Source organism: Centrocercus urophasianus, unplaced genomic scaffold (genome assembly GCF_019232065.1).
Source record: "Centrocercus urophasianus isolate 14NV4802_14NV808 unplaced genomic scaffold, USGS_Curo_1.0 seq_19, whole genome shotgun sequence".
Lineage (NCBI taxonomy): Eukaryota > Metazoa > Chordata > Aves > Galliformes > Phasianidae > Centrocercus > Centrocercus urophasianus.
The window spans coordinates 12,281,644-12,342,591 of record NW_024884744.1 but is presented as its reverse complement, the minus strand read 5'-3'; the positions used below and the strand labels follow the sequence as shown (position 1 = coordinate 12,342,591).

The following is a 60,948-nucleotide window of genomic DNA, read 5'->3' as shown; positions in this document are numbered from 1 at the left end:
GTCTCCTAGAGTGGCAATTTGGGAAAACCGCTGGAGCAGGGAAGCTTCTCCCACAAGTATTCCCCTAAGGGTAGACATCAGATTTCATATTCTCTGTTACCGGAATGGGTTTTGGTCTGATTTTCTTTTCCTGACCCTGCCCTCTGCGAGTTTTATGGCTGTTCTGCCTGTCCACAGTGATCTCATTCTCTCCAGCTGTCTTATTTAAGGTAAATAGAAACTGCTGTCTGACAAAACCTAGTTTTGACAGGTAGGTCTTTCTGAGTAGTATTAATAAGTAATTAAAGTTAATTTAAACAAAATTGGCATCAATTTAGCCTTATTTCCTACTTCCTGTGTGACCTAAATGAGGAATCCCAGATGGCCCCAGAACCACTCCTGGCAGAATTTCTGCAGAGCTGAATTTGAGAAAGACAGGAGATGGGCTGGCAATGATTTTACTCTGCTAGAGTGCCTTTGCAGAAAGCCTTCAGCCTTCCAGCCTTCAGCAGGCATTGTGTGACAGGCTGACCACAGGAAAGGTGAGGAAAAGCTGAGAGCCACAGGTCTTACTTATTTTAGTGCCTCTCTGGTTGGTCAAAATACCATATGTCTTTGCAGCACACCTCACTCTTTTGCCTTTTGACAAGAAAACTTTTTATGGGGCAAGAGAGGTGGCAGCCAACAAAAACACATTGTGGAAAAAAAATATATATATATTTACATGAATGGTTAAATACTGCTACTAGGAAAGTTGGAGACCCTGACACAAGAAAGCAGGCAAGAAGATTTCATGACTGCAGCAGTAGGAGAATATGCTTTTCTGCTTAGAAACATTTAGGAGCTAAATTCTATCTTTGTGGATTTTTTTTTTCCTGTCATCTTCTTCTCCATCTTTCATTACATATGCACATAGTTTTATAGTTTTATTTGGTAAAAGGAATCTGAAGAGAAGGTGTGTTCAGATAAGTAGAAGAAAAATATTTCTGCAGAGTAGGGTTTGCACCAATACTAGTACACACAAGCACTGAGCTCCACTTCAGAGCAAACCTGAGATAGGCGCAGATTCAAGCCTTTAACAATTAAATGGTCAGGAGTGGCTGAAATAATGTTTTAGGTTCCAGGTGGTGTACTGTGAACACGCAAAAGCACAGATACGTTTTTTTTGGAACTGGCAGCTTGTCTGGGAGGCACACTGTGAGCAGAAGCATGGTTCTGGTTGATGCAATCTGCTCTGCATTCAAGGCAAACAATTCATAGTTCAGTGTTCACCTGTCCCCTGTTCGAGGAATGACAGGAATAAATGGAGAAGTTCCAATGGAGCCTCAACAGGGCTCTTTTCAAAACTTACAATTTTAATTATATTTTAGTGTATCATTCAGCGGGTGCCAGAATAATAGCCACTTTGAATCTTTGAAATAATTTCTCAGCCTTCAATTTGTGCTGCTTTCATTTGGATGCTCAGAAAGATGATAATTCTGATGATTTGTCAGGTTGGCTAAACCTGACATTGGCAATACATTCTGCTTCTTTACTCTGGGCTGTAGGAGGGTATTTTCAGAGGTGATCTGGCTGCTTCTCTTGCAGATAATCCCAGGCCTGCAATGCACAAGACAACCTATAGATTGATTCTACATTAGGGAATGTGATGGAATGAAATTCCTTTCTATTTAAAGAAAGCTAAACAGCAACTCCCTCTAGAATGGAAGAGCACCATGATCACCGGCAGGAGTCACAAGTAGCCCAGCAGCAGTCTCGTTTTGTGAATGGCTGTTCATAAAATCACAAGCAGGATTAAGATTGTGGCCAAAATTGGATGCAGCCTGAGAATTACATGTTGACAAGCCTGGGTCACTGTTTTTCTGCTGTTCCTTCTTCCTCTGGCCATCCAGAGGATATATACAGTTAAGAAGGCTGCAGCCAAAATCACTTTCAGAATGAAGCATAGAAATGACAGAAACTTCAACCTAATATTGTTCTTGGGTAAGCTGTGCAGACAGATTCTGCCCCAGGGTACTTAAGTGAGGAAGCAAAGTTGGTAGGCACTGAGCACGCATCTCCAGCACACTCCTAGTAAATTGCCAGGTAAAAGCAATCATGTTGTCATAGCACAGAAAAAGGACAGATACAAGTACTCTTGTATAATCGTATGCATAGTGTTGCCTCTCAGATGTATACATTTTGTTAAAGTGTAGCCTGATAGCCAGAAGGAACTAAGGAAAACCTTATAGCCTCTGTATGGGATTCTGGCAGGCAGCTACCTAGCAAATTATCACCTCCACAAAACCCTTACTTGCAGGAAAGTCTTATTAACATGACTCTCATGTTGTGCTTACATCTCCTCCTAGAATGTAGAACCCTGCTGGAATAAAGCCAGCAAAACTCAGGATGGCTCAGCTGCAATGCTCCCCACAGATAGTGGGGAGTATTAACCTTAATTCTTTCATTTTGAGCTCCCAGAGTGGGATTTGTACACCTGAAGCAAAGAAGGGGAAAAAAGGGGCTGGAGGGTAATACTGTTTTGGCTGCACTGCTTGGAAAGACTAAAAATTTGTATTAACCACTAAGTGGTTTCCATCCAGATAGATTTGATACAAATTATAAAGATATACATCACTTGCAGAAAACATTTTCATATCATTTCTGTTACATATATTCTCAGCTTCAAGATGTTGCCTCTTCACATTTGCCACTAAATATCTATTTTTTTTTTTCAAAATTCCTGTGTATCCAGAGCTGTACTAGCACTGCATTAGCCCTGTCTCAAGATATACGCCTCTTTCAAAAGCTCGGAGGGTCAGTACATATTCCATTCTCTTCATTTCAAGACAGAGACACGTGACTGTCTTCAGCTCAGTCCCCTTTTGTCCTGCATTCTCTTTTGCTCTGCCAGCTCTGTATGGAAATGACTCAAAGTCTCTAAGTCTGCCAGCTTGCTCCAACCTGGACTGGTGCTCAGAAACAGCAGCATTCATTTCCAGGTCTTTGGTAAAAGCATTGAAAAACGAATACAACATTTCCAGTCATGTGGCCTTCATCTCTTTTCAAGATCCTTTTGAAGTTGTTAGTTCATGAGGTTCAAGAAACAGGTCCCAAGGCTATATATCACTTAATCATATCCCTCTGGCTGGAGTTTTGTTTTTGCCAGATGGAGTGTGTGTACCTAAGTGGAACACAGCTCGATGGAGTTGTTGGATCTAGCCTCCAAGGTCAGTGCCATCTGAAGGATTTCAGGCTGCCAGATAACATAAAAGCCATGGTTTCTGCTTCTCAAAATAGAGTCCATGATAGTCATTTCGAAACTGTAGCGCATGCAAGAAACTAGGAACTATTATCAATGTTTCTAGTTTGTCAACTGAAGGCAAAGTGTTTTAATCCCACCCACCTAAATAGCACATTGATACTGTTAGCCCCTTGGGAAGCTTTTCAAGATAAAATCTGTAAGTGAACCCAATCCTTCAGAGAGGAACATTAAGGCATCCCTGTAGATTATTAATTTAATTACTGCCATCACTGTGGTCAGTTTGATAGTGCTTGTCACAGGAGGAGCATCAGACACCCTGCATAGCATTGCAGCGGCAGTATGCAAAAGCACACTTAGCAGCAACCTATCTAGCAGGGGACTAACCATCTGAATGATGAAAAATCTATTGCTAAATATTTACTGAGACATGGGGGCTTCTCAAATCACTATATAAAGACAGTGTGAAGTATTAGTATTGCCACAGGCTGTACACATTACCTGGTTTGAAGGTTTCACCTCCCTAGAGAACTACTCTGGCTTTCCAAGTCAAAGAGTAGAAATCACTTGCTCACAAAACAAAATATGATCTTAAAATTGTACCATGCTTGAAGCAGCTACTAAAGCCAGAGAAAACATTATGATTCAATTTCCAAAGGAAAACAAAGGTAAGATAAAGGCTGAAGAAAATCCCCTCTAAATCACAGAAACCCAAGAAAAATCATTTACTGCTTTGGGCAAAATCTCAATTGCAGCCTCTTTCGCTTGTTGGTATCTTGTACATGCTTTTCCAGATTAGGGTCAGAGGATGAAGATTCCCACTGTTTCAATAAGAGCAGGCCACTTAATCGTGCTCTTCATATCTTCCTTCTGCTGCTCATTAGCATCCTGGCTTGCTGCATGTCAAAATGCATTTGCTCTGTTGAGTTATTACAAATGTTTCTCCACTTTCTAGGATTTAGATGGAAAATGTTGCAATGTTTATGCTGTTGGAAAAGAAAGTAAAGACTTCCCCCCTCCCCCCCCTCCCCCCCCCAAAAAGGGGTTAGGTAATGGGGGAGGAGGGGAGCATGTGATGAATTAGATAGCTCTCCAACATAATTCTAATGTTTTGTTCCCCCTATGCTCTAAGACTATAATTGTGACATCTGATGGTGCAGCTGAATATAAGCTTCCATAAACAAGCCCTGTACATTTGAACACAACTGCACGTAGGCTATCCACACACTTTTTCCACTCTGGCTGTTCCTTCCTGCAGGCAATTGGGGAAGATATTTTGGCCACAGCTCCACTGTAGATTACTCCACATTTTAGTCTGATTGGAGTGAGGAAAAAACTACTGGTTAAATGTTCATGATTTTCAGCCAGCAATTCCTCTCCTTTAAAAGGAATCATCACTCCCAGGCTGACCTCCAAGGCAGAGCTCTGCTTGCAAGAGTGTATACCCTTTGACAGTGAATTTACTAAAGTGATTGAGTTTTTATTGGCTCTGATTACTTTTAATCCAGTGCAAACAGAGAATACTAGGCCAGGATTTGCTTTACTATCACAATTTATATCATTTACTATTTCTTTTTGTCCCAGAGAAAGCTAGCCTTTTTCCCAAGGAATTTCTCTGAAGCAAGTCACAGAAGACAGCTGTTGCCCAAGCACTTACAGGAAAGATAGATTTACATTTTATTTGGATTTTTAGGAAAACTCTCCTGTCACACCATACATCTCTATGACTAAATTAGGTCGTTCCTTTCCTTTTTGCCTCTTTGCATTGCAGAAGAGAACAGTAGTGATCTATCAGTCTGTCATCATGCAAGAAGGTTGATTCTGAGTTTGTCCATTCACTTTAAACTCCACACAGACTTCAGTCTGTGATTCCCATCAGCTTGGGGCTCCATAAACAAGACATGACTGGGCAGAGAAAGGCTTTGATATTTCAGCAAGTAAACATGTAAAAACACCTCATTTAGATGATGAGTGGTTGATAGCAAGGAAGAGCAACTCTCTGTGATATGGTCTCCTCCTAGCCCACTGAAAAATATTTGGCAGTCAGCAAAGATTCAGAAAACAGTTATCAGCAAGGGTTTGCTCCTCCACATATATTGTGCCTGAGATGGCTGCCCATGACAGGTCACTGGGAGACAGCATTCATCACTGTTCAAAGCACTACAGCCATGCTGCACAGCACCATTGTCCTCTTCAGGTGCCCCAAGTCTTCCCCTGGCAGCTATGCTATAGGGAATCCTGTGCCTTTTAATATTAACAGAGGATGCAAATACTGCTTTCACATAGTTGATTCCTTTAAATGTCTTCAATAGATTATAAATGCATGGAATAAATTTTTAATTTTGCACTAAATGTCATCCAGGAATCACATACACTCACTTCGAAGTTCCCTTTTGCACTGCCAAAAGCTTAGTTATTAGCAAAGGACTAATGGAACTCAGCTTAGTTCCTGCTCTACAGGCACATGGATCTCCAAGAGAGAGGCCACTGTCTAACTACATCTGCTGAAATCATTAATTCAAGTGTCATTATTTAGAGAATTCCCTGACACATGGAAATAGTAAAAATCTAAGATGTGGGGCTAAAAGGAGTGTAACACTTTCATAATTCTATTTGCTTGCTTTTATTATTATTTTTTTGGTTTTTGTTTGTTTGTTTGTTTGTTTGGGGGGGAATCATAGTTCTTATATTCTGATGCAAGAAGAGGTATTTGATTACCTGAAAGTCATTCACATACCTTCATACCATAGCCAAGAAGATGAGTTATGTTAACTCATTTTGGCCCTTAGCTGACTAAACTGTTGATGCCATGCTGACAGCCTGTCAGCAGTCACCAGCTATTAGAGGCATGTTGTGGGAAGACATCTGCAAATAGCTTATCAGTACAGCCTTACCCCAGCAGCAAAAAGGACACACAGCATCAGTTCTCATGGCCTGACCAGCATGAATATGCCATGTTCTTCCTCCTGGATGAAGAGAGAGCACTTTAATTGGTATGAATGGCAGGTGGGTAGCTCAGGTGGAGAGGAATGTAATTGCCTCAAGGAAAGGATGAAGGTCCAGGAACTGTGACAATTCTCTACATATCTGTAATCAAGTAGCACCAAAGCATGTCTCCAAGGAGAGCGCTCTCTTGCTCTCTTAAGCGTCCCAAGCTGCAGCTTGATTAATATGTAATTCCAAGCTCTCTTACTTTTAGCAACATTCTCCTGTTTCTTATCCACTGACAGCAGGTATATTGAATTTTTAAATGGTCAGATACTAATCTTAAATTTATATTAACTTAAAATCCCCAACTGCGCCTAACAGAAATATTGGTGTGTCTGGGTCTGAGCTGAGGCTAGGTGTACTCTGGGCTGAGCAGTTAATTGCCTTTGACTTTGCTGAGCTCAGTAGTATTTTGAGGTCAAACATATTTCATTAATGTTTACACCTCATTACCTCTTTAAAAAGATAAAAACTCAAGTTTTAGTGCTTATTTCTGTTTGCAAATTCATTTTCAGTTTATCTGACGGTGAAAGCATTTGCTGAATTTCACTACGTAATTACTGAATTGCTAACTCCAAGGAAAAAACTATTTGCTGTAAAGATTTCATATTTGTAGCTTAAGAGGTGCTGATTAGTTCATGTTTTACTTCAGTACTTCTTGGTAGTATCAAATCATACATAACCACTGATGAATTTCATAATTTATTTTTCATAAATTTAATATGCACTTTTGCATAAACTGCTTCTGCAATTTAAGGCCATAAATTGAGCACAGACAGCGAACATAAAGTGAGTTGATTTATTCAACAGAGATTTTACCTTCCTGTCTCTTGCTCTTTTCTCTACCATGGAAATAACTATTCGCTCTTTCCTTCTTTGCTTTTTTTTTTTTTTTTTTCCCCCCAACAGGAAAATATGTGCTGAACACACAGGTAAGCTCTTGTTCATTTCAATAGCTGGCTTTATTGCTTGGTGCATTTTAATGTTAGCTCACCACCTCTCATGGCCTTTCCAAAGTTTGTTCAGTGGAAGGAGAGGACAGGGCACAGTGAGCCCTTGTCTGTGTTGAACGACTTTGCTTGTATTTCTTTTCTACCCAGCCTGGCAACAAGCAGGATACAGACACAAAATGCCAGCAAGGTTAGCCTCAGTCCATTGAATGGCCTACATTTTCCAGGAGCCACACATTCTGCTTCCTGAAAAATGAGAAATTTGCTGAAACAGTAAAGCCTTTTGCTCCATTGTACAGCCATACTCAATGGCATTTTAAAAAGAAAAAAAAATACTGAAGTCACTGTTGTGCATCAGTTAAAAAGCAGGACTGCCTGCAGTAATGGAAGACAACAGGATTTAGCTGCTAAGGTCTAGGCTTCTGGCACACATACACAGCACCTTTATAATTAGGATTCATTTTGCCAAAGCTCCCTGGGTGAGGCATTGCTCTGTCTTATACCACGTGACTGGAAAGCCACAGCAAAACCTGGAGACAGCACTCGAGCTGATCAATTGGCTGGGAAAGATCACTAACAAAATGTAAAGGGTGTGGAACTGAGCTCCTCAGTAGCGCACAGAACAGCTCAGGTATGAGATGGGCTGCAGTGAAACAGAAAGCATAGAATCATAGAATCATTAAGGTTGGAAAAGACCTCTAAGATCATTTAGATCAACCCTCCATCTATCACCAGTACTGCCCACTAACCCTCAGTGCCACATCTACCCTCCTCTTGAACACCACCTGGGGTGGTGACTACGTATCTTCCCTGGGGAACCTGTTCCAGTGCCTGGCCACTATTTTGGAGAAGTTTTTCCTAATAACCAAGCTGAAACTCTCCTGGTGCAACTTGAAACCATCCCCTCTCATCCTATCAAAGCCACATTCATGCAAGTCCAGTTACTTTGGGAGGATGTGCTAATGCCAGCTGTGCCACACAGTTCCAGCATTCAGATGGAACTTAACAGTTACACAAAAGGGACTGTACTTTAGAGCAGGGTATCAGCTACAAAACATCATCAGAATGGCATCTGGGGCACACATAGCACAGCCCCATGTTACAGCTTCATGTACTATGTACCTCCCATCCAGCACGCCTGCCCCTGCTAGCTGCTCACCTCAGCAGGGCCTGATTGCTCCTCAATAAACAGTAATCAGTGGAGAAATATTGACTTCCTCATCTGCTTCCAGCTGCTCTGGTTCAATAACTAGGTCAGCTAAAGGTTAAACCAGCAGAAACACTAGCAGCAAGCTTAAATACCAACAAATAAACTAAAAAGAAAACAGTCATTGGCCTGTCTTTCCTCTCTCTTGTCCACTTTCCCAAGTGTTCATGGCCCTGGGGCTGCTCAGCCTCTGTCATGGCCATGCCTTGTGTCTAAGGCCCAAACTCACCTCAAAGGTAAGTCGATGCCATTATACCAGCAACAAAACCAGCCTGACTCCTTTGATGCACGCTGCTGTGATGCATTCAGAACTTCTTGCAAAGCTATGAATTATGTCAGAAATCACAGCCCAAACCCAAATTCTTGCATGTGCTATAAGCCTGGTACAACTTTAAAGGCATTACACAGTTTCTGGCAGTGTGTTCTCACATACTTGCACGTGCATTTTTTATTTTCCTTGTGGCACATCATTCCAATTGCAGCTGAAGACGTTTAAGCTTTGATGGGAAATATCTCGCTTTGCACACACATGCAGGGAATACATACTTCAGAGATAGTGTAATCTGCAGTTCTTCCAGAGAAAACCGGAGGGAAGCTCACTGTGCCGGCCTTAGGCTTGCAGCTGCCATTTCCACGCCGGCACTGCCACCTACTGAACGCTGGGCTGCTTGTATCAGCGCTAGCGGGAAAACAATGGAAACAAACCTACCCCAAGTAGCGGGTCGAATGTCTTTGTAGAACACAGGGTAATGTTTCTCAGGGACAAAATCTGTAAGGTGTCTTTTTTAACTTGCAGATGACACTCAGGATTCCTCAAAATGATCACAGAAACAAGGTTGGGAAAAGTCCTGAGAAAAATAAATAAGTATCAAGATGCCTTACATTTTATGTTTTATATAAAGGTGGAGGTTTGGGGGTTTCTTCCCTTCTTTTCCTTGCCTTCTATCCAGAACCAAATGCATAGAGATGACCAATCCACTGACCCAGAGATTCTCCAGTGTTTGTGCGTGCTGGGGAGGTAGGAGGCCCCTGGGAGGCAGCTTTGCTTTGTGTTACTGCAATATTGCTGTCAGCAAACAACAGAAGAAAAGAGAGGATGATAAAAAGGAGAGAGCATAAAGAATGACGTAACATACCTTTCCAAAAGGAGCCTTACACCAAATGGCCCAACAGAAGCTTTAGGTCTCAGCCTACTTGTTTTTAACTTCTCTACAATGCAACAACATTTAGTCAGCAGAAGACGTACAAGTGGCATGAAGGTTCAGAAGCAACTTTTTGAGGTCTTGGTCTAGGTTCTAAACTGTTGCTCAGTTTAGGAGGGGGACTGTAAAAAAGGCATAACGTGGAACAGCACATCCAAATCCTAGAGTGATCCAACCGGGTCCATAGACACAGCATATATAGGCATGTGTCATGAAAGCTTGAAGAGAGCTTACACAGCCATGATGCAAGACAACACCTCTCTCTGCTGGCTAGGTTTGTTGCTGCACCCCAGAAGGGCAGCAGATTTTGGTTTTGTTTATTGCTTATGTTTATTTTTTAATCTTTCTTACCTCCTGTCTCACTAATTCCAACATCAGGTTCCATTACATGATTGCTTTTTGACTGAATTGGCTTCTTCATCTCACGGTCTAGTTTTCTCTCTGCGCAGCAGGTCTCTCTTTCCTTGCCCTGGCTGCACAAGCTCTCCTTCCTGTGAGTCCTCACAGGAAACTTCTTCCTCAGCATCTTCCAATCACCATTCACATTTATCAATTCCTATGTGTTCTGTCACACAGCATTAGCATTCTTATTCATGCAATGCCCATTAGTAGTCAAATATTTATGCCATGATGTTTTATAATACGTTTCCTTGAACAAAGATTTTCTTTATCAACCCAGCATTCCCAATAAGCTATACCTGAAATACAGTAAATGATCTAGATTTCTTCAGAAGAGATGGGAAAACCAACTGCTTTTCTCTTTCCTGAAAAACTTTTATTGTTCAGTCTCTGCTCCCATTCTCAGTTTTTCAGCATTGAGAAAAGTTATTCTCGCTAGTAAAACCAAGGCGAGGTATGTAAGGCATGTATGGACTGGCTTTGGGTCTACAGAAGCACCTTTATAAAACTCAGCTGAGTTCAAACACCTTTAGAAGACAAGCTGTAACATACTGTACCTTTAAACAGTGGCCCTCCTCTCCTCCAGTTTGCAAAATTCTCTTTGATCAAGTAGCAAAACCCCAATTTTGTTTTAAGGCTTTGGAAGGGGTAGATGATTTTCCTTCTCTCTTTCTTACGATTTCATTTTCTGAGAAACCCAAACTATCTACACATTATTTTACTGAGAAACATCATATAAATTATGTTTTTCTCTGACATATAGACCCTAGGGTTTCATTAAGTGACTGCGACTTCTGAACAGCTGGAGATGAAAAACTTACAGGGATGATACAGATGGAAAGGTCATTAACAGAACACAAGAAATCCATCTGCAAATCTCCCTTTGTAAAGGTTTTATGTAACAGTTTTCTCTAACCTAGATGGAATTGAATAACATGCAGTGTGCTGAAAAACTTCTCATGTTTTCCAAAGCCTGGAATATGGATAGGGGATAAATCATTGTCTTGTTTACAGTCTGATAGATGAAAGTGGGAATTTCTAGAGCCTGTTTTTTTTTAATCAAGTATGGATGCTACTGTGGGTTCTTCGAAATACAGACAAACTGCTTTAAGAATGATCTATTCTGCATTTAGCACAGTCAATTTCAAAAATGCACAAACACACTTGTCTCTTGAAGTTCTTGAAAAAATAAATGAATAAGCATTCCACAATTAAATATCATTAGGAAACAGTAATAGATTATGACAGTGGTAGCACACTGTTTGGTGAACAAGAGAGTTATCCTTTGGTAGCTTTAGCTATGAATTCTCAAGTAATATTTTCATCCTCACAGTAAACTACTGTGAAGCATCTTGCAAGGCAAAAGAGCTGTGGAACCAGCACCATAACTACCCAGTTAGCCATCTGATGGAAAGTTCCTAGTCCAGTGGTCCCTGTGTGCTTTAATGAATCAAGACTGTAGTTCTTTCCTGTTATTACACCAGTTCTGGCAAATCTGTGAGGCTCAGCCAGGGTTTCTTTCTTACAATAAATATTTTCCCTATATAGTTTGATCTGAGAGACAGATGTGATTGTTTTTGTCTAATTTTGCATGCACATTGGACTGAGGGTCTTTTCAGGCCTTACACTGAACATCTAAGCAAAGCAATACACACAAGATTTTGAGTTACACAGAGGAATGAATATAGGCTCCCAGTTAAGTTCTGTTAGCCCAATGTTCCTAATACCTTGCTTATATTTGCATTCACTCTTAAAGTGGTCCCATGATATAAAATTGATGACAAGATGCTTTTCAGACAGTACTAGAAACAAATGCCAGTGGCTACTTCCTTTTAATAGTCTCCTCTAACTTCTAACTTCACTAGATTATTATAATTTTTACAGCGAATTTTGATAGTTCTGTTTCTTTAGGTTACTTATCTTTGAATGTATTTACTTGGTAAGTTGGAAACAACAGAATATCAACATCAAGCCAAAACTACCAAAGAAGATACATAGGAAACGATCAGAACTTCTTTATTAGGCTGACTGCTTATATTATTATTGAACAAAGAAATAGATCTCTTTTTTTAAGAATTAAGTTTTTAATACAACAATTCCAAATTTATTGGAAAAAAGGCTGCTATATATTTCTATACATTATTGTTCTGTACAGACAAAAGGTGCTTATTTGAATACAACAGTGTCATTAGATTACAAAACCAGAAGCTAGACAATAAAGCCTTTAGTTTATAGAAATATAATTACAAGAGTAAGAGGTCCACTTCTTCCACTTCTCACATTCTCACTGGAGCTCTGTAATCCACTGGGAAGTGGGTGGTTTATTTTCTTCCTTCTAAATACAAAGTTCTAGATTTCACTGCCACACTCCCGCTCGCTGTTGGCTGTCACCAATACTCTCAAAAAACATGAAATCCTAGGAAGGAAATAAAAAGCAAAAAAAGGAAACAAAAAATCCTTTTAAAATCTAGATCTTGGTTGATGGTTCTTTTGCAAGGTATTCAAAGCAATTCCCCCCAGAAACTTTATGTGATGAGAAGCAGCTGGAAGTACCTCTCTCCAACCTAATCCCTGAGTCTCTTGTAGAGAAACAAGGCATTCACAAAAAGAGAAAAAAGTGGTGGAAGACTGGGATGTTTAACTTTATCATTATCAGAAGGCATGCTTCCTTTACTTAGGATTTCCATCCTAACTTCCTTTAGCCTGACTCAAGTCCCTTCAATTTTACCTCAAACTGGATTCTACCATAAAGGTCACTATCTTTACTTTACATATGGGAGACCCGTATTCTGTGCCTGAAGTCCTTGCTTCTTCATATTCCCTACTCTTCACCTACATCCTTGCACCTAAAAACACACAGTTAAGGAAAACTTTGTCCATATGCAGGGCAATAAAAGCTGGCAAGAACTTTCCAAACTCAGATGCTGCATAAGCCTGTTTCCTCCCTTTCTGGAGCCTGACCAACACAGGAAGAGTGCACTTTTGAAGCAGTACCTGATGCTGAAGTGCACAGGTTAATTGGAAACACAAGCATGACAGAGTCAGAGTGCTGACAACAATGGCATGAAGTCAGGTGTACTTTGCCCCCCACAGAAGTCTCTGCCCATAGAAATAACTCCTCTGAGAGCATTTAGTCCTACTCATCTTGGTGCTTCATGTATTTCCAAGAAGAAGGATCAGGAGGAGCTGGATGCAGCACCTATCTGTCCAGTCCACCACCTCAGTCAGCTGTTCTGGCATTGGTTGGGCCTCCTGGCTAATGCTGTTCTGTACGTTTCTGTCTCACCACCCACATAAACATGCTTGCCTCTGCTTATGAGTCTGTAGAGTTGTCTTTTACAGGGTTTGTTAATCTGATTGTGAAAGGTTCTTAATATATTCAGCACTTCATGTAGCCTCGAATAAGCTTAATATCCAAAATATTCCCTCCACGGTCAGCTTTACACGCAAGAAATCCAGCAAAAGCTCTCAAACACTTTGAGAAGCCTATAATCAAAACCTTCATCAGCAAAATTTAAACACTGAGATGAAGTCAGTTCATATTCAAATATCAGTAAGCTACAGACTTACGATAAGGAAGCAAGCGCCGAGCATGACAGCTTTCATTTTTACATCAAGGTCCATTGGAAATGAGATTCCAAAGTTATCAGTATCTGTAAATGCTTCTTTCAAAAACCCAGACCACTGCTTAGAAATCCTCCCAATATTAGAAGCCTCATCCAAAGTCTTCACCTGTTTTAACAGAAAATTAAAAAAGAAGTTGTTCAAGAATCCCCAAATTCTTTTCATAATAGATCCATTTGAAAGCTTTAAATTGTGTTATTAAATTAATGCAGTCACTGAATGCAACTATTGGTACTGAAAGACAAACCAGACCATCAGAAAGTCAGAGTGAAGTAACACAGGCATCAACTTAATTCTACATCTGACTGGAATTCAATGTTTTAATGGTATTGGAAGTCAGCTACTGCATGCAAACATGCACGCAAGCATGTACACACACACTGTGTTGGGAGTGTTGTCTTTTAGCCAACAGAGTGAATTAGTACATCCTGCCACGCACCAGGAACAGCTCAAGGGAAAAGCAAACATTCTCTTGTTCCAAAAGAGAGGTTAGCCCTTTCTTAACATTGTTTCCTAAAGTTACACAGTGTTCATAGTTCTATGAAAGCGAAATCTCCCAAAATAAAATCAGACTAAACTTGCTTCAGCAATTTACAACATCATTTTAAACAAAGTTTAATCAGTTTATCTACTAGTTAATTTGTATGAAAATGCTAATGCATTAACCAGTACTGTTTTTAAATAAAAGCTGTAATTCTTTGGTCATTCCAGTGTGTATTTTAGGTCCAAATTATGACTTACTTGGTTAGTGAATTACTATTAAATGATTGGATGAGTGGTTGTGGAAAATCATCTTAATAAACAGCTAATACAACTGATAATAACTTTTTTTTTCCTGTTTGGGAGTAACACCATGGATTAAAAAAGATTTTGCTTCCAAATTTCCATTAAGAGATTTGCATGCAATCACAAGGAATCAGGTCTCAGATGAGTGTCTTTCATATGTGATTTCTGGAAGTTTGCCAGGCTTTTCCAGAATGATCTACCTACCTAGAGAACTGACTTGACTATATTAGCATTAAAAGATTACGTTCTAATTATTTTGTATATACCACAGTATAATTGTAATAAGAGAAGCAACAGACTACTATCAAAATACCGTTTGAAAGGAGATATATACAAGCAATTCTTAGCATTACATACCTCAAAATTAACATCCTCACAACAGCTGCAGACGACACAAGGGCCACTAATTTTCAGTACATCCATTCTTTTCTCATCCTGAACAGTAAACTTGGGCAAGCAGGGATGCCAATTCTGGACAACATAACCTACCGGTGTTCCTGGAGGTGCCTGAATTTCTATCTTCAGAGGAAAAAGAAAATCCCCACGTGAAGCAGTTTTTTATGCTTGAAGATATTCATTAGACAAAAAACAACACAGTAATATGCAAACTGAACACAACTTATTCTTCCATAACAACCCAGCTTTCCAATGAAGCCGCACTAGGTTTTCTGCAAACAACTTCAGAAAGCCGAACACATATTCCAAAACCAATACGCAACTTCAACCTTCACTGAAATCAACAGCATACTCCTGAGCTACAGGACATATAAGCTATGGGTCTAAACTGCAAAGATCAATGTATGTGAAGGAAAGATTCTAAGCATCCTGGAAGTCAAGGCCTCATAGGGTGCAGCTACTACACATCTGTCAGTAAGAGCTCTGAGAAGGCTCAGATTTGAGACTCCGTCCATAATCATCACCTGAGATTCATTAATATTAAAGAAGATCTTATCCCTCATAGTGAGAAGTGACTCACCTCCTGTAAGCAGCAGGGGAAAAAACATGACGAACACCTGAGGGGTCTCTCCAGCCTTATCACCTCATGACCCAGATTGTCCATAATCTTCATAGTGAAAGGTCGTGCTGGCCCACAGCAGTTCCTTGTGCAGCAATCAGTGTCCTCTGCTGCAAAGTACACCCTTTGTCCCAATGAATTCTTGATTTCATATTTGTTGTTTGATTCCAATCCAATAAAAACTGAAAAAAGTAACAGAACTGTTAGTTCCTGAGGTGCATCTGCATGAACAACAAATAATAAAAGTACCAAGCTAACCCTAATCTACTGCTTGGAAAAGCCTCATTTGGAGACCATCAGAGGCAGCTCTGATAGAGGGAGCAGTGGGAAAGGGCCCTCAAGCAGAGCAGCCCAACAGAAGTTCAAAAAGGACAAGCACTACGAACTTGGTGATATTGAAAGAGTATGGAGACGTCCATCAGTTCCCCTCCCTCCAGTCTTGGGTGCCTGCTGCAAGAGCAAGCATTACCATTCCTAGCCACACAGCAGGAAGGAATGGTGAACAGCAGAAGGAATGGTGAAGCAGAAAAGGGCACAGTTAAATTCATATTCAGAAAGCCACAAAAAGGCCACACAATCAGGATTCATAGCTAAACAAATATAGGATGTCAAGAGTCAATCATATAAGCCAATCTGCTATAAAAACATTTCACTTACTCTCAAGAAGTTCAATTTGCTGATGAATTAGTATCTGGTCAATCTGTTCATGGTTGAAAAATAAAACAGAATAAATAGTTAGCAAGTTGTAACTAGGATATACCAGTTTTAAGAAACATTGTTTCATTTCAGAATACAGTGTTAATGTCAATACATTGTTCAGAGATTGATATCTATCAGTAAAGCTGCAGACATGACTCATGTCTCTCTCTCATTTTAGCAGAACAGTGTTACAAGCACCAGAGCAGATGATGGAAGCTGTACCAGACTGGTCTGGCTACAGGCATGCAGGTCTAACGTACTGCTTTCACAACTTGGTGTGACTCCGTAACACTACAGAGTCTGAAATCCCCATGTCAGATGCCTGTCTCAGGAGTCTGCACAGAGAAAAGCAGGAACCATTAGGAGGAAATTCAAAAATTTTAAAGCAGAACCTCAGCTGCTCAGTCCTGAGTGAAACTAAGGAAACACCAAGTTTGGTATTGGTTTATTTTCTGAGAAATATGCACATCCATAAGCATCAGCATAAGGCCTTTGTATTTACTCCAGTGATGACATAAACTACACTTTTAGAGTCAAAGGGTGTTTCCTGTGATATATACTGCAACACGGGAGCAATTTTCATTTTGCTGCGAACATTTTCTAAGTTTGTTACATTTGATTAGAGACACTGAGAAAGCATCATGTAAGAAAGCAAGCTCATATATTGTGCTACAGGTGCTTGTATACGTATACATACAAATGTAATGCATCTTGACAAATTGCATTACGTCTCCCAAACAGTAGCTTCAGAAATGGGAAAGATATGCAATTGCTCTGTGCCCACTGTCCTTTAGCATCACACTCAGGAGTGGGTATCCCTCAAAGTGCTCTGGCCGTAACAGGCACTTCCACACTCACATGTGCATCACTCATCAAGAGGCCTCACACAGCAGCCTAAAAGCAGCAACTCATGCAGCTGCAGTAAAGACAGATGTGTTTTCTTGCTTTCTCCCAGGTGCAAGCTGCTTCTCAGGTGACCACATGTTTCCTGGGGAAGGATAAAGGGTGCAGGTACCTGTGTGAGATATTCTAGTCCAGGAGGGCAGTTGGGAATAGGAGGAGGGATGGGCATCCAGATGGTCCCGGGGGGCTGGTTCTGGATGGGTGGAACAGCAGCTCCGGGTGGGTTTCCCATGGGATGTGCCTGGTAAGCATAGGGCCCTGGTGCAGGAGTGCCTGGCGAAGAGACAGGAGAGATGCAGTTAGGGAGCTGAGGTCTTGAAAAAAGAATTGTATCGTGGACCTTCAGAAGAAAAGAACATATAAATTATTTTGAACTACGCAGATTCTCATACCTACAGCGTATTTCAGTTAGGGATATTACAACTGTCATGAAGGAAGTTATGCCGGATTGGGATGCTCTGATCACACCAGACAAAACTAAATGAAATAAACAAATGCGTCTCTCTTGAGCATAGCATTCACTATACTATTCACACGGAGATTAGTTAGAACTGTTCGAAGGACTCCCTCCCGTGCGGCAGCGGGTCGCAGCACCTCCGCAGCAGGGAGTCCTGCGGCGCACCGCCAGGTGGCGCCAGCAGCCCCGTGCCGGGAGAGCTCTGACGTCGTCACCAGCAGCTGCGGAACGGGAAGGGCGAGCTGCCCCCGTTTACCGTTACGGCAGGCTGGTGACAGCTCCAGTCAGATGCACAGTTCTGTATTTTGCTCAGAAGCACGCAGGAGCTTGCAAGGAGAAACCAGCATGAATACTTTAGTAGAAAGTCCGAAGACAAGTGGTTCCAGAGATGTTGCCTCATAGACCTCGTGGTTAACCTTAGCACCAGTGCCTCATTCTGTTATAAAACACACTGGTTCACGTGAAAGGTGACGCTGCGGCCATAAACCATACAGCGCATGCAGGCGCGGCGTACAGCCCCGCAACAGCAGCACCGCTCACCGCAAATAAGGACCCACCCTCCTGCAGAGCTGACGGCTATCAGCGTGTGTTACATGCAGCATTCGGGTAACACAGCCACTCCCTGGCCTTGAGCACAGGGAGCACGTGCTCGTTCCTTGAAGGCTGGTAATCACAGAACTCGGATTTCCTAGCTGAAAGACGCACAAGGTTTAATGTACACACAGCACAGAAACTTAAGCCAAACCCTTTGCACTTCATAAATAATTTATGCCTGGAGCCTGTTAGATACTGTTCAGCTGATCTGGCTCTTCAGAAAGCAGTTTGCTGCTAGAGTGATAAGCTATTTGTGAGTGCTCTGTTCTGAATGGGAAGCAGAAAATGAGATTAAAAAGAGGAAATAAATGGAAGGTACAACCACATGCAAAGTACAGCAGCAGGAAAAGAAACAGAAATAGGATCTATGCAAACGACAGAACTGTGAGAGGAAAACAATCCTTCACTTCTGGATTAGTAGAGAAAAAGAAACTGAAGAACTGAAACAACATTAAAAAAAAAAATCTGATCATCAGCAAGAAGATGCCACACATTAATTGTGTTGCATCAGTAGCACTTCCCTACTAAGCTCACCCCCAGCAACCACTGAGGAACAGCTAGCATTGCAGACTTCCTCCACTGCTGGACTGCTCAGCACACATAAACATGTAACACCGAGAAGGAAAGAGTATGACTTTCCACCAGAACAGATATTAACAGAAACGTTACAGAATTAATACAGAATTGTAAATCGGAGATGGCTGCTTTGATGGAACCTCCTGCTTCCCATGCACACCTCATAACCAAACAGCAGATCTGTAGCCAGGCAACCTACCGTAGAAGTTCCCAGCTGCATACTGCGGGTGGCCATATGGGGCCTGGTTTCCTGGTGCATAGCCAGTATTGGAGAATCCAGGTGGTGGTGCTGGGTTATTTGCTGTAAGAATGCAACATACGCTTTGAGTATTCCTCTCACACATAGGGGAAAAGGTCCCCAACACCGCCTTCTTTTTCAGAGTAGGTGTACAGAAATTAAGCTGCTGTTTCCTGAACAGCAAAATGAGCTTGTATTTTATCTATTGAAAACACGTGTATTAAAGCATGACATAATTCAAAGGGGTTCTGATTCTTAGCATGCTTAAAAAAGGACAGTTACTGCACTGTCATGCGTATCACGAAGAATATCACAGAATAACAGAACTGGGATTCGAACTGTTTAGCTGGAAGCCACACCCAGAGGTCACCTAGCCAAGCCCTGCCAAGCAGGGTCAGCTCACTGTCCATCTGCACCACAGGGACATTTGTTCATTCACATTCACAGGAAGCTTCAATGCAAAGAATTGTCCCAGAACTGACAGGCTGCACTCCCGTACAGAACAGACTGGTCAACTACAACTCCTTCTCCACTACATAAAACTTTTCTCCCAAGTTCTTCTTGCTAGTAATGTGCTAATTTGTCAGCTAACCTGCTGACTTCAGAGTTATGAATTTAGTATCGTTTACCGACATCAGCATGTAAGCAGAAGTAGCCTGTGTTTCAAAATGATTCAAGATTTGAAAACATTGTGTAAATTATTAAATTTTGACATTTGAATCCAAACATTCAGACATCTTTCCTAAAATTATTAGGCAAATTTATATCAGTTTAAACTAACATTGCTTGAATACTTAAGAAAGAATATTATCTTTACTATAACACAAGACAACGCTGGCCTGTTTTACTCACCTTGCATTGCTATGGATCTGCTTGTAACCGTTCTGCAAAACAACATATTTATTTATTGGTTTTTGAATATACAATTTCACAGAAAGGCCACTCACCATTCTCTATTAATTAGCAGTAAAAGATATATGAATGTCTAAATTATATGGAACTGTTGAATTACAAACAGAAGCTAAAATAACTGAATATCTCAGCCACCGGGGCCACCACGAAATAACCCTGCATTGCCTTTGCCTGCTGCACTCCTGCTTTGTGTATCCTGAAACCATGCTCAATTCGTTGGAAAGCACCGGTTATTCAACTGCAATACAGGATGACATTGTGCAACTATCCAAAGTCACTGTGCAATTCATATGAACGAGTATAACAGTAATTTCAGAGCAATTAGTTTAGTTATCCATGCGTCCAACAAAACCTGCTTGGGTAAATCTTGAAGCAGCTGCCACTAATAAATCTCCACGCTATTTCACTTTTCAAGTGGCCCTGCTAGATATTATATATGAAGACAAAAATTGCATATATGATAAGAGGTGGGCTAGCACATGCGAGTGAGCATCCACAGCAGACTGCCAGCAGCAAAAGGGCCAGCTGTTTGCCTTTTTCTATTGTTCTAGGGCTTCCAAAAGGACTTGAATAAGCAAGAGAATGTAGCAAAACCTAGAGATATATTTTGTCTGTTACAGTTCATCCAGCTAGTCAAGTTCAGCAAAGACACAAAACTGGGAATTTAATCTGAAAGCAGTTATTTCCTGTTTCTCATTCTCACAGCAAAAGCTAGTATCATAAGAGGATGCTGAATGGCTGTGGGACAATGTGGCATCCAGCTCACTGCCCAGCTTAACACAACATCCTCTTTGTTTAATAAATTAGTTTTAAAAGTGATCTTCCCTATATCCTTTTTCTTCTTTACTAGCATACTCTCCTAACAGAAATACCATGCTGCTTTATGTATTTTAATTGGATTCCAGTTCAGTATGTGTATAGATTTTAAAAAAAAAAAAAAGTAATCTAAAAAAATGCATCTTCAAAAATAAAAGAAAAAATCTGAAATAATGCATTAAAACTACATAATTAAACCTTGTCCTTGCTGATGATAATCTGGTGTGTCACATTTAATGTATGACCATATTAAAATATGCTGACACAACTTCCAGCTTGTGGGAATACACAAATTCAAGGTGATTTAAGTATTTATGTAAATGGATCTTTTGCAAGTTTCAATATATCAGCTCACACTGTGAGATGTTCTGCATACCTGAACTTCTGAAAGGTACTAAGAATTACAACTGAACCCTTTAGTAAAGGTCAAGCAGAGACAGAACCATAGGATTCATGCAACAAAAAGCCTTTATATTAGCCCAGAGTATTTTCTCTCCCTATAGCCACTCGCACACTCCTCTGTGTGACTGAAGATTCAGAAATACTGAGATGTGCTCTACAGCTAGTAAAGACTTTACAAAATTCACCTCCCATTTCATCAGACACGACACTAGTGTTGACATTATTTCTTTCACTAACGTTATTTCTCTATTGCTTTTATCCAGACTCCTGCCACCTGTGATTCAGCTACCATGTCACAGCACTGCCAGTCACACCTTGCTTTTCATCCATGTGATTTCATCGATTGTGAAATAATGTAAAATTCTGAAGTACCACAGGAACAAGGAACAAAATCTCATTTTTCTCAATTGTGTTACACAATAGATTGTTCAGCCATTCTCATATGCATGGGGAAATTCCCATCTGGTGATGAAAACGTAGCAATGAGCAGACCAGTTGCTTTAAACCTTTCCAACCCAAGTTATGCCAGGATTGTAAGGATCCTTCAGATGCCATGCTGGGTGCCACAAAGCCCCGCTGATGGCACATCCCTGTGGAGAGGACCTGGCTGGGGCTCTGGGCCTGCCCCACACTGGAGCTATTTGGGGTCAGGGCTGGGAATAGGACCATGTGCCCGGAAGACGTCTTCCGTTCTGGTCAAGCACTGCCCTTTCCTGGCTGAGATTCCCATGGGATTTCATAGCTCTGGGCTCACAGGGGATATAAATACCCTCCTCTGGTAGAGGAGAGACCTCTCAGGGTTCAGTTTACTCGGAGAAAAGCAGGAGTGATTTTGCTGGCAGGTTCCAGTAGTGACACTCATGAAATAGTTTCTGGATCACTGGGAAACCTGACATTTCCAGGCAGAGCCAGCCCTGCCACCAAGCAAAGGTGGAAGGGAACAGGCTCTGTGCCTTCAGGAGTGAAAGAGACCAGGCCCAGCAGCCTCACCCATTGCCCATGCCCGGAAGCACTGTGCTGCCCACCTGCCTGCACAGCAGGAGCTCCCAGGCTTCTCCCTCTGCTCTGACATGCTGCATTCAGGGCCTTCCACAGCTTAAACTCTGTCAACCAACAACAACAACACACCCAACCTGTTCTTTATTTTCTCAAATCATTAACAAGTACCACAGAAGTGGCACTGAGGTGCAAGGCGCTGCATTTTTCCCTCTCGGGGAAGTTAGAGCCCAGGCACCTAAGGTCAGCAAAAAGCTTTTGGAAAGGAAATTGTGGAATTATCTGTTCTGAAGGAAGTCAGAACAAAGCAGTTCCAGTTCAGAGAACAGTATGGGAACACTGCCCTGAGACCAACCCCTTTCAATGGGCCACACAATGCCCATGCTGCTTTTCCACCCCTTACTCTTCTCAGAACTGCATTACACAGCCTCAGTTTCTAGATCTTACCCCGATGCACGTCTGAAGCGATGATGCACTGCTTTCAAGACCCTTTAATTCACTTAACTGCTGGGCTTCTGCTTTCTATCTGGAAAGCGGCACTGCTTCCATTCGTGACCACCAGCTCCATCTCCGACCCAGCTGTGCACAATGCTGCCAAGAGCACATTAACACGTGTCCCCAGACACAAACACTATACACAGTGCCACTTACAGACCCAAACAGGCCCTTTCTGAGAAAGCACGTGGTTTAGAAAACAGACTTGAAGAGCCAAATAGCCGTAAGGCAAGCATTAGTTCACCCCAGCTAGCTTTATAGCACCTCTTTCTACCGCTCATTATTTCCGACTGTTCAAACGCTGGATTTTAACCTTGACTGCTTAGACTTTAACTCTGTTTACTTAATTAAACAGGTGGGGGTTTTTTTTGGTGGTTTTTTTTTTTGTTTTTTTGGTTTTTTTTTTGTTTTTTTGGTTTTTTTTGGTCAAAATTAACAAAATAGCTTTTCAAGAAGGAATTTAATGACCTGCAAGTGACACAAAATTATTTCCTGGTGCAGTGACATACCTCCTCCCTTACACAGACCTCCCTGATCCCCAGGGCCCTGCATACAGCCCTGGGGGCATCGTGCAGAGCATCCCGGCTCAGCCCCACCCAGGTACCACCGAGCCCCCAGTGCCACCAGGACCACCACGCATCCTCAGCACTGCCAGAAACGAGATCTCCCCATAAGCCCACCTTCGGAAGGAGTTACTGTGCCACTTCTAACAGCCGGCTATCCTCGAAGAGAGAGATTCTCTTATTTCACCGCACAATCCCCCAGTGAAAAACGTGGCCTTTCTGATCATGAAGCATCCCCGTGACAAAAATACAGATACCTTCAGAAGTACCCGGAGGAAATCCTACGCGGCGAGCACACGCCCCGCCAGCACCTGGAGACCGCTCCGCACTGCCGCAGCGCTCAGCGCGGCTCTTAGCCCAGCGGGGCGGGTGCGGCCGGGAAGCGCCGCCGCCCCCGAGCAAAGCAGAGACCGGCGCGGCCGGGAAGGGGCACGGCCACGGGTGCGCGGAGCCCGGCGTGCGTCACGGCCCCGCCTGCGGCTCCCCCGCGGAGCGGCCTCAGCCCGCCGCTGACCCGAGCTCGGCGCTGGTGGCGGAGCGCGAGGGCGAGCACTAAAAAAGCCCTGAGTATTTCTAGAAGGCCTTGCACGGCTCGAAATTTAAAGTGGTAATGGCTCCCCCGGTATAACTTCTGGAACTGAAGTAACGCAGGTGCTCTTTAAGGAGGTTTGGCTGTTCAGCTGCTTGTTTCAAACGCTATTTGGCAAAACCAGCTGGTTTATGGGAAGCATTGCTCAGGAAGAAAACAAAATGAAACTGCTTTTGATTAGTGCTTATCCTGGATGCAGTTTGTGCATAGTTTCCCGAAAACTGGAAAAAAAGCTCTGAGCATCTTGAGTTGTTCTAACAGCAATGCTTGGAGGGCAGTTATTGCACTCCTATACTTCTAAAGTTCAAGCTGGAATGTTGTGTCTGGCTTTGCCCCGAGCACTCTGTGCCAGAAGGACCTTTGGGCTCAGGGTCCCAGGACAGTCAAGGCTGCAGTACTTTGTGAGAAGAGGCAGAGAACATGGAGTTTCTTCTGCTTGGAGAAAAAATGGCTGTGGGGAGACCTAATAGCCATGTGCCCATATCTGTGGGAAAAACATCAAGGCGATATATGCCCCAGCCCTGAAGGTGCTTAACGTTGGATGGGCCCTGGGCAGCTGGGTCTAGTGGATGGCAACTAGCTCCCAGCAGGGGGTTGGAGCTGAGTGATCTTTAAGGTCTTTTCCAATCTAAACCATTCTATGAAAACACTGTTGATTTAAGGAAGTGATTGGCTTGCATTTGGTTCATTCTGATGTCTGATAAGTAACACTTTAATGCTTACCAATACAATGGTACCAGTTGGAGAAATACAGACAGCACAGAGGATCCATACTGCTCGGAGGAATGCTGTTCTTAAGTCTGAGCAGATTGAGACAATTGGAAACTGTCCTGTAATTTTTAAAGCTGTCCTGAATTCTTGCGCTTTCCATGTAGACCCTGGGGAACTGCTCACCATCCTTAATCCATAAGCAGCCCATTGGTGCTCAAAAAGAGTACCAGGAGAGCTACTAGTAGTCTATCAGATAAGAGCAGCTGTAGTTTAGGGCCCAAAGGCTTGCCATGCCTATATTTAAATTAAAAAATAAAAAGAGGAAGAAGAAAGAAGGAAGAAATCAGAAATCAGTTATATTTCATCAAAATTTGTTAATGGATGACCTAGACAGGAAAGTGTTAAATACTTCCTTACAGCTCAGCTATTTTTGTAGAAGCTGCTTCGTAGAAACATGTATGTTCCATATGTTTTCAGGTTAAAGATTACCCAAAGATGCAGTTAATATCCATGTCACATAGATAAGCCAGGGATGTATTTTATTGAAAGGCCTGGTTTTATAAGGGTTGTTGTACATAGGTCACTTAAAGTATTTATTGCCGTGAAAACTATAAGAGGAACAAAAAGCACAATAACACTGTTTGATAGAGCAAGTTCTCAGCTACAGAACACTATTTTTCAGCACAGACACCACCATCAGCTGTGCATTTTCATCAGCAACAAACAAGAGCCTGCATGCAGCATACATAGATATTTCCATCTCTAGGCTGCTGCAATCCTTTTCTTTCATCATACATTCCTACTTCAGAAAGCTTAAGAGTATTTTCAGACAAGTAATAATAGAAAGCAACTCCATTTGATAAATCACCAGAAACAAAAAAAGCATTTTCACAAGAAGGAAAAATATATTCTGCACCTTTATGTTAACAACTGGCTAACTGATTCTTAAAACTGATTTTTCACTATGTCTAGGATGTAATGAGTAGTAGCACTATTCTGAAATATATTACATATGGCATCATCATCACCTCAGTAGCACAACAGTCACTTTGTCAGATCTCACAGCTCTGAACACTTCTGCAGCACCTTTGGGCCATGTGTTTTTAAGTACAGATAACAATTCCAAGCTGTATGCCCACATCAGAAATGAAATAAATGATAGCTGAAATTATTTTACTTTGTTTTTTTCCCTTAGGGAAATATATATATATATATATTATATATATGTACTATTATATATATATATATATATACCATATTTTATATATATTATATTATATATATATTTATACACACAAACTTGTGTACTTCTCAGTCATGGCAAGAACAACAAAAAAAGAAACAGTGAATTGCTAAGGAAAGAAATCCCTTGCAGCAGTGTGGCTCACGTGCTGATGGCAGTGTTGGTGAAATCACCTTCTACTTCCTTTTCTTTATACGTTCATGTAATCATTGAATCACAATGGTTGGAAAAGACCTGTAAAATCATCTAGCCCAACTTACCACTAATAATGCCCAGTAAACGATGTTCTTAAGTACCACATCTCCATGGTTCTTGAACACCTCCATGGACAGTGACTCCACCACTTACCTGAGCAGCCTGTGCCAGTACCTCACCACTCTTTCAAATATTTTCCTAATGAACCTCCCCTAGAACGACTTGAGGCCATTCCCTCTCATCCTATCGTTACCTGGGAGAAGAGAGCAACTCCCACCATGTCACAGCCTACTTTCAGGAGTTGTAGAGGGTGAAAAGGTCTCCCCTGTGCCTCCTCTTCTCCAGACTGAACAATCCCAGTTCCCTCAGCTGCTCCCCCTAAGACTTGTGCTACAGACCCTTCACAGCTTCACTGCCACGCTCTGGACATGCTCCAGGGCTTCAGTGACATGATTACAGTCAGGGCCCAAAGCTGAACTCGGTACTCAAGATGCAGCCTCACTAGAGCTAAGAGAGGGAATATCACTTCCCTGCTCTTGCTGGCTGCTCTATTTCTGATGCAACCCTGGATGCTATTGGCCTTCTTGGCCACCTGAACACACTTCTGGCTCATGTTCAGTTGAATATCAACTAAGACCTCCAGATCCTTTTTCTCCACATAGCCTTCCAGACATTCTGCCCCAAACCTATACTTTTGCTTGGGTTTGTTGTAGCCAAAGTGCAGGACATGGCACTTGGTCTTGCTGAACCAGGTGGGTCGTCTTGTCATAGGAGAAGATGAGGCTGGTCAAGCACAGCCTGCCTTTCATGAACCTATGCTGGCAGGGCTTAATTCCCTGATTGTCTTGCACATGTCGTGTGATTGCACTCAGGATGATCTATAGATCCTGTAGTCCATGGTAGGGCTGCTGTTTTCCATCTATATCTCTGCAAAGCAAGCTGCACTTAATCTAAAACAGACACATCTAATTGCAGTAATTTGTGCATGCATGAATCCCAAGACTGCAAATTAAATTAGAATCCTTACCAGACAAAAGAGAAATGAGTAAATGAAGGTCACTTTGTAACCTTATATATTCTACAGCCGCCCTTTTCTATCTCCCAAAATAAAGTCTTCATCTGAATATTCAACTTTTATAAATAAATAAATATATATATATTATTCTGGCCATATTTTGAATTTCATCTAGACAATGGGCATGTCAGAGATTTGGGGATTTTATTTTGGTGGTTCTACCAGCTACATACAAATCTAATCTGGAGTTGTCATTATTCCGCATATCTGCACTGAGTCCACTAAGAGAATTAATACTGGGCACCAATTTTTGTCAGGAATAGATATATGTATATTTTCATACGGTTGGAAAATCAGAAATACATGGTAGTATATGATAATATTTTTCCTTTTCAACAGGAATGAAGTTGTTAGCTAGTTCGACTTACGTGCAAAGATTTAAATACTCTATTCCAACAAACACGCTTGTTTGACATAGGCATGAATGTTGTTTCCTGCATAAGGATATCTTTGTCCTGTCAAGGAGAACAGCAGCATATCCTTCCTTTTTCTCTCAGACATTTTTCTGGAAGAAACCTACTCACCTGCAGGGCAGAAGAAATATGCCATGTTTTACACAACACTAAGTAAATGGCCAGCCTGCCATACAGAACAATACCCAGCTTGTTTTCTCCAACTGAGATCACTGGAGTCACAACAGGCTGTCAGTCAGATCACATAGTGCCTCTTTATTTGCCCCAGAGAGCAGATTTAATCAGTGCCTTAAACATTTGAGAGAAAAGTTGGAATTGCTTCAAAAGAAGTGAGAAAGGCACCACGCTCCTTCTTCAGGTTTATCATGTTTAACTGGAATTAAACATTATTTGTAGATTCCTGATCCCATTTTTGAGATGTTGCATGCATTCAGAGTGCTTAGAATATCACAGCCACTTCAACCTCCAGTCCTCCTAAACTCTGGCACCTTGGTGGATCCTGTAGCATCCAACCGCGATGATGAGACCTCAACCCTGTTGATGAAACATGGCGAGAGTAACATCAGATCACCACCACTGTGTCAGGGATGATGAACATGTAGCAAAAAGCAGCTTAAATCTAAATATATGAAAAATAGATAAATTACTATTATTATTTCTCTGGTATGGAACTGGGGCAAACAGATTCCTTCGCAGCAACAGCTGACAGACAGAGAAATGAGCCGATGTCTTCCACATCCCAAATTGTGCTCTGTTTTTGGTTCAGTAACTGGGCCTTGACTAAGATAATAAAAGATGTATTCACAAAACTAGAAGACACAGCTGACACAATAAGTCAGTATTAAAGATTTGTAGCTGTGGTAATAGGACTGTTAGCTTATTTGATTTCATTTAACAATGTCAAGTCAGCATCAAGCTTGCAGCCTGACTAATGACTTTCAGGTTCTCCTTTGGGAAGGGAAATGAAGAAAATAGTTTTAATACCATCGCATTTTTTTGTTAAATCAGCATTCTAGTAACAGAGTGGTATGGATAAGAATTCTGAATTGCTTGGTTCTTCCATGTTGACCTGCTAGGTGTCCACTTAGGCAGATAGGGACGGTCATTTAAACAGGGAAAGCAATTCCCAGAGTGAACAAGCAAGTGTTGGTGTGTATCTTTTCTCAAAATGTTGGAACAGAAGGGGAAAAACAATAGAACAATGAAAGAATCAACACAACATACTGGATTTTGCTACTAAATGTTTTTCTGCCAAACCCATTTCTTACACTGAGGAGAAGGCTAAATGAAGTTTTGCTGCTGCCAGCCAGACAAAATTTTGAATGCCAGCATTGCAAATGAACAGGCATAAGCTGTTTTGGAGTAGGAAATCAGGATATAGAGTGGAAAAGAACAACTAGGCAAAAAGAAATACTATGCTACAGCTTGCAACATTTAGGATTAACTGGGATACTACAAATGTTAAATGCAGCTTGAGTAAATCCTGTTTTCTGCTGAAGTGTTCCTTATCCGGCAAATAGGTATTTATGAGCAACGTTCCCATAGGCATGATTTTTTACCTAAAAAGCATAAGTAATTCAGGCTTAAGAATAAATCAGGAAAGTCAGCTCCAGCCAGCTCCTGTTCCCTATCCTGCAGGCACACAGTGTGTGTGTCAAAGTGCACACTCCAGCTTTCCAGGCAGTCTAGAGCTGCTCGCATTTGTGTTTAAGCTTATTTCACCGTCAAGGTCTTGCATTTAGGCTCTGTTGTAGACAGCCTTAGAGTTCCCAGCACTGACAAGATGCCTGTGCCCCTGTGGCCCTGCACGCTGCCCTGCTGCCATTCAGATACTTCCAGACCCAGCATCCCTGCCAGTGCATGAACAGGGAATCGCAGCTGGTCAATTCTGTTAGGCTGCCTGGGGCCTTGAATTGCATTTACCTCCATTTTTGAAAGCCACGTGGAAAAAAAGCACTGCAGACAGCAGCCATCCACACCACATGGCTGCATGGCTGTAGTGAATAGGTTGGTGTTAGGCATGAAGGGGTCTGCATATTGGTCTCCTCCACTGCCCAGCCTCACTTTGATCCAGTACAACAAAGAGTATCTGAAAGCACTCAGCCCCACACCTGTCTTTATTTACAGTTAGCTAGTCTTATACATCCTAGCATTGTTTTTGAATTTGAGCTTTTGAAAAAAAAAACACTTCACTTTGACTTTACTGTTGTTAAATAAATCAGGGGATGTTTGGATTAGAAATTTAGATATAAGAAGAAATTCTTTACTTAGAAGGTGGTGAGGCACTGGCACTGCTGCCCAGAGAAGCAGTAGATGCTCCACCCTCCCTTGAGGTGCTCAAGCCCTGGGCAGCTGAGCTGTCGGGGGAGCAGCCAGCCCATGGCAGGGTTTGGTAAGTAGACAGCTTTAAGATCCATCTAACCCAAACTGGTCAGTGATTTTATTATATGACGTGATAGTTAATCAGGTGCCATAGGTCAGTAAGAGAGGTGCTGAAACATGGAAGAGTCACAAAGGGTGCTATTAGGGCTGTGCCATGAGGTACACTGTGCACTCCCTTCTTATCAGCCTGAGTGCGAATTTTGCAATACCTGAACACATAGCCAGACGGAGAACAGAATGCACATTTTTGCATAAGTGACTCATCTGATAAGAATGTTCTGGCATCATTGAGGATTTCATTAATGAAGTAGATTAATTAGGAGGTTGTGAAGGTAAAAGGGACACTAGATCTGCAAAGGTTCATGATGCAGACCGACAGGTCAATTAAGAATGTTTCAAGGAAACCCAGGACAAGAACTAGGAGATACAGGAGGCCGGAAAGGGGAAAACATTGGAAAAGGAAAACAGATATTTACATCAGACATAAACTCTATTTAATATTAAGTCTTACTTAGATGTCAACATCAGGTACAGTGAACTCCCTTATCTCATTAATTACTTTGGATGTGGAGTAATTACACATGAAGAGATTGTTTATCACAGAATCATAGAATCGTTCAGGTTGGAAAAGACCTTGAAGATCATCGAGTCCAACCACAACCTAACCATACCACCCTAACTCTAACAACTCTCCACTTGTTTATCAAAGCAGAAACCTCTCTCTCACTCTGGGACTGTTCTTTAGAAATCCTGAGCACAGTTTTCAGGAGATTTAAACTTAGTCCTATTAGTTCTTAAACTAAGAATGTCAGATTTGTTACTCACATTTCTGATGGACTTGGTCAATACGTGGTGTGATAAATTGTATTTGCCATCTAGTTCCTGATTCAATTCTTGAGTATAATAGAGCTGCGAGTCGTCAATGATTTTCTTAAAACATTTTTTCTTTCTTCATCATCTTCTCTCAGCGATATTTCTTAACTACAAAAGAGCAGAGTATTATGGCTTGAACAGATCAGCAGTGCACTAGAAAAATGACTTCACCAAGCAGATGTTTGTTCTGTAATGAATCTCTGCCATATTTTTTCCACTGAGCTTATATTTTTAAGGATGTAATTAGACTTAACAAGTAGTTGAAAGCATTCTTTTACTTTTGCCGTAAATATTTCATTCTCACCTTGTCCTTCTTCACTCCATGTCTGCTCCGTTCTGCGATGGTCTCAGTCTTTCCTGGAAGTTACACTATTGTTTCACAATTATTCATCTTCATCAAGTGCTTCTCTGGCTTTCCAATCATTCCACCTTTCATAACATTGGGACAATGCTAACCAGGGTGGTGACAGCTCAAACTAAACACACTGTTCCTAAAACGTGCCAAACCCAGTTCTGACAAGGGCAGACAGAACAATTGACCTAAAGGCTTCAGAGAAAGCTGAGGCTGCTTGTGCAAGCAGGTCACTATGGGGTCAAGTCTGATGTATGCTGATTCTTTCTCCTAGCCATATAACTGCATCTTCTTATGCCAATAGCATTCCAGCCAGTTTCAGAGCAGGACTCACATGCACACAACTGTTAGAGGAGATGACTTTTCTGTTGAGAAACACATAAAAATCAAGGCAAAATGGCTTTCTGCCACCAGTTCTGCTTCCTGCAGCTAAAGAAAACAATTCTAGCTTACAAAAGCTTTTGTGACTTGCATATGTACCCTTTCTTCAGGTGTAATGCTTACTGGCACACTTCATGTCAGCGTCAGCCCCAGGTTCTCCACTGTTAGGAACAAAGCATGCCAGAAGACACACCCTGCCCGTTTACACTGGCACTGTTCCCTGCAGTTCCTTTCCCATTTCCAGTTTTTTTCTGGTCTCTTACATTTTTGTCTGAATTGTTCAAGTTACTCCTTCACTCTGCTTGCTGGTATCTAGCAATTTCTGGCCAGGAAGTATTTCTGTATGGAGCAATGGTAGCTTATGTCTTTTTTTTTTTTTTTTTAATACAAAACAACTGCACTGCAAGTAGAGCACTTACCTGATGTGGTTGTCACAGAGTGAAAAAGTCCCTGAAGTATCTCAGCATGGAGAAACACACCAAGGTAACACATCCTGTTGACATGACTTGTAGCATAGAGAGTTCAATGCAAATCTGAAGCTTTCAAGTAGACTTTGAGGCTATCAGGATACATGAGGATAGGGCTCTGATTCCTACAGAAATACTAATCCTTTGCCAGGAGAAAATAGAAGATAATGGGGATGAGAGGTCTCTGTTATCATTTTTGCAAGAGAGTGGAATGCAAGACCTAATTGTGAATTTAGCTTAATTTTCAGTGGCAATTCTGGAGATGCACAATCAGGAAGTCACCTACAGTTCTCTTTTCACAATCCCAAAAATTTCCTATCCTTTGAGTTAAAGGAATTGATTTACTTGGGGTACAATCACTAGGCATGCATCAACCTGCCCATCTGAACTTTGTTTTGTGAAAGGTTAGTATTGTGCTAATAAAAGAACATTAACAAATACGGAAAGGAAAGTAGGAAATTGTATCTAGCCTGGGCTGTCTCAGTCAAAAAAATAAGTATTCATCTCTTTTGCAAACTGATTTCTTAGCTTCATGTGAGAGGAGCGAAGGAATTAACTGCTGATAAATAAACAAGTCAGTCTCATGGCAATTGCTAATGGGAGCGATTTGCTTTTGAAGATGCCATTCCTAAGAGAGATTGAATTTAACAAAACATCTTGCATTTCAGAAAAAACAACAAATCTCCTTTCACAGAATATGGACTAACTTTTCCTAAGGATCTAAAGCTTCAGCTCCCCCTGCCCCACCAAGGGTGCCACTTTTCAGGAAAGAAAAGTACACATAAAAACCTGTAGCTGCTCTTTGAGTTAAAGTAATATGCACGATTCTAACTTAGAATGTATCATCCTAATTGTAAAGAAAGCAATATAACTAAGAAGAGAGTCAAATAGGAAGAATTATTATTATTTTTTTTTTTCTCTCAATACAGGAAGCACTTACCTCAATTAGAAAACACTGTGTTGGGATCATTTCCACATTTGTCTAATTATAGAACAAGGAAATTAAAAAGTTTTTTGTTTTTTTTTTGTTTTTGATTGTACAACATTTTCAAAGAGACATACTTTCATATCCCCAATATATTAGATAACCAGAAGATCTCAGAGCTTACAGAGATGCTGTGTTGCCACCCTCTTCCCAGGTACCGTTGTCATCTGGGGTTGTGGCAGTACTGGGGGTTTCCACCCTCTGCCCCAGGACAGCACACTGCAAGTCACCATGATGATATGGGACAGGAACAAAGGTATTTTACCCATAGAAAGTCCCCGTTCTTCTAGGGAGCAAACCACAAAGCAGCTGCTTTTAGACACAGCACTTTGTTTCTGCAGAACGTAGGGAGTGCCCTGGAATCAGAGCTTTTCCCTCCACCCGAAGATAGGTTTGAGGCTGACCAAAGGAAATGCTCTCTTTGACATAGACTGGCTCCTGCCCATGTTACCTCATGAGATATTTGTCACCTGTCCAGCTATAAAAAGCAGGTGATAAGAACATGCCAGCATCTTGTACCAAAGGTTTTATATCAGGCAACAAAGAAAAAAAAAATCTTCAGTTAAGGGAGAAATAAGAGGTTAAAAGTGTGTTGATCTTTAATCAGTGTCCTGAGTACACCTTGTGGTCTGTGAAAGCCATTCTATTAATGAACTGTTGCTGCCATCTACTGAGCACAAAAACTGCATATCACACAGATCAACACAGCAGCTAGCTATGGAGCGGGAAACTGGTCACTTGGCTGAATTAAGGTTTTCACTAGAACAAAAGTATTTCTGTATAGAATTTCAGGACGTGCATCTACTTTAGACTGTACCTGTCCCTGTGGGAAGTACTGAATTCTTCTTTGGGGTTCGGAGCCACTGGGGAACTGAGAAATGTGAGTTTTGTAAAGAGCACCCAAAATGTGAAATACATTGCTGTTAGTAAGAAAGTTTGCACAGCTGCAGATTTTATTTTTTTTAAATAATGTTAATTTTCTTTGGTGATATCACATCAAACTCCATCTTTGGTGAACCTGAATTCTCATCCTCATATAAGTAGGGAGTTTCTAGTTGAAAAAGTGCTGGCATTGGCACTGTATTTCTTCCAGGATAATGAGGGGCAGGACTAAAGCCAAGCAGGCTGCCAAGGAAGTTCTCCTTGGTAGGAAGAGCTGTCACAGTCCCCTTGCTTTGCTTTGTCCAGAGACTGAGGCAGTTCTGGATCACACCAGAGGCTGCCACTGGGTTTGAACGGGGCATACATACATACACATATGCAAGTGTTGTTGTTTGTTTGTTTTTTTCCAAGAATAAAGCAGACTAACACACAAAAACAGCAACCAAGTCAGTAAGTGCAAGAACTACAATTCCATCATCTGGTTGCAATATAGAAGAAAACATGTGCAAGCACACATTGCTAACCTACAAGGACATTGATGGCCCTGCGGGTAAAGACAGCTCTATTAAATTCAATGTGAATTGGACACGTTTGTTTCAGAGATGTTTTTGGCTTGTTAAGGGATATCAGAAGGCTGGACATTGGGAGTGAAAAGTGGCAAAGAACAAGGGAGCTGCTGGTCTCAGCAGGCACTGCATTTGGCTGTGCACAGCATCAGTGCAAGAGCATGGTTTGGTGTAAGAAGCGAGACTGTGGCTGCAAGGACAGCTGCTCGTGTCTAAGGTAGCAAAGCGATTTAAAAGGATAAAATAAAATAGGAATCTGGTTCTTTTTCTCAATTTGAATTAGGGGAATTTAGGAGTGAAAGGACTGAATTCAACGGAATTACACTAGTGAGAAAAGCAAATTGGCGTCACCTGTGTCCTTCTGCAAAACCATATATTTCCATAGGAGGGAGCTTCTTGCCCACGAAGCCCACTGCTAGCGCGCAGGGAAAGGAAACAGCAGCGCTCCCCGGAGTTCTCCTGTTCTGCCAATCGTAGCCTGAGCCGCTGCTAGGAATTACAGCGAGAGCTGGTAGTGAAACGGTTAACAAATAATGATGATTGTCAGAGCTTGTTAACCGCAGTTATTTTCAAGACATATGTAAATGTGTATAAATACCTAAGTGTGGTATATAATCTAAAACATACTGTTTAAATCTATGAACGTTCCCGAGTTAATTTCACTATGAGAACGTTAGTTGCAGCTTCCTGGATTTACTGTGTTTGAATTCATACCCATGAACATTAAATTAAAATTAGTCTAAATATTTGTTGAGAATTAATCACCTGATAAATTTAGCTCTTTTTCATTGTTATGAATTATTCATCATCTCCTCTCCCTTCCGTTGATGTGTTTGGTTATTTACAAGAATTGAATTACCAGTTTGTGTTTCAAAATCTAACATTCCAGGTGATTTGTAAGGTGTTCCCCTTGGAAACTGTTCTTACCACGAGCATTTTACGGTACTTCTCTGCTTCTTGAAGAACTCACTGAAGTTTTTGAGAGAAGCATAAGTAAGTTCATACAGGAAATACTTTGCAACAAAATGTTTTTGTTTATGTCTTGCATGTATATAATGAATGCTGGCCTCAGTCCATCAAACCAGCCTACCCAGATTCCTCTGTAGGGTCTTCCTACCCTCAGGCAAATGAACACTTCCCCAAAACTTAGTGGCATCTGTAAACTTAGTGATGATCCATTCAATCCCCTCATCCAGATAATCAGTAAAGGCTTGAAACAGGGCTGGCCCCAAAACTGCCTCCTGAGGAGCATCTGAATTCAATGCCATTCACCACCACTTTCTGGGCCTGGCCATCCAGCCAGTTTTTTTACCCAGAGAAGAGCATACCTGTTCAGGCTATGGGCTGCCATCTCCTGCAGGAGAATGCTGTGGGAAACAGTGTCAAAGGCTTTGCTAAAGCCTGGGTAGACTACATCAAAACTTTTTCCCTTATCCAGTAGGTGGGTCACCTGATGAAAGAAGGAGATCAAGTTGGTCAAGCAGGACCTGCCTTTCATGAATCTGTGCTGGTTGGACCTAATCCCCGGGTTGTCCCTAAGAGCCCGTTTTGGCATGAATGCTTAGGAACAGTATTATGAAATACTGTGACTGCAGGAGCGAGCAGTTATGTAAAACTTACCTAACAGAGAAAACTCCTATTGCACAGTTTTACCATAGAGAATACCTGAGCTTGCCAAAGAGAAAAGATAATTCTGTTCCAAGGAGGTGTTTGCTCTTGGATGGCCTCAGGCAAGGCCAATTGAGAAGTTATCAACCATCAGATATTACGAAGAGCGGGAAAAAAAAACAACTTCTAAATGAAATTCTTGAGTGGATAGGAGCACAAATGCTTCACATTAGATAGGTCAAAAGCTAAGTGATTCGTGTGCACATAGGGGACTTTCTCAAACCATACTGCCTGCCTTCAATACAGACAGCAAAAGTCCACATTTTCTGAATGGAGTTTAAGTTCCCCCATCTACTATTGGAAGCCTAATTTCTGGCCACAGCTCATTAAATAAATCTTTGCCATAAAATAAATTGCAAGCAAACATCCCTTCTTTCAACTCACTGAAATAGATACCATGTTGAACTTCCCATTGGGTGATGTCTTTATATTTGTTGCTTTCAAACTCAGTTTGTTACTATTAATTAAATAACAAATCCGAAAATGACTTCTAAAATTATGAAAAAGCTAAACCAAATCCCTCACAACACACCCTCATGTGGTTAGTAACTGGTACCAGCACTCACAGAGCATCAAAGAGTTCTTTAAACAGAGACTTTCATCAGTGACGCTGCAAGGCTTCGTCTAATCTTTCATGATTTCCCATGCAGGAAGATCAAAAGAGAAAGAAGAGAATAGCACTGTTCCTTTGGAACAGTGCTCTGTGGGAAAAGTATATGTTTAGCTACAACGCGTGTAAAATGTAAGTGGGAAATTATTATTTACAAGAGATATATTTTAATAAACAACATCATTAGCTCCCTTTCTTTTCCTATAAGGAACAAGGATTTGTGCAGTTCAAAATCATGTCCAAAGCTCAAGAGATTTCTGGAAGAAAATGAAAAAGAATTAGAAAGTATCTAACATATAAGTCTTCAAAGCAAGAAGATCAATTTATGTTCATTTTTACTTACTGAAACACATTCTGCATATTTTATTGTTTCTGTCATCTTGTTAGAAGGCATCCAGAGAGTTTTCAAAGAACATTAAGTCCTACAAGTAAACAAATAGTGAATGGTAACGAAAGTACAAAAATGCAACAATCAATATCAGAAGTCGTGCTTGTAGGCTTTTGTTACATAAATTAATTAGATTAGTCAATCATTTTCTATTATTCTGCCACTGAGCAATAAGAATGTCAGAAGACAATCCAAAAATCTTTAGAGTTATGTTTTTCACCTAATAAATCCAAAATATATAGGTTGCTGGTATTTTAGAGCAGTGAATAATTTAAGTAGGTTTGCCCTTTTATGTATATTTTGTGTTGTACAAATCCTTGACGGCTGAAACCATTGCACATGAATATTAACACGTTAGCGTCAAAAGCAGCACAAGCTCTTTTTAGGCAATGGTTTGACTTTTCACTGTGTGTATGCCTTTGTAAAGTCACAGCCAACAGCAAGGACCTCTTTGGTCGCAGTCTGTCCAGCTCTTGACTACCTCTTGATTTTTCATACTTACGATGAGAAAGCATGCACCGATCATCACTGCCTTGATTTTCACGTCAAGATCTACTGGGACCTGGATCCCAAAGTTGGCAGTGTTGGTAAAGACATTGTTTACAAATCCAGACCAGTACTTGGAAATTTTGCCAATCGTCGACATTTCATTGAGGGCTTTTACCTGCACCAATTTAAAAATAAAATAAAATAAAAGGAATAAGCCTAGGTGTAAATAAATCAAATACGCACTGATTATATCTCCACAGAATTAATGACTCTGCCCTGACATGCAGAGTACTCTATAGTTGTCAGGCTGTTCTTTTCTTCTTGTCGTTGAAATGCTCTACGAGTGTCAGATTTGACTATAGGGATGGCATACAAGAAAGAGTCTCTCTTGCAAATTTGGAGACATCAGAATCTTCAGAGCTGACAGAAAAATGGGGGGAAGCAATTATGAAAGTTTACACCACTTTTGCTCTTCTTTCACAAGGATTTTTTTTTTTTCCAGATTCAGATATGCTCCAAGTCACAGCAGCAGCACTGCTGTGGTCTGCTGTCTCCTGCAACTGACGGATACGTTCTTGATTGCAAATTCCTCACACAATAACAAAATTAGGAACATTACCTATTGAAGTCTTCTGATGTGGCTAGAAACACAGAAGTTCTCTTATGATTATGTAACTAAGAGGAAGAGCTTTGTTTACATCAGAAAACTGTTCACAGTTTTTTCAACAGTCTCTCATTCTCTTTCATACCCTAAGTATCTCAAAGGCTCTTCCAAATTACTTTTTTTTTTTTGTCCTGACAAATGAAGATAAATGGATGCAGAATTGTCAATCCCATCCAGAAGACATCTGCAGAAATCTGCATGTAGAAGTTTGGAACTCCAGTGCACATGGTTGTGATTCTGTTCCCAAGTTATTGCAACATACGTAATGTCTTTAAGAGTAGAATGACAGGGTTTTTGATTAAAAATTTCACTTAAAGCAGCAAAACCGTAAAATTCTTAACACTCATAAGTAACATACCTCAAAGTCAACATCTTCAAAACAGCCACAAGTTGCATATGGACCAATTATTTTTAGTACATCTTCTTTACTTTCATTCTGTATTGTAAACTTAGGCAGAAACGGGTCCCAGTTCTGTACAACGTAACCAGCTACTGTACCTGGTGGGGACTGAACTTCTAACTAGCAAACAAAACAGAATAAAATCTTATAAACTAATTTTATATTAGCATGTTTTTCCATAATACTTTATAATTTATGCGATTACAAACTATTCATTTAATGCAGTTGTGTATAATTTTACCAAACCACGAATGGGACATCTAAGGCGCTTTTAAATACAGTGAACAATAGAGAACTCAAAAGCTGCACTAGAAGCTATCATTTTAAATCAAACGTAAGATTTCATAAAAGTTATACACTGTGGTGAAAAACAAAAAGCCTGTAATGTGTGAGTATCCCATAGGCTATTTTCTGCAGTAATTGTGCTACCCAGGATTCTTTCTTCTGAAAATCTGGATGCAGAACTGAAAATATAGGTAAAAAGTCTCTCTACAAAACATTTTCATAAAATAATATCTATGAATGCAAATCAAAATTAAGGAGAAAAGATCTTATTCTTGATAGGATCTGTTTTTCACTCAAAGCAGCTGATTTTTTGCAATTTTCCATGGCCTTGGAGAGGTGGAGCCCTGACACAATACACCAGCTTCCCCTGAAGCTGCTTCCCAGGCTCAGCCTGCACTGCCAGCCCCAGGAAAAGTCCCTCCTTCCCACTCTGTGCTTGCAGTGAGCGATGCACATCCACAGCACTAAGTGATGTCAGTCTAAGCTGGGTGAGCAGTGGCTCAGGGCCGCCCTAAACAGAAGGAGATCTGTGTTATCAGATGCAGGAGTCTATTTGGGATGCCCATGAGAGGCATGCTTGGCACATTACTTCTAAATTACTTCTAAAAGGGCCTTGTTTATCAATAATGGCTTCTAAAGGAAAGTCTTTGGGTTCTTCTCTCACTCAGACTGTTGCATCAGCAAGTGCAGAAGCAAAAAAAGAAGCTGCCTCCATGCAGCCCAGGCTAGGTCAGGGCTGGGAATTCCTTCCTGCCATCCTCACTGAGGTCATGCAAGGCTTAATTAATGCAGAGCACATGCAGTGAGATGCTTGAACAAAAGGCAATTAGGCAACACTCACCTCTTGCAGGAAGCAAGGGAACCAGCAGCTGTTGCATCTCAAGGGTCTATTCACTGTAATCACCTCTCGGCCAGTGTTATCAGCAATCCTTATGGTGAAAGACCTTATAGGTGAACACAAGTTACGATTGAAGCAACCATTTTCTTCCACTGCAAAGTAAACTCTTTGTCCCAAATGGTTTTTAATCTCATATTTGCTGCAGGTCTCTGTGCCAAGTATGGCTAAAAAAGCCAAACAAGTTGGATGTTACCTTAGCATAAGATTAGATTACAAAGAGCCTCTGCCAAGACTCACCGAATTCTGCTCTGCATACATATTTACAGCTGCAGTCTTCTCTGTGGTATTTACTCTAAAAAACTATGAACAGAGACTGTTTAAAAATTGTTTTTAAATGGTGACATAAAGAAAACGTATGATAATAATGTAATAATCGTGTCAAGTTCTATTTTGAAAGAACATTTAGATCAAAGACTTTAATCTGCCGTAAACTGCAGTACATATCACAAAACAGAATTCATACACTGAGTTTTGGTTTTGGCTTTTCTTCGTCTGTACACTGTGAAAAATATTGATACAAGGTTATCCCACTTCAACGACACAACTTTCACTCAGAGAGGTGCCCAAGAATCAGGCCAAAACTTCTCGAATAGGAGAAATACAACTGAGGAATACATTTTAAGGTGTTTTAATTGTTGAACATGAAATTTTGCAGAACCATGTAAATCAAACTATAATGCTGTATTTAATGCTTTCTGATCTTCCTTACTTTCTTCACTTGTAGCACATTCATCATTGTTTAAGACAATAACCATCTTTCCAATCCATGGAAAAAATTGAATCTCTAGTAACTTTGAGGGAAGGATTTTAGGGCTTGGGCACTGTAACTTTCCTCTCTTCATCTCACCACACTAACACCATGCTGGAAGCCTGATGGAAGGTCAGCATGAAGCTGGGCTTGGAAGCCCTTTAGAGACAGCAGTAGTTGGAGCACAAGAGTTATTAACAGCATACCTTCAAGGAGCTCCACCTGCTGATGAATAATGATCCGGTCAAGCTGTTTCAAAAAGAAAGAACAAAAATATAAGCTAGTGGGTGTTAGAAGGTCTGAGGCTGCTGGTGATCACCTGTCTCTTTGCATTCCATTCCTTCCAGAGTTCCCCAAAGAAACCCCCTGCTTGAAACCATCCTCACCTGTCATTTGGTTACAAACTGCCACTTTTCTGTGCTTACTGTCCCTCCGACATGCTCTGCTTTAGGAAATAATAATTAGTATTGCAAAACCTTAATTTCAGCCTACCTCCCAACGTTATGTGACTTTTTAATGTATGTTTTATGTGCATTTTAGGCTTTGCTGGTTTCTTCTCCTTAAATTCCAGATGGGCATCAGACGCCTAATGCTGAATTTTGCCATTACTCACAGCTGAAGACAGAAAGTTCATGACAGACATCTCAGACCTGCATGTCACAGCTCTCCAGCATATGTATATTTCACAATTGATAAATATTGTCTTGTACACATTCAAACTGTTGTAGCAATTTATCAGTTCCAGTCATCTCCTGCAGCTAGTTCAGACAGCAAAGAAAAGCTGGTAATAAATAAACTTCCAGATCCCTTTCATTAATCTCTAAAATGTGCATGCCAGTAATTGAAATAATAAAAAATATTTGGACTTAAAAATCTTCTCCCAAGAAGCTTTGCTGTTTGTCATTTAGATTTCATGAGATATGAGAAGCCTTGGAGCTCATGGGAAGTTAGTGCAGAGCTCTGCTGATGAAAAATGAATAAACAGGTTAAAGATGGCAGAGCTATTTTAATATTTCAGTATTGATTTTAATATGGATTTCTTTCCCCCACACAGGCTTTCACGGAGGAAAGAAAAATAATGAGCTTGAACTGCTAAAAACTTAGAGTGATTTTGCACTGCATATCAGTTTGTTGTGAACAAAGCATAGGCAATGTTTAGCCAACAGGCAGCACCATTTGTTTGACTTGTTTGTTTTGCCTTGTTTCTGAAAGGCAACCATTCTGATGCATCTTTCACTGAGGCACTCGTGGATTAAGGAAATTCTGCGTTTGTATTTGAAAGCATGGAAAGCCCTTTGCTTTACATAGGTCTCAGTACTCTTGAGCTCTAATGTGCTAAAATTCCTTATGCAAAGCTAACTCTTAGCATTTAGTTTTGTGGGCATTAAATTTACAAAACATCAGTCTGACCAAGTCTAAACTAAGAAGCTTCTTACAAAACTGGTAAAGCCTGAATTATTGCACAACACAAGGTTGAGCTGCTTGGAAAATTCTCACGTCTCTTCTATCTATTCCTTCTCTGGGCAAAGGGTGATCCATCACTTTTGAAGTGGATCCCACACAATTCCCAGAACTACAGCTTCAATCTGAAAGTTAATCACATTTTTTCGGGTAACCTGTTTTGTAGTAAATTATTTAGAGCGTCACTTTTGTGATGATTATAGAAAGCAAGTTCAGCAGGGCAGAGGCAGTTTATCGCCAGGCTCTGAAGCACCTCAAAGAGCCAAACCCATCGCTCCTCAGCCCGACTGACTTCAGTGTGCATTTGCATAGTGACAGATGTTTTCTGTTCCTCTCACCCAGTGCTACACGCTGTGCCCTAGAGTTCCTGTTTAGCATAACGCTGTGGGGATCTCTACGAGATTCACTGGGGCTGGATCCTGCTTTCAGAGGCAAGTATGTTATGGCCTTATTAAGAAATATATTCAACTTTCTCAAATAAAACTATCCAGCTATCTTCCCTGCTCCTGCTGGAGATAATCCCAGAACCTCATTTCTATTTGTTATCTTCTATTTATTCACAGCCACTTTCTATATAATCCTTCTTCTGTTGAAATCATTCTTTAAAACAATGCCTTTTTTTTTTTTTTTTTTTTTCCCCCCACAGGTTGTTTTCCAGGGATGACAGCTGTCAGAGTTCCTTCTCTGATAGAATTTTACTTTAAATAAAAATGAAAAAATTGCAGTCCTGTTTTAAAGCAAGTTCTCTATTCCCTGCGCCCTTTAGATGTCACTTCTCTGTGCCTCTGTGTGCTCCAATTGGGAACCCACATCCATAATGCACACAAAACCAGAAGCAAACATGGTATGCTCCATCAAAAATCCCCAGTTCAGCTAGAAATACTTTCCACCATTTATATGAGAGGTTCTGCCTGCAAGTTCTGGTGCAGACCGTGGGTTTCCAGGTCTTCCTCTGGCCAGAAAAGGGGACACTGAGGGCCAGGCTGATGCCCTACCTTCACAAATGCAGTCTCACAGGGACCCAAACACACAAGGACCAGGAGTCATCTCAGGAGTGAACTGAGAGTAATTAGTAAGGGCTGCAGCACAGAGACATGGTTATTGAGCTGAGAATGAAGACTTTATGTCAGATGTAATCCTTTCATAAAATGGAGTAATAGAATTTGCTTACCCACGTTGTACAGATAAAGGTAAGGTGTAATTCGTGTTCATGCAGAAAGCTGAATGTGTTACCTGCCAAGTATTGACTATCACAATCACTTTTCAACTAAAAAATGTAGCTCCACAGTCTGTGAACAAATGCTCCTGTAATTGACAACACATATCATTTTGTGCACAGGCTCCATGAAATGAAAATCATAACTCCACATGAAAGATGGTTTCTGAAAGGTCTCCCACTTTTGTTAACTGTCTTATGTTCCAAATAGAAAATGCATTCAATTTCTGCCTCTATACAAAACTACAGAAAAGCATATTTTAAATACAGCCCTCAAGTCATGCATCAGAATCACAGCCTCATAACTAACTACTCCTCAGCTCCCTCTTCTCTGCTGTACACTGTTTGGGCACTGCCCCTTTTCTGCCTCACAGCCCAAAACAGAGGTGCAAGTTTGCAGCTACTCAGGCTTTCTCTTCATCAACTTGAGAACTTGCTTCTCCCTCTCAGCTGGAGAGCTTTGTCCTTGTGGGCACGAGGAATTTGCTCCAAAGACCTCCATGTTCCTCAGGGAGAGGGGTGTGATTCCCCCACACTGCTGGTTTTAATCAACCAAACAAATTCTGAAGTCAGCCAGGAATTTGGCACTGGTTTCCCTTAAGGAGCTGGAAAGAAACTGGAGGGACAATGAGAGGTGTCATAGTATGACTTAGAAAAAGTCCTAGAGAGAAGAAAATCATGTCTGGGGGCAAGGAGAGCTGCATGCACAGCAAATGGATTTCTGCAGAGATGAATAGCAGCAATGAAAGAAGAGCTTATAATTTGTACATTCTTTATCTTATAGTAAATGTCAAACAACAGAAAAGCCTCTCCATATCCAGTTTCCCCTCCCCAAGAAAAAACCCCAAACACTCCCACCCCTCAACTACCAAAGGAGTCCATGATGAAACAGAACAGTTCCAGCACTGGGAAAGATTCTGGACCTGGTTCAGGTACTCCAGTCCAGGTGGTAAGTTATGCGTGTGTGAGGCTTGCTTCCAGGGGCCTGCAGGCTCAGCAGGCTTGTCCTGCTCTGGCAGGTCAGAAGAACCAGGGAGGTAGTCCTTAAAGACTGGGTTTGTTTGTCCTTCAGATTCTGCAGGGGGAAAAAAAAAAAAAAAAAAAAAAAAAAAAAGAAGAAGAAAAAAAAAAGAAATGAGCAGTGCCAAACAGCAGCCGGTAGAACTGGGACACCAGCATCACATTCTGCCTGTGCCTATACCAGCATCTAAGCTCAGATGAGCAGCAAGCACCTTGGCCGTCTGCTGCAAACTGGTCTCAGTGCCAGCACCTTCCCACCGCTGCAATAACACTGGCTCTGCTCGTGCAGCACGTGCCAGCTGCAGCTCTCAGCACATCTATGGTAAGTCCTCGCATTAACCAAGCCCCTCCGCCTCGGCAGCAAACAGTCACCAAACCATCTTTATCTCCTACGTGACAATACTCAGGCATAGCACGGACTGAGCTCCAGAAGGAATTTTGGGTTTAGGTCTGAAGCTGCCTTTTGCAGTTGTGTGTTTAATTGAGGTCCTTTAGCTTTATTTGAACCCACTGTGGCTGATTCATCGTTTAATCATATTTTGATCTTAATTTGCCTTTGCAGCCACTGCTTTCCTTCAAAGCCAGAGACCACAGGAGGAAGAAGAAACTCCTTTGAATTTGTAGCTGGCTTTTAAAAATGTATAACTGGCAGATAAATATTTTATATGCTCTTCTGCATCATTTTACCTCACAGGGTTCTGTTACTGCCGTAACTCTTGTTGTTACATGAAATGCCACGAAGTGGCCGAGTGTTAGTGTTATTCTCAGATAATAAAAAGGAAAAAAGACAACAAATTGCAGTTCTACCTGTCAAATTTTAAGCTATACAAAAATCAAACGTAAATGCATTAAATATTGATGACAACCTAAGCTACTTTGAGGCTTTGTCTATTTTCATGGCTGCTTCCTACTTCATTTACAGTGCAGGAGAACTTAAAAGTTACGACATGATGCAGTGAGCAATCTGCAGAGGTGCTGGTTCCTAACAGAAGCATATTACCAAGTTCCTTCGTTATGAAAACTGTATTACAGAACATGACTATTTTGTTGCTCTTGTTAAGTACTGTGCATTAAAATATACAGAACCAGATCTCTTTTACATGGCTAAATATAAGCAAAACGTATACTTTTCCCTTTGGGGAAAAACGTATATTCCAAGAGTACAACAATGCTCTAAAATCCGTTTCCTGCTGCATAACTTCTAGTGCTATAAATACTGAAATGTCTGAAGTATCTGGTGGGGGAATAAAGGGATAAGTATTACTTTGCTGGAGCTCCCTGGGCCAGCATCTGCCTCCGTACGTCACACCAGGGCAATCCCTGTGGGGTTGCATTCAGCTAAGAAAAAACAGATTTGTGTCCTTCTGCTTAGCTTTTGGATTTGACTGCATGGAAAAAAATGAATGCTGATGGCTTGTGAGAGCAGCATATTCCCGTGTTTATCTACAGCCCTGAACAGCCAAGCGCTGCAGCTCAAAGAGAATACGTGACAGAAATTAACCTAGAAAGAAGTAATCTGGTTGCATTCATTTATTCTTCAGATATTTATTTTTCCTGCAAAACTCTAGTCAGTTTTGAAAGTGAAAAGCATTTGCTGATTTCATATTTTCAGAGTGGAATAGGAAAGAAGTGCGAAATCTGTGTGAATCTTGGATCAGAATGTGCCCTTCCCATGCAGACCATACTGACAGGTTTAAGCACAAAGATACAAGCACCATTTCCTGACTGAATGTAGATACAAACATTTTGTAATGCACTTTATTCAAATAACACTCCAGTATAGATTTTAGTCTCCTTAGGAGCCTCTTGAATACTGAAAAATTAAAAGAAGCCCAAACAACCGTGCTTTGGCTGCTGTGGTTTTAGCCTGAAACTCTCATTTCATCAGACTGCTGATTGCTGGAAATGTACAAGACTGTAGTTTTCTGTAAACATGATCTAAAAATAAGGACTATAGATGCACTTACCTTGAGAGGCCATGAAGCTTCCTGAGTTACTTCTTCAAAGGAAGCCAGGTTAAAAGAAAAGGCTTTTCTTGTTGCAGCAAAGAAAAAAAGAGCACAGCATGCACAAAACTTCAGAAGGTGTCTGTCTACTTCATATCAGCTTACAAAGAACTGGAGGAAACGTATTGCCTTTCTCATGTTCCAGAACACTGCATTTTATGTCGATGGACAACAGGGGGAGATGATGCTAGCAAACAAGAAAAACATTATTCATTTCAAGTCGTTTGCACCAATGGAAAGAGGAAGAAGTGTTTTGTGCATACAAAGAGGTAAAACTTCGATGTACCCACTGGGAAACAGAACGCATTAAAGCTGCAACTCCACTTTATAATGTATGTATGTATTCTGTGACTATACAAATTCTGCCTTTATAATTCAATATTTATGTTTCGATTTCTGCAGGTATGCTGCAAGGACAGAGGAGATGTTACCTGCATCTTCCCACTGCTGGCACCCACACAACACATCTCGTGCTCGGAACAGAATGGGCTGTGTGGGCTTTTTCCCTGCACTTCCCTGTGGGGCTCAGTCTCCCCTCCCCAGGACTTCACCCCCGGGAACAGCTCCATGCAGCCCCTCCACACCCCTTGGGCTTCACTGCTGATCACTGAGAAGTGCTTAAACAGACATGGAAAGTGAAACGGGCTGTCTGTGTCCTGCTGCGGGCGAGCATCGTCCATGCCAACACGTAACGCACAATTACCCGCATTGCACCGAGAGCAAAGAGGGAGGAGGGAGGATAACCTTGACTTACCAGCTCATATTTCTACCTCGAGTGCCCAAGTCGCCATGGAGATCATGCACATGTGAGCTGCAGACAGATATGATGCATGGCTGCAAAATGGCAGAGCCTAAGCAGAGCGCACGGAGGAGCAGGGCGAGGTGTTGGGGAGCATTTCTGCTCTGCTGCTGCAGGTCCTGACACTTGGGAGCAGTCCACAGAAGCACACAGAGCAGATTTATATCTCTGGAGGGCGCAGCTCAGGGAGATACTGATGAGGATCTCTGAAAGAATACGTGCAAGAAGGAACACAATTTGTATTGGGTTTATTAGTAAATGCAAAGCCCACAGTGGAACATGTGAAAATTTGGCTGTGTAAAACTGCCTGGGAGCTTGTCATTGGGCACTGAGAAGTCATGGAGCAGTGCAGCCCTATTCACAGACATGGGAAATTTGGTTGCTGAACAACTCTGCACTGAACAAATCCTTTCAGATTGGGAAGAAGTTTCCCATCACAGGAGATAAAGACTAGGAATGACTAGAAGTTTTTGCTTCTTTCTCCTTGTCAAAGATGTGCTTCTTCAGAGCAGAAGATCTAACCTGGGGAGCAGGCACAAAGCTCCAGCAAACTCCCTGAAGAAGAAAGGGAGAGGAAAAGCCCCAGGTAAATATCATAAACTTTTCAAACGTAACTTTGAAAGTGGTGGATGAAAAATTTCAAAAGGCAGCTTGGGTACAACAGTCACCCAACCTTAACAAGGAAAATAGTTTGCTTTGCCTCTTGGAAAACCACTCCAAAAACATCCCAGTACTTTTGTCAATGCATAAAACAAGAGGAGGGCAGTTGGAGAAATGTGCCCAATACAAAAAAAAAACCCCACATGCTAAGAGGTATATACTGAAGAAAAAGGTTTCAAATATTCACAGAGCATTTTCTGAGAGCTCCAAACAATGCTCAAGCCTGTCCCCACCAACACACTGTGCCTGCAGCGGGATCCCTGACCTGGACAGTGGCAGTGGAAAGGAGAGCAGAGCTGAGGCACGTGTGTGGGCTCTTTCCAGGAGCACCATGGTAGCCGGGGCAGGTCCAGATGTGAGCAGGAGTCAAGCTTCAGTGTTCCGCTGCTCATGAAATTAACATTTCTCTGGAGTGTTTCTGCCCCAAAGAACTCATTTCCTGGCATTATTCACAAAATTGCAGTAAGTGGGTAATAGGAAGACATAAAACTTGGCTTGAAGTATATTTTCTGTGTTTGTTTGGTTGTTTTTTTTTCATTGCTTTCATAAATTTCCGTATCTTTCACAATGCCCCCTTCTTACCTTATTGTTTTAGACTGAAACAATCATTCCAGTAGATTGTATCAATTGATTTCTGCAGGATCTGAAAACGAATCCTGCATTGAGATAAGTCTTTACAATTAAAATTGTGTTATTTAATCTCAGTTTATTTTTTTTTTATTAAGCACCCACATGTTGGTCTAAATCTGCTCCAGCTGTGATTAAAGGCAGCCTCACTGAGGACTGCAGGAACAGAAATCTTAATCGTACTTATCCACAAATGCAGCCATCCTTTGGTGCTATTTAAAAACACATAGGGAAAAACTACAAGCAAGGGAGGGACATACAGACAACTAATCACGTACAACTAATTCTAGCTGACTTTTAAGGAATTCCACAAGCTGAATGGCAACACCCAATTTCTGCCAAGACACTGAGCTCAGCCTTATCGCACCCCACTGAAGACATCGGGATCACTGCCTACATTTGTTCTACTGCAGGGAGACTGAATAATAGGAACAGAGCATGCTCCCTTCTTCTGGGTGATGGTGCTGGACACCTGCAACACATTCACGGGCTGTGACCACCAGGCCAAAGTGCTGGGAGAAAAATAGGAGACAGCAGCAAGGTTTAGAGTATGAGAGAAAGCTGTTTGTTTCTGGAGGTCAAGGCATGCTGTGCCATCCAAGAGCAGACTGCAGGGTTCTTGCCTATTCACATCAGTTCAGTCTGCACTGCCAGCAATTCCAGAGCTTCCTGACTGCTAGGAAAAGGAACAACTAATGCCAATTTCAATTTTAAGTTTCCTTTCCCTAAAATATCTATTGTCACCAGCTTTAATGTCTTACATTGTCCTTTTCCATTTTTATAGGAAATTATGTGGCCTTCCATCTTTCTTAGATTACCCTTTAGCATAAGAAGAAACACTGCATGAGCGCAAGAATCAAATGTAACTGTGCAGTAAGCTCCAACCTGCAGATTTTTACATAGTATTACACTCTGCACTGAAAAATGTGTATTAGAAATTTTAATACTACCCCCAGCATGTGTTGATGTGGGTCAGAATCCAAGCATAGATGTTAGCAAACCTAGATGCCAGCAAATACGGTAACCAACTAGAAATTTTTCAAGTAGCTTCCATACCCATATATTGACCCAATATATGGAAAAGACTGAGCTCAACAGCAGACCCAAATATTTCAGTTTGAATCCTATTAAACGTGGTTAAGAAAATGTGACCATGAAGATGTTGGTTTATTTAAGCAGACTGATGTGATTTAAGCAAAAATAAGTCAATAAATGGGTAGCATGGAAGACCTAAAGGTACCTTGTACCAAACTCCTTTAGAGCACGCTCAGTGTTCATTAGGTGTGTAGCTCTGGCACCCTCTCAAGGGGTGCAGCTATTGTAAAATTATTAGTAAAATTAAAATGATACATCGTAAGATTATCTCCACTGCATCTTTAGAAAGTCACTACTCAACATTCTAATTCCAAATTCAAATTAAATCAAATGTGGTTTTTTTTTTTCACTTTTAGGAGGGAACAAAGAAGAAGAGAAAGGGATAAGATACCCATAGAATTGAATGACATAACAGTAACTCTATTAGGACATCAAAATTAATTTCAGTTTCCCCGAGGTATCTTATTTTAATTAATAAATTCACAATCCTGCTCTATTAATTAGAATAATAGGTTTCAGACGAACTTATTTCTAATAAAGCTTTTCATAATGTAAAAAGAATAAAAGAAATTAAGGACCTCATTCAATTTTTCTTCTACATCTAGTAGCAACATTTAAGTTTTTTATCCAATGCTACAGCAAAACTATTGCTCAAATTTTAAATTTGAAAACCTTTGGGTTTTTCATTCACTGTTTTTCTCACGCTCTGACTATTGAAAGGATAACAACGGCCTGCTTACCAAAAAAAATAGTTCTTGTGGGATAACAGTTATTTTCATTTCTCATATTATTTCCTACTATTAAAGCTGATAAGCCATGGATTTTTAAAAGTCCTTCTTTACTGCTTTCTTTCCAACAAACTCACAAAACAGCACTTACAAAATTCTACAAGCTTCTCAGATGATGTTTTGCAGCTCGGGTTACCTGGGCCATTTGATGGTCACCAAGGCTGCCACGCTAAGGCTCAAATCACACTTTTACGCATGCTAATCCACTCTTCTGCACAAATCAGCAATAGATATGGAGAACTGAATCTTTTTCTCCCTAAATTGTTTTACGTTTCTGTCTTTTTGTATCATAGTTCACTCACTGGTGGAAAATCAGAGCATTTCCCATTTTTTCTCCAGTTGCCAGAAATGATAAAGATGTACTTTAGATAACTGTGAAGCTCTTTTCAGATTTCTGTTACATGAAACAAGAAGGGAGAAGAAAACATTAGCTAACTCCCAAAGGTTTAGGTTAGCAAAATAAGAAAAATTCTGCGCAGGTGAAATGGATGCTCACCATTTCAGAACTGTTTGTCCCATACAGCCTGTTCCTTTCACTTAGCACACTGAGGTGTGTGGTTAGCAAACACGGTGGCATTGGGCTGATGGTTGGACTGGGTGATTTCAGCGGTTCTATGGTTACCTAACCAGAGCAAGAGAGGCCAGCAGTAAGTTATGCACAACTTGTCCAATTGGTACATCTGAGTAGCATTTTGTTTAGACAGGTTTCAAATTGACAGGCTGAATATTTTCCCCACTTTACTGAAGAACAGAAGTGCTTTTTTCACACAGTAATCATACTAATTTATTCTAATACTTACATTTTAAATACAATAGAGAGGGGAAAAGTTAGGATACGAAGAACTAGAAAAATTTAATGAATCATAACAGCAAAAAATGAGAATAATCAAGTATTGGATGAAATTCCACTCTCACTTACTCCAGCAAAACAGTTCATTTCTGGTGACTAGGATATGAATGTAGTCTCTTCTATATTTTTTTAGACAAAGAATTATACATTTTATAGACTCTAACATTTGGTTAATGGTTACTAAATCTGGCATTTACAGAGACATTAGGAAAGATAGTATTTATTTGCAATTTTATTTCCCTCATAGTGAAAGTGGAATCCATACAGCTGCACAACGAAGATGATTAGAATTGCTAGAAATGAAGGCCTCCTGGGAAAAAAAATATCAATAGCATAGTTTAACTACATGAACCATAATTGCATTATTAGCTCTGCTGCGTGCTACCACAGGAAAGCTAATGACATGATTCTGAAGAAGCTTTATAGATTATGGAAAACTGGATAACCTCTTGTGCTCCCATTGACAGCACAACTCATTTGAGATCCCTGCCATCACGGGGATGAAAACTGCCTCATTTTTCACAAGCCTCTTGAATATGTATTTTTGTGGAATTTAAATATTAACTGTACATACACCAGTGGATGAGTAGCCAAAATAACAAATGACCTTTTGTTTAACCTTAGCTGTGGCAAATTTAGCAGTGAATTCAGTGGGTGTCAGTCCCTGTCCAATAGATAAGCAGGTGTTGCAGGAGAAGGAAAGGAGAGGGGCACTTGCCACTCCAACATGCGCTGGTACTGAGAGGAAGCCAGGGGATTCATGCTGTAATCTGTCAGTGAAGTGAACCTCTCGAGTTCTAAATACACTTTCTGCTAAATCAGCCAACTTAAGTTTGCTGAAGCTGCAAAGTGACTAATGGTATACCTACTTCTGCTTGAAAGGGCTGGCTTGCTGAAGGAAACACAGACTTGCCAAACGAGGTCTTCTAAGAAGGAAACACAAGGACACGTAGCTGTGAGGTGTACAAGATATGGTGGGTAAAAAGGTCTTACTTGCAGAAGATGTTAGAAAGCAGTGCTGTATGAATATCTGGAGCTTTTTAACTGAGTCTTGAGGAAACACATTTTGGTGGTGGTGTTTTTTGTTTGGTTAGTTGTTTTTTTTTTGTTTTGTTTTGTTTTTTTGTTTTTTTTTTTTTTGTTCAGGTTTATAGTTTCTACTGTCAAATTCTGCTGGCTTTGCTTATGCGTGGTAAAATGTTGCCATCAAGTGGCCATTCACTCAATTACAGAGCATCCTCCCACTGGGGCAGGCATTCAGCTTTCCTCCATCAGACCCCTGGCCGGTACCTAAATGTATTGCCCAGATGCTGCTGGCTGTGCCACCACTTACAGACATTTTTTGATCTCGACTGCCTTCAGTCTCCAAAAAGGAGGAGGAGAATCAGAGCTCCTAAATTAGCAGCATTTGACCTCTTTATTAGGAAAACCTAGCCAGCTGTTTTTCCTCTGTAGCTGAGGAACTCTGATTCAGCTGAAGGAAAGTAAGGAAGCATTCCTCTTAGTCTTGTACATACTGCTTTGTAAACCATAGGGGGCATTATGTTACCGTGGTTTCTTCTAATATATCATTTGGGATGATGCTCTGTTATCATCAGATTCATCATTCTAGATACCCTATATTTATTTGCATAAACTCAATAAATAAATGCAGAAATTATACTCTACATATCCTGCTTTTTAAGATATCCTTTGCATGGGACCCAAAACATGGGATATCCACTCTTTCTTATCTGCAACTTAATTAAGATCTGTTTACATACTCTAACATAAATAGATCAATCTGTAATGTGTGTCCCAAAAACACGATGTTGAGTGAATGTACAAAGCAAGCCAGAGACTAATTCGTGGAAAGAGATAAAAAAGCAATATCACAGCATGAGAGTATTTCCCCTCACTGTTGCCTTGAGAAGAGCAGCACCTCCAATGGTGGGAAGGAGTGGGATAGCCCTGATCTACCTGTGTCTTTGAACAGCACAAGCAGGAGAACCTGCAGCCTGCAACACAGAATCACAGAGGTATAGAATGGCGTGGGCTGGAGGGGTCCTTAAAGACCATCCAGTTCCATTCCCCTGCTGAGGGCAGGATTGCCACACAATATCAGGCTGCCCAAAGCCTCATCCAGCCTCCAGGAACATTGCTTTTCCTTTGTCATCTCCTTGCAGCCATCCCTCTGACTCTGCGACCACCACGTGTGAGCACTCACCACCTCTAGCACAAACCCCAGGGATTCACAGCAGGACACACTCTGGGTGGCTTTAGGCAGTGACACACGTTTGTTCCTACACAGTGATCTGGAACATCACTATCCCTATTCTCTTCTCCTACGGCTGTGTAACCAGCACTGAGCACAGCCGTGTACCATCAGTGCTTTCAGTACAACCTTTCTGAGCCTGCACTAGAGCTGGCTGTACAGCACACAGCTGGGTGCCATGTCAGTGTGTGGGGAGGGTTAATGTGTTAATCGACACAGCTGCTTCAGGAGTCCAGTTTAATAATCTTTGCATGCTTTCTGCAGAGACAAGTTTTTGAGGGTCTCGTAAGCAGCAGAATTAAAGACAGTTTCAGAATTAGCTCACGATTTTTGTTAATTGGAATTTTTTTTAAGGGAGCAAAAAGGAAGGCTTTCAGATGAAATGTTCTTTGGGACATAGTCCAAAGTTAGGTTAAAAAAAAAAAAAAAAAGTACTAATCACCAACTTTGATGCTGAATCTAAAATCACCTTAGACTTCAGTATAATAACAAAAAAAAAAGAAGGCTGCCACCGGAGAACAAATCCACATCTATTGTAACAGACTTCCCTTAGGTTAAAGGGCATAGGGGACAAAAATTCAGCAGATTTCTTAGATTGATTTAACAATAAATATTTAGACCCTTGCAGAAAGACGACCACCCCTTGAGGATGGAAATCTATATTCTGCGCAGCCTCAAGAAATCTCCACACCTCCTTGTTCAAATAAAGACTTGCAAAAACACAAAACAGAAGAAATGGACAAAATCAAAAGTACGAGATTGAAACATGGCAGGAGAGGTGGGGAAAAATAGAAATAGCTGCCATTTTTAACAACAATCTTGAGAAAAATGCATGTTTTTATTATTCATAACCTCATCATTAATTATAGACTGGCATTCTAAGGAAAGGAACAGGAGAGTATAATGAGAAAGACAAGCACTCTGTAGTAAAACATGCTTTCTTGCCCAGCTTCAAGGAACAAACTAACCATTTGCTAATGAGATGGCTCCCCCAGCTGAGAACTGAACTCTATTTTGTTACTTTGGAAAAAGTACCTTTGTGCTGTACCAGCCAGTTCCCCTGTCCTTTCAGCTAGAAACCTCTCAAACACATAAACAAGGCACCAATATTCTTTGGTCCATCTCCCACAACCCGCTTCAGCAAAAGGTGCTTCCAAGAAGTTTCTGCTGAACAAGGATAAAGCCAGCTGCATGCTTCTGTCAGCCAATGTTGCCCAGTATCTCTCACAAAGGTAAGGAACAACTTCTTTGACAGTTATTTCAATGATTTTCATCTGTCTCACAATGCAAAAATGTGATGCAGTACTGAAAATGCAGCAGAAAACAATCTCTGGCTTGCCAACTAAGGACATCAGCAAAGTGCTGAGTGTACTGCACCAAGGCTTAAGTGAACGAAAAAGGAGAGAGTTCAGTGCTCTTGACACCTACAAAAACATTATCAAGAGAAAGAAAGAGAGATGGGGCCATCTAATAGTATAATATTGGAAGAATACTTGCATAATTAAAGAGCTACAGTGACAGCTGCTTACAACGCTCGCTATCACGCGCTGCAGATGGTAATTTATCCATAGGTTTCCTATTCATCTGAATGGAAAACAGCAGGGAGGGGCCTCTTGGCATCTCACATAATGGCAGACACTTTAAACAACTACCATGCACTAGGTCCCCTCTCTAATTTTGGGGAAAGGATACAGACTCACCTGTTGCCAAGTGCCAGTTTTAGGGCTCTGTATTCTTTAACAGAGATGCCACAGGAGGAATAGGAGACAAGCAGGGAACTCCAGCAAACTTATGAGAACTGTTCCTTATAGACCTGATTTCCCTTAAGATGCATTCTCTATTGAGTGCATTTTCCAAGAACTGGTAAAGTAGAGCTGTGCCATTTAAAATTCAGGACTCTAAAATACCAGCGAATGTGAAGACAACTGTTGGTAGTTTGAAATAATCATATATGTATGAAAAAGGCTTCTTTGTTATTTTATTTATACCTCAATTATGTCACTTCTAAAAACACCGTTTGGAAGGAAGGGCATATCTCAGTGCACATCCCTTCACCTCCTTCATGCATATGAGTATACAAAATTCACCTCAGGGTCAGAAATCAAATGGTTATTATGGCTTCAGAAGGAACATCACATACTCAGTGCTCTGCGGTGTCTCACAATACAGTCTCTTCATCTCTTCAGTTCCCATCCACTCTTTATTAATAAGCAGTGAGCTCAAAACAGAGCATGGCTTTAATCCTGCACTTCCTTTGAGCAGGATGGTGAGCACTCCTCTCTTGCTTACAGCCTTCTCTTAGTGGTATATTTAATTCTATTTGCTTTATTCTTTTACTTCCATTTAAGAGTTTATATTTTCATGTTTCCCTATGTGTTTTAAAAACTTGTTGAACAACGCTATCACGGGTGTATTGCCTTGGTGTTGCTGTGCTTAACAGCACCCAACCACAGCCCATACTCCTATCATTCCCAATGCTGTGTGGGACAAGCTGGAAGATTCACTTTGCCACTTGTGCAGCTGGGTGCCATTCATGAGGTGTTTCATTATTCTCACAGCATTACCTTGCATCATGGAAAAATACAGAACTATCATTTGAATTGGAGTAATCATAGGTGTCATACTTGCTGCTGTATATTACATTAAGTTAATGAACTTTGGGAGACACATTCGAACACATTATCATGATCAGCCCAATTCATTTTAAACTGTATGCCTCATTTCCATGGGTTCCTAGTTTATTTTACTGAGGATAGGGAGTATGCATCCTCTGCAATCAACTCAGCTCTTTCTTCCACACTCAAATTATTACTTCTGAGAGACAGGCTGATGCTACAGAGGAAACAAAAGCATAAAAGGAATATGCACTTAGTGTGAACTGCTACCAGTAAACTCAAGATTAAGCTTCTAAATATGAAGGAAGCAGAAAACAAGGTTTTGCTTGCCCTTTTGCTTCCATGTTTGTCACAGGGAGGCTGAGACAGCTTGTGCTGCCATCCATCCATCCATCGGTGACCCCCCCAGCCCTGTGCCCACCTATGGCTGTTGCAGTGGGAGACACCCTATCTCTCAGCCCTGGGGCTTCATTTCCCCACCTTCCTTCCCCATACAGCCCAATTTGATTTAAAAAGAAAATAATCACAGATGTTTTAAAGTTAAAATTAGCTTGAAGGAAAAATGAACATCTCAAAAAGAAAAAAGAAAGGGTCACCACTGCAGTGCTTTCTCCAAACAATCCTTTCCAACAATCCTTTCCAGTTGAGTAAGGAACTCTCCCATCTATGCTTTCTCTTTTTACTTATTGTGCAAGAGAACAGTAGACAGAAAGCCTTATCTTAGCACTTAGATTTATGGGCAAAAAGTGTACCAAAAACAATAATTAGCAGGGAAATAAGTCCAAGGTGCTTAAAAGGCAGCTCTAACATACACCATATGTTTTTTCTGAACTGGTGCATAATTGTGTATTTTTATGTTATGTATCTCAGATGCTCATTGACAGAAATCTCTTCAGAGCTCTGCTGAGCCATTTCAGAGACTATAATGCTCTTTATCTTCTGCTTTTCCTTTTCCTGGAGCTGTCAACAAGGCTTATCATATTTATTTACTTCACTCATTTGTCTTTCACAAACCCAGAGAACAGCAAGGATTTTGAAACACCTATATTTATATAAAATATTTATAAAAAAAAAAATCAACTGTGCTTTAGCTCCGTGCTCCAATAAATGCATTTACTTATTTATTTTTAGCAGGGAAATGTACATGTGCAAAGTATGAAAACCTCAGAAGATTTTAAGTGCTCTTCCATTAGACAGTCTGACTCAGGTCCACTGTACCACAGAACCAGCAAGTAGCCCTAACCACCATGTGCATGCTCTGCTCCATCTAAGACTGTCTGTGAAGATGACTAAAACCTGCAGGTTCTGATGATGATAAACATCAACATTAACTAAAGCTGACAGATGTAAATCAGCCCATAAATTGTTTTATTCAAGATAATAGCGATAATGTTATCATCTATAAACATTAAAAGAATATATTCACCTTTTTACTAAAAAAAAATGTGAACAAATAAAGGACATTTTCTGTTGGTTTGCACATGTGCACATTAATGTCTCCTCCTCAGTAGCCATTACTTCATGAAAGAATGGACATTTAAAGCTGAAAGTCTCCAATACCCTTTCTGATATGGATCACGTCTTTCTATTCTGAAGATAACCAGACATTGCAAAACCCAAGAACACTGAGTGACCTCACCTTCCTGTACGCAACTCCCAAGTTGCATGAAAGCTGAAAAACATTCTATATTATGGAAGAAATGGTTTTAGATGTAGAGCCATGAGACTTAAAATACAAGTCACAAATACACCAAACACTTGAGAACCTACAGTGATACCAAAATCCATGTTGCTGTCAAAAGCTGCCATCCTACAGCTTGCCCAAACGATCTCTTGGTGAGCAGATTTCTGCTCACCTTACCAACAAGGCTGCAAAAGTTCCTATTCCTTAAAACGCATTATCTGTCTCCCCACCCTTTTGAAAGTTTCATTCAATAATCAGAAGAACATGACTTGATTGGAAGACAGTGGGTGGATAAGAATAAAAATATATATTAAAATGGATGATGTGAATAATTAAAACCACTTTTCTATGTACTGAAGGAACAGAAACCACAAAGATGAAAGTGAAGTGGCTTGTTTTATTAGTTGCCTAACCAATCAATACCATCCGTCAGCAGCAACTGTATAAACACATCCTCTCCGCAAAGCCTTTGTAGAGCCACCTGCACTCTGATCCACACTGAACTTCAGTGACATTTCAAACATTCTCATGAGAAGTTTCCTTCGTTCAGTGAATACAGCATAATGCATAGCTGAACAAATTACTGGAACATATGCAGTGGTAGTTCAGGATTTTCAAGAAGTAGTTTAAGAGTGCTTTGTTTTAACATTTGAAACCCTCATATTCATTTCCATCCATGTTCCAACTGAATTTCCCAAAACCTTTGCATACTTTGCAGTCTGACTCACAACCAGCTAATTCCCTAGCCACTGTAAATCAGTTTATCTGCCTTGAACTCAGTCAGAGAGGAGGATTCAGCCAGGATGAGGATTTTAGGCTATTGCATTTTAAAGTTTTCTTTAAAGTGTCTTGAGCTATTTATTATTGAGTTATGAGGTTTATTTATTTTTTGCAATGTTTGACAGAGTCATAGGGAGTGAATTGTCATTGTAGTACGCAGGTGGTTATCTGCACAGTTCTCATTAACAGTAGTATTTTTCTTGGGATTTTGCAGTGCCAGTCGAGCTCATCAGTCCTAACTTTCATGCTTCTGCATGCACAAACCAGAAGCAATAGGACACAAGAAAGGTGAAGGGAAATTACTGTGCCAAAAAAAATACTGATTTCATTTGAACTTCATAAACTCCAAGCAATATGAACCATGATATTTAATAACATGTCATAAAAAAATTCAGATAGTCTGCTCTTAGTGTTGCAGTTTGCACTGTGGAGCTTACCCCTTAGTATAGACTTTGAATTTAAATATCAGGACGTATTAAAAAGTCTATATAAAAGATAACATTCTACCAAAACAGAAGGTTTATTTTCCTCTTTAAGACTATTGAGCATTTTTCTGTTTCTAAATAACAGAAACACAACAACCCACAAGCACTCAATGCATGTACTTACCAGGCAAAAACAAAAAACAGAACACACTGCATCACAGTTTTCTCCACCTGTTTTTTCCAGAGTGCTATTTAGTTTTGCTGCTTCATTCTCAGAATTTAATCCAAAAACTGGATCTAGAGAAGTTACACAAGTGATATAAGAAGTATTTTTCTATTTTTGTTTTCCTTGCCTGCCCAACCACACACATAACAACACTACCCTCTGGATTCAATAGCATCTAACTTTTTCTATCTCCACAATATTGGGAGATTCCTCACTATCCCTTCTGGTGGCACACGTGCTTGATTCTCAGGTGCTAACACTCATCATCATTCATCAGCATTTTGTCATATTGCATCTTAACATAGGTGACACTGAAACACTAACAGGAACATAGAAGGAGCAGAAATCCAAGAGAACACGAGCAGATCTGCAAAGCATTCATGTGGAAACTTTCAATACTTCTTTCTTCTATTACCCTCAAAAGAGAGCATTCATTAGTGAAACTTCTGCCATTAAGACCAGAAGAAAACCCCAAGCAGAAGCTAACTCTGAAACATTCCATCAAATGCTCGCCTTAGGTGAGTTACAGGAAGTACTAAAGCAGGAAAATGGGTTGAAACATTAAAAGTGTGTGAGAGAACTTGTTTTTTTTTCTAGCAAATTGTAAAGAATTCCTTCCAATACTGTGAGATTACCAGGCTCCACACTGCCTGGTTAAGCAATCCTATGCCTTTTGCTTGCACAAAACTTTCAGTGCAGTAACCACCTAATAATTCACTGCTGGATGTGTCAAAAAACTGCAAAACAGAAAATGCTATAGGCAGAACATGCGAAATCTCCTCATAAATCAGTAATTATCTTCTCTCAGTGCACTTCCCAGAACAGAAGCAACATTACTGGAAGCACAGGCCAAACAAATACCTCAAATTCTAGTCCTTACCAAGAATATAATACAGCCCTTTTTTTTCCCCCTCCTTTTTTTTTTGTTACTGAAAATATTGTGGAAACAGCTTATTCAAGTTCAGAACAGCCTCTTTTGGTTTGGAAATATCTGTTCTATTTGGCAACTTTGGCATCAGACTTTGCATTCACTTTACATACACAAACACACATATAGAGTCTGGATTATTTCGGAAACTGAGTTGAATACAGAAACATTGCTGTCTGCAAGAGGTATTGTTAACTTTCCACTGTACAGCTGAGAACACTGTCCAAAATCATGTGGCCTTCTAATGAAATAAACACCGGGAAATAGAACTAAAGGATATTTTTTGAATGGAACAAATTCAAATATTCTGCTACCAAGATCATACACCGTACAATATAAAAATATGTCTTAAATGATCACATCCCATTGTAGTATAAATCATTTTGAGAAAGCATTTTTTTCTGTCACCTTGCCTGACAAGCATTATGTATTTTATTTGTATGCAAGTGAATGGCAGTTTGTGTCCCGGAGGATGAAGTATTAATGATCATTTGCACCCTGCTGTGTGGCCTGTCATAATTTTGCAGCAAGATTGACAGCAGTAACAACCAATCAGTATGTTAATACTCACCTGGCACTGGCTATTCCATCCATTTTAACCAAGGGTCTTTGCCAAATCCTTAGGTAATTTTCATTAAAAAATGCAATTTCTGATAGCATCCTTAAATTGCTAGATAGAAGCAGACTAAACAAACCATATATTTCTTTTGTGTAGCATTCAGACTTCTATCTCAGCAGGTGTCTTCTAGAAAAAAAGACTTCCAATCTGAAAGCCCATTTTGGTCAGCAAGAATCAATCTCTAAAACATTCAGCAATTTGTTATATCAATATCTTAACATGGTGAATTCCTTGCAGCATATAAGAATTAAATCCGGCTCTGACAAGTAAATAGAAGGCAGAATTTTTTAAAATGATAGTTGAAAGTCAAATGTCAAAAAATCCCACAGATTTATATAATGTGATGTCATTCATTTCTCTTTTCTGCCTGCTTCATTTTGCCTTGAGGCTTGCAGGAAAAAAAAACAAGAAACAAAAAACACAACAGATAAAGACAGTTGTTACCAGCTCTGACACACAAATAACCTCACATTTTAGTAGTCATTTTGTATCATACAGCACTGCAGTAGACGCACTCTGCGCTATTAAAAAAAGTTTCAGGAAAATGATTTCTGAGTGTTTGTGAGCACGCGGCACGCATGATTACAGG

General features: G+C 40.7%; 2 protein-coding genes across 3 annotated transcripts; both read right to left on the bottom strand.

Annotated features, from left to right (window-relative positions):
• Positions 1-11,966: 11,966 nt before the first annotated feature.
• LOC122161510 (phospholipid scramblase 1-like) lies at positions 11,967-23,406 on the bottom strand. 2 transcript variants are annotated; one of them, XM_042821003.1, is made up of 9 exons: positions 23,300-23,406; positions 19,711-19,742; positions 18,820-18,921; positions 17,106-17,266; positions 16,049-16,091; positions 15,353-15,573; positions 14,734-14,895; positions 13,537-13,698; positions 11,967-12,382 (listed from the first exon to the last, which is right to left on the bottom strand). In XM_042821003.1, the coding sequence occupies exons 2-9, from the start codon at positions 19,715-19,717 to the stop codon at positions 12,323-12,325; spliced, it is 918 nt and encodes a 305-aa protein (XP_042676937.1). In that variant the 5' UTR covers positions 19,718-19,742; positions 23,300-23,406; the 3' UTR covers positions 11,967-12,322. The 2 variants fall into 2 exon arrangements, with proteins under 2 accessions (XP_042676937.1, XP_042676938.1); XM_042821004.1 differs by lacking the exon at positions 23,300-23,406 and adding an exon at positions 23,160-23,264.
• Positions 23,407-36,817: 13,411 nt separating this feature from the next.
• LOC122161439 (phospholipid scramblase family member 5-like) lies at positions 36,818-45,983 on the bottom strand. The gene is made up of 7 exons (XM_042820882.1): positions 45,971-45,983; positions 43,907-44,058; positions 40,513-40,555; positions 39,502-39,722; positions 38,334-38,495; positions 37,325-37,486; positions 36,818-36,856 (listed from the first exon to the last, which is right to left on the bottom strand). Exons 1-7 carry the CDS (start codon positions 45,981-45,983, stop codon positions 36,818-36,820), a joined length of 792 nt encoding a protein of 263 aa, XP_042676816.1.
• Positions 45,984-60,948: the final 14,965 nt, after the last annotated feature.

Coding starts and splice junctions, on each gene's coding strand:
- LOC122161510 (XM_042821003.1), bottom strand. Junction 16,092..17,105: donor GACTAGAATATCTCACACAG/GTACCTGCACCC, acceptor AACCATGAACAG/ATTGACCAGATACTAATTCA. Junction 15,574..16,048: donor GCAAATTGAACTTCTTGAGA/GTAAGTGAAATG, acceptor TACTTTTTTCAG/TTTTTATTGGATTGGAATCA.
- LOC122161439 (XM_042820882.1), bottom strand. Junction 40,556..43,906: donor GACTGGAGTACCTGAACCAG/GTCCAGAATCTT, acceptor TTTTTGAAACAG/CTTGACCGGATCATTATTCA. Junction 39,723..40,512: donor GCAGGTGGAGCTCCTTGAAG/GTATGCTGTTAA, acceptor TGGCTTTTTTAG/CCATACTTGGCACAGAGACC.